This window comes from Silene latifolia, chromosome 6, assembly GCF_048544455.1.
Source record: "Silene latifolia isolate original U9 population chromosome 6, ASM4854445v1, whole genome shotgun sequence".
NCBI classification, from domain to species: Eukaryota; Viridiplantae; Streptophyta; class Magnoliopsida; order Caryophyllales; family Caryophyllaceae; genus Silene; species Silene latifolia.
Window position 1 is genome coordinate 26860701 of NC_133531.1, and position 50671 is coordinate 26911371.

At 41.6% G+C, this 50671-nt stretch overlaps 1 protein-coding gene across 3 annotated transcripts; it reads right to left on the reverse strand.

Moving 5' to 3' along the window:
• Nucleotides 1-29724: 29724 nt before the first annotated feature.
• On the reverse strand, nucleotides 29725-39740 carry LOC141586585 (chaperone protein dnaJ GFA2, mitochondrial). 3 transcript variants are annotated; one of them, XM_074407874.1, is made up of 19 exons: nucleotides 39533-39734; nucleotides 39243-39327; nucleotides 39114-39146; nucleotides 38946-39006; nucleotides 38746-38817; nucleotides 38500-38582; nucleotides 38252-38335; nucleotides 38122-38160; nucleotides 37219-37335; nucleotides 36088-36220; nucleotides 35858-35922; nucleotides 35693-35767; nucleotides 33527-33599; nucleotides 33225-33388; nucleotides 32102-32158; nucleotides 31968-32016; nucleotides 31488-31554; nucleotides 31077-31190; nucleotides 29725-29771 (listed from the first exon to the last, which is right to left on the reverse strand). In XM_074407874.1, the coding sequence occupies exons 2-18, from the start codon at nucleotides 39306-39308 to the stop codon at nucleotides 31094-31096; spliced, it is 1335 nt and encodes a 444-aa protein (XP_074263975.1). In that variant the 5' UTR covers nucleotides 39309-39327; nucleotides 39533-39734; the 3' UTR covers nucleotides 29725-29771; nucleotides 31077-31093. The 3 variants fall into 3 exon arrangements, with proteins under 3 accessions (XP_074263975.1, XP_074263976.1, XP_074263974.1); XM_074407875.1 differs by lacking the exon at nucleotides 29725-29771 and having other exon boundaries at nucleotides 30785-31190; nucleotides 39243-39320; nucleotides 39533-39740; XM_074407873.1 differs by lacking the exon at nucleotides 29725-29771 and having other exon boundaries at nucleotides 30785-31190; nucleotides 39533-39738.
• Between the last annotated feature and the right edge of the window lie 10931 nt (nucleotides 39741-50671).

Sequence of the window (50671 nt, forward strand, 5' to 3'; positions counted from 1 at the left end):
ATCGATTTATTGATACAACGGGTCAACCCGTTCGGTCTACTCTCGGTTATAAATTAACGGTTATTTCGGTTTCGATCAAGTGCGTCGCAATCGAGATTTTTTGGTCTTGACCTCATAGCCCCGTTTTTGTCCACGCCTATTGGCAACAGGGGCATAAGTTAATATCCCGAAGCGAGGATAGTAAGAAGACTTTATTTCCGCGGGCTCTATATTGCGTTATAACGCCTTTTATTACAATTATCATTGCACCAGCAGCCATATCGCACTCATAAGACTTGTAAAGGACTTACCAACAGAGTCTCCCTCTCACTAACGTTAGAGCTCCTCGATAGCGCGGGCGAAAAAGAAAATTAAAATACAGGAGCAAGAAGCATTTATGAGAAAGCCCAGAAAAACAAATTGTTAAACATCACCTATATACTAAAAGAATAGGAAAAGCTTCAAGTTTTCCCGCCTAAAGCACATTCCCTATTTTGATAAAATCTCTTATTTACTTTCTTATTTTGTTATAATCCCTTATTTAAAATTTGTCTCTAAGATTTTTGTGATAAAAAATTCGTTCTTTGTATGCTAAATCGTAGCTAAAAGATATGCTAATACAAAATTTATAAACTATTACATTAATTTTGTTTAAAAATATATACATTTCATGACATTACTCAATTTTTTTTGATTAGTTTTATAGTTCAATTTTTATTTTATTTTCTAAAAATAAAAACTCTATAAATACCGCGCATTTATTGCGCGGGATCTAAACTAGTGAGATATAGAAAGATAATTGTGAATTGTATTGCTTGTCTGATTACAACCTATTGTTAGTCTATATATACAATAGAAAGAATAACTTGTTTAGGAAACAAATAAAACAAATTAGCTAAATACACTTGATGGGGCATATTCTGCACCCGCTGACCAAGTCAACATATTGAGCAAGGTCAAAGATATCCACAAGCAAGTCAACGACTTAGACAGTCTAACCGACGCACCCTGTCGGCCTGCATCTTGGGTCCCGGCCGGGGCAACTAGCCAGCCGGGGCACACATCCGCGGACTCATATCCAAGACCCCTCGGCGGCGAGTCAACAGGGCCCGCCGGCCTGCCATGGGTCCCTCGGCCGAGGGTAGATCAGTCTTTCCACCTGCTAGCCACTTGGCCACTTGGCCACTACGTGACAAAAGGTGAAAGTCTATAAATACTCCTCAACTCTCATTGAGGAAAGGATCCACAATTTAACCTAAGAATCGCTATTCATCTGGTAATATCTTCCTTATCTCTCTAGTCTCTACAATATATATTTCGCCAAGTAACAACAACTTATCCCTTTAAGTTTACTGACTTGAGCGTCGGAGTGAGTTCGCTCGGTCCAAAGCCGAGCCCTCAGTTTGTTCATCGTTTCAGGAGACCGCAAGGAGGATTCAACCAAAGACGTCATTCTACAAGCACGGGTGGTAACAAATAACTGCTCTGGAATTACACCCGGAACAATTTGTTGCTGCTTGTCTTCTTCTCTGATGATCACGGCACTGACCGTGGCCGAGGTAACTGCTATGTATAGATATAGCGTCTCCCCCAGCATCGGCCTGGACAGTGTTGGGAGAGTTTGAAGATGAGCTTTCAGTTGCTTGAAAGCTGTGCTCTGTTCCTCCCCCCAGCTGAAGTTCTTATTTCCCTTCAACACCTTGAAGAACGGGGTGCTCTTGTCGGCTGACCGAGAGATGAAACGGGCGAGAGCCGCCATCCTCCCGGTCAGCGTCATGACCTCTTTTAGATTCCTCGGCTCCGGCAGGTCCAGTATTGCTTGAACTTTTTCTGGGTTGGCATCGATTCCCCTGGCGCTGACAAGTACGCCGAGGAACTTGCCGGCCCGGACGCCGAAGTTGCATTTCTTCGGGTTGAGCTTCATTCTATACTTCCTTAGCGAACAAAATGTCTCGTGTAAATCGGCTAAGTGCTCGCTGTCAGACTTGCTTTTTACAATAGCATCGTCGACGTAAGCCTCGATGTTTCGCCCTTTTTGATTTTGGAACACTTTGTCCACCAGTCTTGTGTAAGTTGCGCCGGCGTTCTTCAAGCCGAATGGCATCATTTTATACATGTATGTGCCGCCACCGGTGATGAATGCGCACTTAGGCCTGTCTTCTTCGGCCATGAATACCTGATGGTACCCTGAGAAGGCGTCCAGCAGACTCAGCATGGTGTAGCCTGCCGTGGCGTCGATTAAGCTATCTATTCGAGGCAAGGGATAGCAATCTTTGGGGCACGCTTTATTAAGGTTGGTAAAATCTACACACATCCTCCACGCCCCCGAGGATTTCTTCACCATTACAACATTAGCTAACCACTCAGGATAGGTACAAGGCATGATAAAGCCCGCCGCTAGTAATTTATCTACCTCGGCTTTGATGGCCTCATCCTTCTCGGCTGAGGTGTTCCTCATCTTCTGCTTGACAGGGCGAGCGGTGGAGAGGACGTTCAGCTTGTGAATAATTACCTCCTGGCTCACGCCCGGCATCTCTATTTCGCCGAGTAAGCGAAGACGTCTTTGTTCTCCTTCAGCAGGTCTAGGAGAGCGGCCCTGAATTTTGGCTCCAGGTTGACACCGACAGTTACGGTGCGCCCTGGGTCAATTTCAACTTTCTCGGCCTCAAACAACGAATCCGAATACGAGGCAGTGATAACTGGAGTCGAGCTAGCTAGAGCTGCCGGGGCGGAACACATCATTTTGAAAACAGATTCACTCTTAGTGGCTAATCAAATCAGAGGAGAGTACGAGACTCGGGACGACGGGATGGTAAGATACCTGGAAAGGGTAAAAGCTGACACTTCAAAATTGAAATCCTTCCAGATACAATGCATTCCCAGGTCTGAGAACAACCGAGCCGACGCTCTCTCAAAACTTGCCAGTTCAACCATCAAGAATATCAGTCGAACCGTGCTGGTGGAAATCAGGAATGCCAAAAGCATTACTGAGACCATCGGCATGGTGGGCGACATAGAGGCCGAGACGACGTGGATGACTCCGATAATGAAGTACAAACTAATGAATGAATTACCGGAGGACCGCAGTCTCTCACAGAAGATAAAGAGGATCGCAGCAAGATACTTGGTGTTTGAAGGAGAACTATACAGGAGGTCCGTGATAAGGCCGCTCTTGAAGTGCGTCGGTCCAGCCGACGCGGAGCTAATACTGACAGAAATTCATGAAGGCATCTGCGGTCATCACATGGGGGCAAGAACACTAGCCCACAAAGCTCTCCGAGCCGGCTACTTCTGGCCAACCATGCTTGAGGATTCCAGAGCCAAAACCAAAAAGTGCAATGGTTTGTCAAATGCATGCTCCGTGATACATGCGCCATCCCAGAGACTGCATGCGTACTTAGTCCCCTTCCTTTTGCACAAAGAGGGGATGGATCTACTAGGACCATTTCCAACGCATCCGGTGGAAGAAAGTTCTTGATTGTCGCCGTTGACTACTTCACCAAATGGGTTGAAGTCCGAGCGAAGACTGCGAAGACGACGGCGGCCGTAAGAAAGGTAATGGGAAAATGTCATAACTCGTTTTGGGTTACCCCAAGTCATGGTATTTGACCACGGCCGAGAGTTTTGGAGTGACACAATAATGAGTGGGCCGGAGGAACTTGGTATCAAATTTGCATACTCCTCCGTCCGCCACCCACAGAGCAACGGACAAAGGAGGCGCCAACAAAACAATCCTCAACGGTTTGAAGAAGACAGGTTGAAGACCTAAAGGGAAGATGGGCCGATGAACTACCCGCGTCCCGTGGTCCCCTGCGAACCACGGAGAAAGAAGCAACGGGTACAGATCCGTTCCACTTAGTCTGGTCCGGCGATCATGCCAATTGAAGCAACGGTGCCGACATTCAGAACGGCCACTTTTAACCCGGTTGAAAATGAGGAAGGTTTAAGAACCTCCCTAGACCTGGTCGAGGAAAGCCGGGATACAGCACGCCTAAACTTGGCGGTATACTAAAATCGAATGAGAAGAGCCTACAACCGGAGGGTCCACAAGAGGGACCTAAAAGTAGGAGATCTAGTCCTAAGAAAGTCAGCCGCCACCAACAAAGGGAACATTCATGGTAAACTGACGGCTAACTGGGAAGGTCCCTACAAAGTCGTTGAAGAAATGAGGCGGCACATACATACCGGCCGACAGACATGGAGGGTGTGCCTTTGATGAGCCATTGGAACACTGACAACCTCAGGAAATACTTTGTATAGCGGCGGAGGTGCCTAAGACAACTGTGGGCACCCCGACGCATGTTTATGTCTAATGGAGAATCGTCCAAGTTTTCCATCAAAGTGTTCATTTTCCCCCCATAGTCACTACCAAGAAGTAGGCGCCACGGCAGTCACTACCAACGCGGTGGCGGATCTGGGGAGACGCTATCGCGCCGTAACCCCTAGTCGCCTCGGCCCACCGAAGGCTTTGGGGGACACAACGGTCGATACGCTAACAGACGCTATCGCGCCGTAACCCCTAGTCGCCTCGGCCAACCGAAGGCCTGGCAGGGGACACAACGGTCGATACGCTACCAGACGCTTATCGCGCCGTAACCCCTAGTCGCCTCGGCCCACCGAAGGCCTGGGAGGGGACACAACGGTCGATACGCTCAGACGCTTATCGCGCCAGTAACCCCTAGTCGCCTCGGCCCACCGAAGGCCTGGGGGGGACACAACGGTCGACACGCTAACATACGTTGTCGCGCGAACCTCTAGTCGCCTCGGCCAACCGAAGGCCTGGCAGAGGACACAACGGTCGATACGCCAACGTGTTCACAACGGCGGTTGGGAAGCGCAATTCCAACGCCTCGGCTAGACCGAGAGTGAAAGAGGAAGCGACCAACATGCTAACATGTTCAAGAAAAAGACGTTAAACGCAGTTGAGATGCGCATTCTAGGTGCCTCGGCCAAGCCGAAGGTAAAAATGAAAAAAGCGCTCAATTAATAACGCAAGAAGACAAGAGAAGACCTCGGCCAAGCCAGAGGCAAAATGAGCAAATTCTTGTTCAAAATGATAACAGGTTACAAATGAGAAGAATACAGACGACGGCCGTCCCCATAGGGATGAGCCAAAACGCAACCTACCAAAGTTTTACAAAAACAAGGAAAAGAAAAGCAAAAGGTTACAGACATGACATTGGAAGCGCCAAAAGATGGCAGGGAGGAAAGGCTCAATAGTTGGCTCCCGAACGCCTAAAGCTATCCGAGATGCCGGTGAGTCCGGTGACGACCGCCCGTCTCCCTATGCTTGTTGCCGCCCTCCTCCATCAGCAGCAGCAGTATCATCTTCGGTGGCCGGCCCGCAGGAAAGCTCGTCATTTTCACGTGCCTTTAGCCTCTCGGCCTCCTCGTTGGCCTCCTTCACCTTTGCATCATAGGCCGCCTTGGCCTCGCCTATCCGAGCCGCCTTCGCCGCCTCCGCCTTCTCCGCAACCGCTTTTTTTCCGCAAAGATCGCCCATCTCATCCGTAAGTGCTCAAATTCTTGCCACGGAAGGAGCCTTCAGAACGAGCTTCTTGATGGCCTCCCGGTCGCTTCCTCGGCCCGATCCGGAATTGGGCGCACATTTTAGGGATGAGCTCAGTTTGAAGCATCTCGATATCTTTCTCCCTTTGGGCAAGGATATCCCTTGTGTCCCTATGTGCCTCCGACTGAGCCAAGTACATTTCCTTCCATTCTTCCCTCTTGGCAACAACGACGTCAGAATCGCCCTTATACCTGTCCCCGCTCCTCCAAAGAACTTGGCGCGGTGGCATCAAGCCTCGACTTTGGCCCTCTCGGCCAATAGCGCTTCTCGCCTTCCTCCACACGCTTTCGTGCAAAGAAGGAGGTCAAGCTTAGCCTTCCCGACTTCCCCTTTGCAGCGGAAAGATCAAGCTTAAGCCGTTCGATCAATGGCCCAGCTTGGGCCATGACCTTTTCTTGCTCCACAATGTGGGAGCCGGCTAGTTGAGTCCACTTCGCCAGCCTCTTGTATATTCTCGTACCCTCTGCCACAAGCTCGGCGGGGGAAACCTTCTGGAGTAAGGAGTCAACGGTGACATTTCTATCACCCGCCTTCTCAGGCTGCTTCTCTAATTGCCGTTCAGTAAGAACGACGGCTGCCGACGGCGGATCTACAAAAAATTCACACAGGGCATCCATATCAACATTCATTGACACATCGAGAGTCGTCATCGGGAATGCATAATGAACCACTAAGTCGAACCACGGAGTTAGGTCCGTACAAGTCCGGACCTTCTTAGATAAAGGACCGGGTGAATCATTCTTTCCCCCGGCAACGGTGGAAGCCGGCAGTGGTTCTTTTCTCTTCTTTGGAGGAGGAGGGCCCTTCGCAACAGTCACCACCTCCGTGGTAATATCGACGACCTCCACATGCTCCTTCTGGACCGTTGGGGTTGAAGAGGGAGTTGGGATTGACGTCGTCGCCGACCGGACGCCGCCTTTGGTTTCTCTTCGGCACACCTCCGAGAACCCGTGCTTGAGCCACCGCCGGATCCGGTGCCTTGTTTGCTTGTCCATGAGTTCGTTGGGAGCCGTCACGATCACGCGTCGGCCGAGGATGCCGCCGAACGACCTCCCCGTCCGTGTCAAGCCCTAACCTCTTCAAGGTCCTCTCATGAGATCCCGGCCAAACCGGTCCGCAAGAAACCAGACAAGGGTTACATGAAAGAAGTAAAACAAAGCTCTAAAAACAGGAGCATAACAGGCAAAGATGGGCCTCACACCGACCCTACTCACCCCTGGTTGAGGGCGGTATGAGGCCGACGCGGCAAAGCAGCTCATCGAAGAATAATCCGAGTCGGGGCACCCATCCCTTCTCAAAGCATCAAAAGTCGCACGCCCGCTTCTTATCTCGCATTAAGATAGACCTTCAAGCGTCCATCTTAAGCTTACTCCGGGTTACCCATTTGTCACACTCTGTCTCGCTCTCGCACCGCAAATTAACTTAGTCTTTGGAAGGACCGGGGCAGCGGATAGTCATCCAAGACTTCGACATACACCCACCGCCCCTTCCGGTCCTTGCGGGAAGAAAGCTTATCAACGGAGATGTAGCCCGGCTCCATCGCACGCCTGTACCACCCCACTTTACCGGAGTCGATGGCCGAAGATGATGAAGCCGGCGGAATAAGTTAACCGTAGGGACCTCCCCCTTAAAGAGGCGAGCCACACAAAGCCAACTATCGTCCTAATGGCCAACGGATGCGGTTGAGCCACAAGCGCGTTCATAGCTTTGATGATGGCCGTGGCGTATTCATTCAAAGGAAACCGGAGCCCATACTCCAGGTGCCTGATATATATGTAACACCCCCATACTCCAAGTGCCTTACCAGGACCACTTAGGTATGAAGACATTACCATCTCGGTTACCCGAGGCAATGATAATCAAACAACAATAAAGAAACAACGTTTATTATAAATAATTTAGCGAATAGGTACAATCCTCAAAACCAAACCAAAAGTACGATACATTATTTCAAAGTGACTGCTCTAATCGAAATGTAAATAAACTAAAGGCTACAAGCGGAAGACTCCTATCATCATGTCGTGGCATCCCAAACTATCCCAAGACTCATCTCAATACCGCTCAATATCGCTCACCATCCCCGAATGGATCACCGCAGTTTAAAAAACAACACCGGGTCGATACTAATCACACAATCAATATGTATAACAACAATAAGATACACAGACGACTTTAATCGTCACACACACACACACACACACACAACCAACCAATTCCCATCATCTCAATACTCGATCGTCCACCTGGACCAGCCACGCGATGGGGGACCGCAGCCGTACCCACCAAATCCCCGCTCCACATAGTGAGCGATAACCCTGTCCATTAATGTGCACATCCCCTTTCGTGGCGGGTTCCACGAAGGGCGAAACTAGGGCGTGAAGTCACTCCCGCAAGTGACCCCACTCAGCCGAGGCCACGCCTCGCGAACCATCAACAACGATCAAAACCACAATCACAATACAATTATTATATCAAACAACCAAATACAACACATCAACCAATATCCCATTATGGGATTAATCGAGTAGGAAATCGTACTGGTATGCACACAAACAGACGGTCTCTCTTCACTGAGTCAAAAAGCCTCTTCTATGAACCCTCCTCCTATCATATAACACATAGAGGCTACACATCACATACTACACATAAAAACCCCAATCTCTAAATTAGGGTTTAACCAAATCAAAGGAAATACAATAAAAAAGGGTACGTAGATCTTACCCTCGACGCAAGGAACCCAACGATATAAACAACGACAAGAACTGACCGTCTGAACTCCGGGAATTGTTAAGAATGCGATTAGGAAGATGAACTTGTTGCTTTCTCTCTTAAACAGGAAATTAGGTTTTGTAAAAGTGATTTAAAACAATGACGACGAAACTTAAATACCTTAATCGCATAATTAACAAAACCCGAGAAAACTCCCCGTAAAATCGGACACTCGATCGAGTACCCAAGGTACTCGATCGAGTACCCCCTTACTCGATCGAGTGCCGCGGCTACTCGATCGAGTACCCAACAGGTCAGAAACTATTTTATTTCGCAACTTACCCTTACTCGACAGAGTAAGGGCTACTCGATAGAGTACCCCAAGACTTATAAATACGGAGTATTACAGTCTTCCCTCCTTAAAAGGAACTTCGTCCCCGAAGTTCAAACCACTACTAAACAAAGGTACTCCCATAACCTTCCCGACTCAGCAACCAAAACAAAATTCCACATAAAACATGATACTAACCCAACTCATCCCGACAAACATCCCGACACAGCATATAAAAGGGGTATAAAACTCTTAAAAGTTGTTCGCGATCATCTCCTACCCCCCTAAAAGAAACAAGGTTACGTCCCCGTAACCATACATACCTGATAAAAAAGGAAAGGGTAACGCTCTTTCATAGCTTCCTCTGGCTCCCATGTAGCTTCCTCGGTCTCGTGGTTAGACCACAGGATCTTAAGCAAAACTGTCTCACCACTCCTAGTCTTTCTAACCTTCGGTCTAGAATCGCTTAGGCACCTCAAGATATGATAAGGACTCATCTAGCTCTAGGCTCTCGCTCCAACACATGTGACGGGTCACTCACATACTTCCGCACCTGCGATACATGAAACACATTATGCACTCTCTCTAACGTTTTGGTAAAGCCGGACGATAAGCAACTTCCCCAACTCGCTCTAAGATCTCATAAGGCCCTATAAACTTCTGACTTAACTTGCCTTTCTTCCCAAATCTCATAACCCCGCGCATAGGAGACACTTTCAAAAGAACCTTGTCCCCAACTTGAAACTCTATGTCCCGACAATGTAGATCTGCATAACTCTTTTGTCGATCCTGGGCTGCTCTCATCCGTTCCCTGATCATCTTAATTTGTTCCACCATCTCATGCACCATCTCTGGTCCTAAAACCACCGCCTCAAAGACTATCGTCCCAACAGATTGGACTCCTACATCTCCTCCCATACAAAGCCTCAAACGGTGCCATACCTATATGGTGTGATAGTTGTTATTGTAAGAGAATTCTATCAAGTCCAACCTCCGCTCCCGCCTACCACCAAAATCCATCACACAAGCTCGCAACATATCCTCAAGTGTCTTGATTGTTCTCTCGATCCGCCGTCATCTGCAGGATGAAATGTCGTACTCATCTTCAAAGTTGTTCCCAACGATTCTGCAATTCCTTCCAAAACCTCGATATAAACCTCGCATCTCTGTCGGACACTATGTCCTTAGGGACTCCATGTAACTTAAGCACGTTCTTTCGATAGGCCATAGCCAATTGTGCCTTAGTCCATGTATCTTTCATTGGAACAAGGTGAGCCGACTTGGTCGACGATCCACTATCACCCAAATCATGTTGTTACCTTGTTGACTCTTTGGCAAACCCACAATGAAATCCATGGAAATGGATTCCCACTTCCACTCAGGCACCTCTAAAGACCGAATCTTACCTTGTGGTCGTCGCTGTTCCCCTTTAACTCTCTGGCATGTCAAACAACGGACACAAACTGTTTGTCTCTTTCTTCATCCAGGCCACCAAAACGTTTTCTTCAAATCCCTGTATAGCTTGTCTCCACCTGGATGAACTGAATATGGTGTGCAATGTGCCTCGGTCATGATAGTCTTTTTCAACTCCTCATCATTAGAAACACACCACCTACCATCAAACCTCAAACTACCGTCAGATGGAAAGCAAATCGGGACACTGTCCCTTTTCTACTCCAGACTCTCCACTCCACTATCTTAGGATCCAAAGCCCGTTTATCCCGAATATTATCATAAAACTCAAGTCCGTATCTTTGTCATATCACCCATGGCATCTCCTTTCGCATCATATGTATCCCAAAACTCGCTACCTCATCTCTCGGCCTCATCAAAGATAGAAAGTGCATACGTGGAATGTACGCTCTTCCTACTCAAAGCATCGCCTACAACATTGGCTTTCCCTTCATGGTAGATGATTTCCATGTCATAATCGCCAATCAGCTCCATCCACCTCCTCTCTCTCATGTTCAACTCCTTCTGCGTGAAAATGTACTTCGAGGCTCTTGTGATCGTAAAATACCTTAAAGATTGCTCCATAAAGGTAATGTCTCCAAATCTTGAGAGCAAACACCACCGCACCCAACTCCGGATCATGAGTAGGGTAGTTCTCCTCATAAGGCTTCAATTGTCTAGAAGCATAGGCAATCACTTTGCCATTCTGCATCAACACACATCCCAACCCATTCTTCGAGGCATCTGTATAAACCTCAAAGTTCTCGCTCCCTTCAGTAATGCTAAGACAGAGCTGTGGTCAAACGCTCCTTTAATGTTTGGAACGCCGTCTCACAACTCTCATCCCAACGAAACATGTTCTCTTTCCTCATCAACGCCGTCATCGGTCTAGCTATCTTGGAGAAATCTTTCACGAACCGTCTGTAGTATCCGGCTAAACCCAAGAAACTCCTAACCTCAAGAACATTCTTCTGCTTCCCACTTTGTCACCGCCTCAATCTTCGCGGATCCACAGCCTACCCCATCTTTAGAGATTGCATGCCCTTAAAAGCAACTTTCTAACCGTAACTCACACTTGGACAGTTTAGCATACAACTCATGATCCCTCAAGGTCTGCAACACGATCCTCAGATGCTTCTCATGCTCCTCCTTAGTCTTAGAGTAGACTAAGATATCATCGATAAACACCACTACAAACGGTCCAAGAACGTCTCAAGATTCTATTCATCAAATCCATAAACACCGGCGCATTAGACAACCCAAACGGCATCACCACATACTCATAATGGCCATACCTCGACGTGAAAGTTGTCTTTGGTATGTCCACCTCTCTAATCTTCACCGGATGGTACCCCGACCTCAAATCAATCTTAGAAAAGACTGCTGCACCACTCAACCGATCAAACAAGTCATCTATCCTTGGCAAAGGATACTTGTTCTTTATCGTTACACGGTTCAGCTCCCTGTAATCTATGCATAACCTCAAACTCCCATCTTTCTTCTTCACGAAAAGAACTGGTGCTCCCCACGGCGATACACTTGGTCTAATGTATCCCTTCTCTATCGATCCTCCAACCGCTTCCTAAGCTCCTCCATATCCTTAGGACCCATACGGTACGGTGCCTTAGAGATTGGCCCCGTCCCCGGTTTCAACTCAACGGTGAAATCTATCTCCTTCTTCGGTGGCAACCGGAATCTCCTCGGAAAAACATCTCGCAAACTCCCCACCACCGGTATCTCATCAATCGTCGGACTCTCTATCCGATCATCTCTCACATGGCACAGGATCAGAGGACATCCCTTCCTCAGATAAGACTTCAAGGTAACAGCTGCAATCAACTTAACTTTGGGTTTGACTAGAAACCCACGATAAGACACACTAACACCCTTAGGACCTCTTAAAGACACTTTCTTTTGATGACAGTCTATCTTAGCTTTATACTTTCCTAACCAATCCATCCCAACTATCATCTCAAAACCGCTAAAAGGAAACTCTAGCAAGTCTACAGTGAAATCAACTTGCCCAACTATCAAAGATACATCTCTAAACAATCTCCCACACGATACGGACTCACCCGAAGGTATGCAAACTTGCTCACTAATGGACTCATATACTCTCAAACCCAAATCGTTTTTACATGACTCGAAGACACAAACGACTGAGAAGCCCCCGAATCAAACAAAACAAAGGTAGGAATACCATTAACAAGGAATGTACCGGTGATAACGTGCGCATCTTCCTCAGCTGCTTTCTTCTCCATCATGAATAACTTGCCACTGGTCTTCTGCCCACCTCCCTGGACAGTACTAGCTGATGTGGTCGGCTTAGCACCCGACCCTTGATTGTTGTTGTTGTTCGCAGGTGGTTTCTGATAAGAATTACCGCCGTTGCGGTTGCCTCCACTCTGGTAACTCGACTTCCCGGTTTGGCCATGATCAGCCGGTGCCTGTTGCTCGCGAAGCTCGCGCGGAGTCTCTAGAAAGATCCGGTGCACTTGTGCACTCATGTCTCTTGTGGCCTACACCACCACGGATATAGCAGTCACTCCCCAACTATTACTCACACTTCCACGGCCACGCCCAAAGGAAGCCCCAAAGATCGAACCGGACCAGGAAGAAAATCCCTTAGATCGATTGTGGTTGCCTTTCTTGTGATTAGATTGGCCACCACCCTCGCTCTCGGACTTCCTCTTCTCACCACCTAACCTCTCCTGAGCCATCTCCACCAACCTCTCCGCTCTCCCGGCTCTCTCTCATAAGCTTCCTTAACATCAGTAAGGATTCCCACGGGTAACTTATCCATAATCTTAGGGGTCAACCCCCTCTCAAACCTCAATGCCAGATTCTCCTCACTCAAACCCATATCCTCAGCATACCTAGACTTCTCATTGAACAAACTGTAGTACTCACCCACGGACATCTCAAGAAATCATCTTAAAACCATCAAACTCTTCTCTCATCTTACTCCTCACATGTTCCGGTACGAACTCCTTCCTCACAGCCCTACGAAACTCCTCCCAAGGTATAGCAGGTAAGCCTTGGTTTGCATATATCTTCTTAGCACTCACTTTCACTGAATCCCACCACTTGCCCGCCGCCTCCCTCGGATAGAACGCGCACTGTTCCACCTCATCTCATCAGATGTGAACCAAATCTAATATGTTCTCCATCTCTCTCACCAACTATCAAGAAGGTTAGGTTCCCCAACTCCTTGTATTCTTTCGGGTTAAACCTCGCAATGTAAAGGCTGATTTTTGAATGATCAACCTCCTTCTCCTTATCCTTATTCTTGTCCTCATTCACTTTCTTTAGGGTCTCAGTAAGAGCATCCTGGTGCTCTAACATCTTAACGATGTCATCCACGGTCATAAGCTCAGCTCTCGCATACAAAGCAGTTCTCTTGGGCGGCATCTTGAAACTATACATATATAAGAAAGGGTAGATATGAACATACGTACTAAACTTCAAAACACGAAAACACGCCACCTAGAACCCACTCGATCGAGTTCCCAAACACACTCGATCGAGTAACGGGCTACTCGATCGAGTGCCCCACGTACTCGATCGAGTACTCAAACAGACCTTCTGATCTCTTACCTACTCGATCGAGTATCTAGGCTACTCGATCGAGTGACCCCCTACTCGATCGAAAGTACCCTAGTTACTCGATCGAGTGCCCCAAAACTCGATTCTGGACTCAAAATCGCAAAAAACCCACCCGATCGAGTCAGCCCCACTCGATCGAGTAACACTAATTCATAAAAGCTACCCGCATGTTACGTCATATGCTAACATGCTAAACTTTATAAACCACATTATATCATAATAAACATGCTACGCATCTTTTCTACTATCTACGAGATCATTTCATCATGTTATTAAATGCCACATTGTAAATCATCCAACATGTTATCATCTCATCAACAAGTTCCCCCCATATCACCATTTTCTTTCACATGCTCAACTTTCTACTTCAACACCCAACAATTAACACATTCCATCACATCCGTACACAAGTTAACCAAACACACATACGACTCGACAAACACTTCCCCCATGTGACCGGTTCAAAGTTGTAGGGCGACCCCTGCGACTTTAGGACGTCTCCCAAGCCTTTGCACTAGCTCCTACAACTTTTACCCCGGGTTCATTTTAATTGACTTCCTATGTTTATTAGGTTCATTGGTTACAGGTTTCAGGATCGTCGCTCTGATACCATTTGTAACACCCCCATACTCCAAGTGCCTTACCAGGACCACTTAGGTATGAAGACATTACCATCTCGGTTACCCGAGGCAATGATAATCAAACAACAATAAAGAAACAACGTTTATTATAAATAATTTAGCGAATAGGTACAATCCTCAAAACCAAACCAAAAGTACGATACATTATTTCAAAGTGACTGTTCTAACTGAAATGTAAATAAACTAAAGGCTACAACGGAAGACTCCTATCATCATGTCGTGGCATCCCAGCCTATCCCAAGACTCATCTCAATACCTCGCTCAATATCCGCTCACCATCCCCGAATGGATCACCGCAGTTTACAAAACAACACCGGGGTCAGTACTAATCACACAATCAATATAGATAACAACAATAAGATACATGCATGCCTTTAAATCACACACACACACACACACACAACCAACCAATTCCCATCATCTCAATACGACGTCCCTGGACCGACCACGCGATGGGGGACCGCAGCCGTACCCACCAAATCCCCGCTCCACATAGTGAGCGATAACCCCGTCCATTAATGTGCACATCCCCTTTCGTGGCGGGTTCCACGAAGGGCGAAACTAGGGCGTGAAGTCACTCCCGCAAGTGACCCCACTCGCCGAGGCCACGCTCGCGAACCATCAACAACGATCAAAACCACAATCACAATACAATTATTATATCAAACAACCAAATACAACACATCAACCAATATCCCATTATGGGATTAATACGAGTAGAAATCCTACCTGGTATGCACACAATCGACGGTCTCTCTCTCCGAGTCAAAAAGCCTCTTCTATGAACCCTCCTCCTATCATATAACACATAGAGGCTACACATCACATACTACACATAAAAACCCCCAATCTCTAAATTAGGGTTTAACCAAATCAAAGGAAATACAATAAAAAGGGTACGTAGATCTTACCCTCGACGCAAGGAACCCAACGATATAAACAACGACAAGAACCGACCGTCTCGAACTCCGGAATTGTTAAGAATGCGATTAGGAAGATGAACTTGTTGCTTTCTCTCTTAAACAGGAAATTAGGTTTTGTAAAAGTGATTTAAAACAATGACGACGAAACTTAAATACCTTAATCGCATAATTAACAAAACCCGAGAAAACTCCCCGTAAAACCGGACACTCGATCGAGTACCCAAGGTACTCGATCGAGTACCCCTTACTCGATCGAGTGCCCCCTGACTACTCGATCGAGTACCCAACAGTCGAAACTATTTTATTTCGCAACTTACCCTTACTCGACAGAGTAAGGGCTACTCGATAGAGTACCCCAAGACTTATAAATACGGAGTATTACAGTCTTCCCTCCTTAAAAGGAATTTCGTCCCCGAAGTTCAAACCACTACTAAACAAAGGTACTCCCATAACCTTCCCGACTCAGCAACCAAAACAAAATTCCACATAAAACATGATACTAACCCAACTCATCCCGACAAACATCCCGACACAGCATATAAAAGGGGTATAAAACTCTTAAAAGCTGTTCGCGATCATCTCCTACCCCCCTAAAAGAAACAAGGTTACAAGGCGCCCCACGAGGCGACGATACGGTTGTGGATCGGACATTAATTCGGCCTGAGAGACTGTCAGACGATGATTTGGCTCAATGGGTATAGGAGTGGGCTTTGTCCAAGGAGACCTGTTTCTGTTAAAATGTCAAGAGCATATTTTCGTTGGGAGATGAAGATGCCAGAGTTATTACGGGCAATTTCAAGACCGAGAAAGTACTTAAGTGTCCCGAGGTCCTTCATATAGAAACATGTGCTTAAGTATTCTTTAAATTTTGTGATAAAAGAGGAGTTGTTACCACATGTTACCAAGTCATCGACATATACCAAGACATGGACTTCGATATCAGAGCGGGATAAGGAGAACAAAGAGTGGTCATAGGGGCATTGACGGAAACCATATTGAACAAGAGCGGAGGCTAGTTTAGCATACCAACAGCGAGGTGCTTGACGAAGACCGTATAGGGATTTCCTTAGGCGACAAACCTCACCATCCGTGGATGGATAAAAACCGGGTGGAGGCTTCATGTAGACTTCTTCATGAAGATCTCCATGTAAGAACGCATTATGAACATCCATTTGGTGAAGAATCCATTGTTTGGCAGCGGCTATGGCTAGTAAAGTACGAACTGTGACCATTTTTATTGTAGGAGCAAAGGTTTTATTATAGTCGACGCCTTCAATTTGCCGATTTCCCATAACAACGAGGCGAGCTTTGTATCGTTCTATGGTTCCATCAGCATTATATTTAATTTTGTAGACCAATTTAGTGGCGATGGCTTTCTTGTTCGGACGTAGGTGTTCAAGAATCCAAGTGTTGTTCTTTTCAAGAGCCTCGAGTTCAAGTTTCATTGCTTCACGCCATTCGGGAACCTGCACGGCGTCTTTAAAGAAACTAGGCTCGTGATGTTTAGTCACGACCGACAAAAACACTTTATGTTTAGGAGAAAACTTTTCATAGCTAAGATAGTGAGAAAGTGGAAAAGCAGTACCTGAGGACGATGAGGTGGTGGTAAGTGAGTGCAACGAGGGACGAGGTTTATCAAGAATAAAGCCTTGTAAATTAGAATTAGGAGTCTTAGTGCGATGTCCCCGTCCCATGTTGTCCGAGAGAACCGGGTCTGATGTGGGCTCGGGTACCGTTGGTTGAGGCGAAGCGGAAGTAGACGTGTTGGACGTGAGAGATGAGTGCACGTCCGGTGTAGAGTTAGAGGTGGATGAGAGAGTGGAAGTGGGAACAAGTATAAGGTCGTTGACAAGAGCCAAAGGGTCGATAGAGGAAGAATTAGTTTCGTTATCAAAAGCACTTATTTGGAGATGTTTGTAAGGAAATTCGGTTTCTACAAAAATAACATCTCGTGACTCAAAATAGGTTCCTGTATCTATATCAAAAAGACGCCACCCTTTATTACCAAATGGGTAGCCAATGAAAATACATTTACAGCTCCTAGAAGCAAATTTATCATGGGAACGATTTAAGTTCCGTGCATTTGCAAGACAACCGAAGGTTCGGATAGTTTCAAATGACGGTGATTTATTAAAAAGCAATTCAAAAGGAGTTTTTCCATTTAGAAGGGAGGTCGGGGTGCGATTTATTAAGTAAACGGCACTTAAGATACATTCACCCCAAAAATATAAAGGAAGACCAGCTTAAAAACGAAGAGCTCGTGCGACATTTAAGATGTGACGATGTTTGCGTTCCACCCGCCCGTTTTGTTGAGGGGTGTCAACATTAGAGGTTTGAAAAAGGATTCCGTTTTCTTTAAAGAAGGATATTAGAGGTCGAAATTCGGTACCGTTTTCGGTCCGTAAAATTTTAATATTCTTGTCAAATTGACGTACTATCATGGCAAAAAAAATTTAGTAAAGTTTATTTTGTATCACTTTTCCGTCGTAAAAGGTAGACCCATGTAGAACGAGAAAAATCGTCAACAATTGTTAAAAAATGAGTAGAACCACAAGAGGCATTTTCGGAGTAAGGTTCCCATAAATCACAATGTATAGGATCAAAAATAGAATTAGCGCGATTATTGCTTAAATTAAAATGTTCGCGAGTCTGTTTCGCGCGTAAACAAATTTCCCAACTTTTGCTACTAAAATTATCAAGAGTTCGAGAGGTTTTATTAAGAAAAGGTAAATAACGAGAAATGTGCGATGAAGGGTGCTCCAACCTTCGGTGCCAGAGTTCAACAGAATCCGGAGAACCGGCCATACATGTTGTGGCTTTATCTTGTCTAACACCTGTGAGGTAGTAGAGCCCCTCGTGTTGCTCACCCGCACCAATCACCGTCTTCGAGATACGGTCCTGAAAAAGACATAAATTGTGAGAAAATTGAATGGTGAGAGTACTATCCATAAGAAGATTTGAAACTGAAATTAAATGACAATTTAAATTAGCAACATATAAAACATTTCGTAAAGTAAGACGGGATGATATTTTGATATCACCACTTTTAGTGGCTATAGTAAGGTCTCCATTTGGGAGACCGACAGAGAGGGGAGTAATATTTTTAAGATGTGAGAAATGGGAAAGATATCCCGACATATGTTGAGACGCTCCCGTATCAATAATCCAAGTAAGGAGAGAATTATTACCATTGAGACGTTCATTTGCTTGGTCAGATTTGTGAGCCTGCCAGAGGGTACCCAGCTCTTACAATTCACGTGGAGTCAGAGAGTTGAGATCAAGCTTGTCAAATTGAGCAAGAGGGGGACGGGAGGAGGATGTACCAGGGGGCATGTAAGCAGCAGATGTAGAAGTTATATGTGCCTTTGGTGACGGCCCAGAAACGGACTATTTCGTCTGATCCGTGGAGTTCTTTTGGCGCGGGTCGGGGACTAAAATAGCATTACTCAAGTCTGTCGCATTAGGGTCTATATAGATACGATCCCGCGGACGGTCTTCCCATGACTCGGGAAACTTTCCCGTAACAAGATAGTAAAATTTCAAACTATGGCCAGGTCTCTGACAAGCTATGCAAAAATACTTAGAGGGTTCGTTTGGGTTACGACGTTGGGTACGGGATCCCCCCCGATTGACGAGAACCTTGAGAATAGCGAGTAACAAATGCCATAGCATCAGGTGTAGAGTCAGACATAAGAGAGGATGCCCTCGTCTTGCAAAAGACGATTATATATCAAATCTAAAGAAGGCAGGGGAGAGATTCCTAGAATCTGGGAACGAATGCTAGCAAACCTATTGTAACACCCGCGAATTTCCCACTTTTAGCATTTATGATTTAATTAACCGTTCTCTTATTTTATTTATATTTTAAATTATTTAACTTAATTAATTTTATTTTAAACAAGATTTTTATAAGAACTATATTTTTATAAGCCTGTTTATATAAAAATATATTTTGTTAGTCGAGCAGGATAGTAATGATAATAGTAATAATAGAAAAGTTTCGTCTTAAATTGTAATAGGTTTGAGAAGTATTCCCGTCTAGTATAAGACCGTCACATTTTCATTTGAAGCTAATTTATTCGAACTAATCCAATTCCTACTACACACACTCACACTCACCTTATCTCTAACTTAAAATATAATTATTATTATTATTATTATTATTATTATTATTATTATTATTATTATTATTGTTGTTGTTGTTGTTGTTGTACCCCCGACCCTACCCCGCTTCTTTTCCCCTTCCTTTTCGTGATTCACCAGCGACAACCAAAACAATAGCAACAACAATCTGCATCAACCAAAACGACATCAACACCTCCATTAAACCCGACATTCAAACTCAGATCCCGACTTCATTTCTCAACCATTTTCACTAATTTTTACACCAATAGCTTCCTCTCCTCGTCCTCCTTCTTTATATGTAAGAAAGAGCCAAGCTTTCGTCCTATTTCAATTCGGCTGTCTTACAAAGGATTCGGATTTTGGGTTAATTTCTTCTGTTTTGGGTTTAAGATCTTCCTTGGGCGATTCCTTGGACTTTCAGAGATCAAAAACAGGTAACGGTGATAGGTTACTCGACAAAAACGTCGAAATTCCGTCTTATGTGTCGTTTTATATGATCTTGTTTGATAAAGTTTGGTTCTTTACATTTTTCTCATTTGTATGGTAATTTCCGTCTCAAATTGATGTTTGAAATGGGCTGTTTTTATGTGCTATTAATTTAGACTGTTTTGGATACTTTGTATGAAAAGCTTGGATCAGTGTCGGCTTTTTCCATGGGTCAAACCAACTGGTGTTATAGTCATTTGCGGTATAATGGAACCGTTTTGGTGTAGCAGCTATCTCATTTGTCACGTCTCCTCTTTGTTCTTGGGTGTGCCAGCTATAATTGATGAGTTGTTTTGATTAATTCATTTATTAATTTACAAAGAACTTAGATTTGAAGGGGCAAAATTACTACTTTATATGCAGATATATTATAATAAAGCTATTGCCTGGTGCGTTTTTATTATACTCCTATGTTTTAATAAGGAAGTTATTTGATTTTAGCAATATATTACGTACTCCTCTGCAATCGGTATCATATTTATCCATTTGTCTGGCAATTGAAGTAAAACCAACGTGTTAAACAATTCAAGTGGATGGTGCCTTCTTTGGACTGATTTTATGCGTTAAAGGGGAATAATATGGGAGGTTTCATACTCTGTTTTGGGCCGTGAATGTGGTTTTGGTGGTGCGGTTTTTGAGACGGTTTTATACAAGTTTTATTTATCCATTTTGAGAAAAGTTGGTACCTTTGGATTCATGGTGATGTGGGTGACTATGTTGGGTAATTTAATTGGATGAATACTATCATTTTAATGCTTAAAATTTCATCTTAAGACGGTCACAAATGAGCTTCTTTAACAGTGAAAATGGGTTTTGTCGGGCAGTTTTCGCGGGCTGTTTTGACGGGTTTCTTTATGCTAAATTGAACCAAATTTCTTGCTTATGTCTCAAGTATATTTACATGTTTGGATTGGGTCTTTCGTACGGGTGAAATCAGTCTTTGTTTGACCTAGAAAATCGTCTTAAGGCGGCTGGACAGAGGGGGGAATTGCTGGGTTTGTTCTGCTGTGTGTATCGTATTGCTTACATTTGGCCAAGCACTTTTCTTTGCCGTAATCCTTTAGTCTGTACAGGGGCCAGGCCTTGCTGGTCGTAGCTGAGCCATGTCGGGTGTGCGGCCAGGCCGTGGCCGGGTTGGGCTGGTCATGGCTAGGCCGTAGCCTAGGTTGATTTAATTTTTATCCGTGAAATATTTATGTTCGGGTTTAATTGATTTGAATTCCGTCACATGTTTTATGTATCTTAAATTCTTTATTTGCCATTTATTTATATAATTCTCACAAGAATCATAAATGTGAAACTTATTATTTACTCATGTCATAATTACATGAAATGTCTCACTCGGATTATCATCGGCTCATTTCATTAGTAGTCCCTTTCCAAGTTGATTCGTATCGCTTGGTTGGGTCGTGTAGTAGTCTCTTTCCAAGTTGATTCGTATCGCTTGGTTGAGTCGTATTCGTTTGATAATGCCTTTATGCTATACCGTATTGCTTGACTTATCTTTACGCCTCTTTCGGATATCCGCCGATTGTGGGTTTAGCTCATATCTTCCGCCTCTTTGGACGTCCCGCCGATTGTGGGTTCTCGATTTCCGATCTGTCTTCGAGTCTTGGATGCGGACCGTTCTGCCGCATGTCGAATCGGGAACGTCTTTGTCCCGAGAGTCGGCGCGATTTAGACTAGGACTGAGTCTTGGGAGTACCATTGTCGTCCTACCAGGGGAATTATATATTGATATATGAGTAGTAAAGGTCTTGCTTGGTTATAGATATTGGTATATGCCCTTCAAGGCAAGAGTTATGCCTTGTGTTGGTTGTCTTGGTCCTATCGGATACTAGGGGTGAGCTATAAGCCCTCTAGTTGCGATATGATCGTCGGGATTGATGTTCCCATCCGTTCTTATGGTGAGATGCAAGCCATAAGTATGAATGTGACATTAGTAGCCACGTCCCGTGCAATGTTTGCTAAGTGGTTTTCCAAATAATGGCTACGGTTTCTAATCTCATATCTATGTTGTAATTCCTTGAAATGCGTACTTTTGCATAAATGACCGTATTCCTGTCTTTCATATTATTTAATTGTCTCACATGATTAGTTGAATCTCCATTATGCTAATATTGATCTATCATATTCCATCTCATTTATTTGCCATGCTTAAATATAAATTTGATATTCATATCTTTTGTAAGTATCTTACATGACTTACCTGTTTTAGTTCTTTGTTATGTTCGTTTCGACATTTTTGGGCCGGGAGAACTTGAGTTACTCCCACCGATTGTGGCGTTCATGTTTACATGAATGACAGGTATTAGTTGGTGCATTCATGGGGTGAAGACATGTGTGAGCTAGCGAGCACTTTGGCCTTGTAGTCGATTCATTAGGATTGCTTAGACTCACCTTTTATTGTATTGTCATTCGAGGGATATATTTTCCCTCACCTTGACTATCACGTTTGTATAATTTAAACTTTATCTCCGCATTCTTTATTTATGTTTTGGATTTTAATGAACCCGCGCTTTAAATTTTTAAAAGTTTCAAAAACTTCCAAATTTCCGCTTGAATTTTATAAGTTATATTTTCTGCTTTATCGCGGGGTGTCACACCTATCATCAATTCCCATAAAAAAGATACGTACCTTTTCTTTTTCTCTTCTAGCAGTGATAACAAGTTTCCAATCACAAGGACAGGAAGAACAAGAACATGGCGGAAGTGCATCGTGTTCCAAAAGAGCATTCCAGATAGTAATCATCCGACCATAATATGCAACCAAGGATTCAGTCGGTCCCTGGCGACATGTTAAAAGATCGGACTGCAATTGATAAATTCTGGCCTCGTTAATTTGACAGAAACGAGTCTTGATGTCTGTCCAAAGTTGTTTCGCTTCAGGACGAACTGTGATCTGATTGCGCAAGGTAGGTTCGATGGTATTAAAAATCCACATAGAGACTAAGGCATTCGTTGACTGCCATGTTTCGAAATCATCAGTATTTGGTGAAGGTTTGGGGACGGAGCCATCGAGATAGGCGAGTTTACCCTTAGCCATGAGGGCAAGTTGAAAAGAACGGGACCATTCATCGTAGTTATTCCCATTGAACACGACGGGAGTGATGCTATGACCCGTATGTTCAACGTGAATAATCGAGAGTGAAGAAGTTTTTGTGGGTTCGCCACTTTGTGTGGCTGGGTTTGTCATGATGAGAATGAAGAGAAGAAGAAGAATAAGACGGCAGAGATTAGCAAGAGAAAAAAATATGCCCTAGCTCTAATACCATGTTAAACATGAGATATAGAAAGATAATTGTGAATTGTATTGCTTGTCTGATTACAATCTATTGTTAGTCTATATATACAATAGAAAGAATAACTTATTTAGGAAACAAATAAAACAAATTAGCTAAATACACTAATTACAATATTATGTTGCTTGATTTGTGGAGGAGGCAACGTTCAAGAGCAACGACTCTTTTGCTGGAGCTAATACAAATAAAAGGGTCGCATCAGATTTTGACAGGTCTAATCATGCAGGTTGTCATTCGATAGGTCATTTTGGTGCGTCTGATTTCTTTATGGCTTAAGTAGTCACATATACTTTAGTTTGTTTAGACTTTCCTTTTAGCGAGCGAGTTCGGTTATATAGATAATTTTAAGTCACTAATATCGAGTTTGGATATTTGTTACATTGGGTTGAATTAATCAGGTATCGATTAAAAATGATCAATTAATTAAAAAAACTGATAAAAAAAGTGTTTGTAATTGCTATCAACTTTTTTAATCCTTATTAAGTTGTCTGGAGCTAAACAAACGACTATTGAGGATTTGAATGTAAGTGAAGTAGACAAAGTACGAGGAGAAGCAAAAGCAATAGGTATAAGTTATGAAAAAAGTTTGATTTTGTGTATTGATTGCATGTAATGCATAATACGTGATGATGATTACTTCCTTCTTGTGTCAAGCTTTGCAAAGAAAGGACGTTGACATATTGAATACTAAATTTTCTCTCAGTTATGAAATTTGAGAAAATGGTTGAAATGATTTAATGATGAGAGTTGGAGTAAGTCCAATGTTGAAGCTTAGGGACTTGCTTGTAATTTCTTAAAATTGCAGGATAGTTGCTAGACCATTGGAGAAGGCCATGAAGATTGGCTTGACTTAAGCTTGTTGTTTTATTAAACTACTTGCTCATATGACCCACAACTATCAATCAACCAATAAAAAATTTATTCCAATAATTTTTTCTATGTTTATGGAAAAATAATTTTACATGTGGGTCACATAATCAACCATTGAAATTGTTTATTAGCTTAAAATGGTTGTAGCTTATGGATTTGTCAAGCTATTTGATTGTTGCTTACCATTGTATTTGCTCTGAGCCTTTTGTTATAAGCACGATATTTCTATGTCGGGTAGATCTAATCCTTACAGGGCATGCATTTGTAAGAAGAATGTCACAAAAGAGCATTACTATCGAGTTTATATACTTTACATGGTAACAGACTTCCATTTGAAGAAAACTTATTAGGATATTAGGTCCATTAGGGCTAGGGTTTGGTAGTGACGGCTACGTCTTAGGGTTTAGTAATGCTTAGGGTTTCTTGTAAGGTATTATAAATACCGATCAGTCTACTGATATCAATAACACAATTGAATACAATTATCTTTTATGAATTCTCCCCTCTATAATCTTAACAAAACTTGGTACTAGATTTACAGAAAGTTTACTGAGATTCTTCTAATAAATGCTTCATTTAATCCACGTAAAAGTCTTTGCGCATTTAAAGGCAAAGATGTTTGCAAACCTGCTTTGAATTATTATCCATCGAACTTTTCATCACATGTTACACTTGCTCTGGAGTTAGAGAATGCGTTCATTGTACAAGATGTCCAAAAAGATTAAAGATTTGCAAATACACCCTTGATGTCAGATTTGCGTAACAGATGGTTGACTTTGGTAAGGCACTTAATACGTTATCCTATGATTTATCGGTTGAACATAACTCCTCCAATTTCCACCGTAGTAACAACGAAAAGACCGTTTTCATATGAAGATCACAAAAAACAATCTTAGACATAAGATGAGCAAAGAATTTTTAGATGATTGATGGTGCTTTATATTTCTACAACTCTTATAAATGTGAAAAGTTTGGAAAACTTTATCTTATGAACAATAGCGCAGTGTTTTGCGTGTCTTGCTCGTGATACACTGTGTTATCTTCTTTCTTCATTCCTTGAGATTATATTGCGAACGCTGACGTTATTGTTGAATTTGGGTTGAGTGGCGATTGTATCACGAGGTTTAATTAACTACGTAGATTCTTAATTTGTATAATTTTTTTTTTTTTTTTCCTTAAGGGACTTTTTATACATTTTTGTTTTAAGCCCACGGTACTTCAAATTCTTGGATCCTCCCCTAAAAAGAGCTCATTTTGAGTCTTTTTGTTTGAGAAAATGTAATTTTAAGAGGAACAATGGTTATATAAATTCTGAAATTAAATGCGAAAATAGATTGTCCCATGTACTCCGCCCTTACCAGTGTTCATGTGTTACGTTATTATTCATTATACCCTATACACCGAGTCTAGCCGTAGTATATTCGGCCTTTAATGGTCTATGACGAACACGAATTACTCGTTCATACCGAGTCTAGTCGTAGTATTTTCGGCCTTTAATGGTCTATGACGAACACAAATTTAAACATTTTGGACGTATATTAAAGTACGTCATTGTTTTTTCATGGACATGAATTACTCGTTCATACCGAGTCTAGTCGTAGTATTTTCGGCCTTTAATGGTCTATGACGAACACAAATTTAAACATTTTGGACGTGTATTAAAGTACGTCATTGCTTTTTCATGGACATGAATTACTCGTTCATACCGAGTCTAGTGGTAGTGTTTTCGGCCTTTACTGGTCTATGACGAACACAAATTTAAACATTTTGCACATGTATTAAAGTACGTTATTACTTTTTCATGGACACGAATTACTCGTTCATGGACTCTCTTTTAATATTTTTCCAGAAAACATACCCTTTTTCTAAAAAAAAGATAAAAAACACTCCCTCTTGTTCTTTTACTCTCCCGCTCAAAAATTAATCAAACATTAGCAAATAATTCGTCAATTATGCATATTAATTGTCAAGTAAACAACAATAATTCTAATTTCACTTAAGAAAATAACTTTTTGTATCAAATCAGCGAGATACAAATTCAATTAGGGCAAATTAGGGAAACCAATGGTTGGGGTAGGGGCGGTTTGTCGCGAAGGGGGGACAAGAGCAGGGTTAGGGACGGAGGCGCTGGTGCCAGTGGTGGCGGTGAGGGGTGGTAAGGTGTGTAGGTGATGGCTGGTCGCAGCACAAGTGCTGGACTGGTGGTGTATATATTGTGCTTGATTGAGTAAATTGAATTGGGTATAATGTTTAAGAGGGTGGGGGGATGAAATGAGAGGGGCAAAATGGTAAATCATGTTTATGATTGAGTAAATTGTGTCCATGAATGAGCATAACCCAAAGTCCCAAAGTAAATTTGTGTGTTTCATATAAATTATATTGTGCTTCAATGTAGCACGATTTTCGAGTCGTTCTACATCATACTTGTATGATTCTATCACACGGTACACAATGAGTCCAAATCTTCCCCAGTTATAACTATAAATTTATAACTGGAGGGTCCTATAGTACCTGTCTAATCTTTGAACACATGCACTTCTCAAGAATTGCCGGCTCAGATGAATTTCCCTTATTCCGGTTATTCTTCTCTCACTCTCTCCTCACATACTTCAAGCAACCCAGCTCCCTTATACAACATGCATCACCATAGCCGAGTTCTTCCCATCATCAATCATCAACATCGAAAGCAACCCAAAAAAGGAACTTTCCCCATATCCACCATTTTTGTCACACCTTCTATTCAGATAAACTCAAAACTACCTTTCCAAACAACCATCAATACCACCGATTATCCCAAAAACAGTTGCCCCATGCAAATGGTTTTCATGGCGAGACGGTCCGATGAGGAATGACTGCCGCTTTTTTTGCCTTGGACCTTAAGGGCTAGGTTATTTGTAATGGTGGTGGCATGGTGTGGGAAAGTAAAATTACTGAATATGCTCAATGGGGGATTTGGATTGAATTGATTTAAGACTCCAAATTTGCATTAGTAATTGTAAAATTGGACGTGGAAAGTAATGAAATTTTAATAGAGGGTGAAAAAAATGGAATTTTAGCGAGGAAGGCAAAAGAAAAATGAGTAGTCTCTTTTTTTCGTAGAATCATAACCATTAATTTGGGCGTTGTCTACATGTCATAATCCTAAGTTGGTACAGTTATTTTTATAACTATAGAGGATCTGGACTCGTACACAATGTACTAGTAAGTTGTCAACAAAGTTCACCCAAAATTCTTGATAGCATTCTTGGTGATCTTTGGGGAATTCCCAGAAAATATGTCAAAGGAAGTTCTTCCTTTATGCCCTTTAGTCAATCAAAGTTTTTCATGTAATATTTAATTTCTTATTTATTGTTTTAATATTGAAAGTTATGTGTAATGGGTGATATAAGAGGAGGAGAAACACTGCCTCTTTGTTGTAGCAAATATAAGAGAAAGATAAAGGAAGAGGATGGAGATAGTGGGAATTGAGGTGGATGAAAAGTAAGTGACGTGTCAAAAGGAAAGAGGAAAAATACGAGGATCAATTGCTCCTCTCTAATGTAGATGCTCTCAATGGTTTTAATGTCTGACCAACTTGCAGAAACACCAACTTCCTTTGATTCTCTTTGGTACATATTTGGCTGTTCAGGATCGTCAGGTATGTCCCGGTATAAGTGTTTAAGCATAAAGAGAGTTGCATCAAGGTCGCGTCAATAGTTTCTGCACAAATGTGAAGAGTACTTATCAAAAGGTATGAAGCCAACAAATGCGAAAAAGAATAAAAGTTGGATTTCATTTTTACAGCAAATAAAAGGGGTCATTTACTATGCAAACTTTAATGTATTTGATTTTAACGTCTAACTAAGGGGGCTCGATCACCACATTTGTGAAACGACAAACACTATTTAGGCCAGGAAGCATAGGAAGCTTGTTATAGATTTATACTAAAATACCCAACGGCATTTTATGTCTTCTAAAATACTAGCCGGAAAACAAGAATGGAGTCATGGACTATGAACTTACGTGTGTGCTCCGATAGCTGATATATACGAATGCTGGAAAGTTTTATCCTACAGTAAGCAAACAGAATTATATTGTAATGAATAATAAGACCAATTGAATCTTTCATAGTACTTCGATATCAAGGACAACTTTTTTACACAAGTTTTAGTAAATTGTTTCGTCAGTGATTTCAAGGAGCTAGAAAGCACCGTGTTCTTTTGAAACAAACAAGCAGTTCATTGCAATTACACAGAAAAGATGAAATTCGGACAAAAGCAAAGATACTGAAAACGGTGTGTGGTGTTGGAGAAAGTTAATTGACCTACTCATACACTACTTCAACGAACAAAATTGTATTTAGCCGGTCTTTGGTCCTTACCGGGTTTTACCAGATCACCGGTATGCAACATAGAATCCAAAACCAAAGACATGCTGGGTAAGCTACAAGTCTGGATCAGTCTGGACCGAACTTCACAGATCGATCCGGCTAGCCAGACAGTGCCTAGTGTTAAACAGTTCTAAGATCCAGAGATACTGAAATCCAGAAGGTGCACTCTTCAGGTCTGAATATATGCAGTGCCTAGATAAACATGTAAAGTGTAGTGTTGGTTTATTGTTTCAGTAGATTTTCGCCCCAATTTGATTTCCAAGATTAATATTATTCAATGCATTATAATATCTTCAAGTACAACAGTTCCTATGATAATGACTGCTCGTTTCAAGGAATCTCATATTACATCTTTCAACCTTTATTTTCCTCAGGCAACAAAAATAGCATTTCAAGCTAGCAAGTGAAGCTCAAGTTACATTAGAATTAATTGTCGTAGAACTTAAAATATCATGTATGCAATGTGCAACAGAAGCTGATTCGAGAGGTTAAACAGATTTACCATGCCAACATAAAATGATAAAAGTGAAGCCCACTAGAATATTACATATAACAGATGGGTAGAAAAAACTCCGTAAATACCTGAAGAACATGATCAATACGCTCTTCTTCACTTCCAGTAGTCCTTCTATCATGGAAAGAAAGGATGTTAAAGTGCCGGCTGTGTTTGTCAAGAGGAGGTTAATTGGGGGAGCTAATGAGGTAATCAAGTTGGATGAGGAGGGGAGATTGGAAGGGCTTTTAGCAGGGATATCGAAGGGCGTGTTGGGGTGTCAAGGATATGGAGGGTTTGTTATGTGTATGGATTGCAATGGAAGTTGTAAAGTGTGTGATGAAAGGCACAGGTGCATGGTTAATAATTCCTCCCTCACCACCTTTTTCCACCCTTCACAACCACCACAAACCACCAATCTCCTTCAATTTCTTCTTATTTTAGCCTCTATTACTCCCTTAATAATTACTCTCATTCCAAGCGAGTCCGTAAAGTAAGTGTAGTGTTGGTTTATTGTTTCAGTAGATTTTCGCCCCAATTTGATTTCCAAGATTAATATTATTCAATGCATTATAATATCTTCAAGTACAACAGTTCCTATGATAATGACTGCTCGTTTCAAGGAATCTCATATTACATCTTTCAACCTTTATTTTCCTCGGGCAACAAAAATAGCATTTCAAGCTAGCAAGTGAAGCTCAAGTTACATTAGAATTAATTGTCGTAGAACTTAAAATATCATGTATGCAATGTGCAACAGAAGCTGATTCGAGAGGTTAAACAGATTTACCATGCCAACATAAAATGATAAAAGTGAAGCCCACTAGAATACTACATATAACAGATGGGTAGAAAAAGCTCCGTAAATACCTGAAGAACATGATCAATACGCTCTTCTTCACTTCCAGTAGTCCTTCTACCATGGAAAGAAAGGATGTTAAAGTGCCGGCTGTGTTTGTCAAGGGGAGGTTAATTGGGGGAGCTAATGAGGTAATCAAGTTGGATGAGGAGGGGAGATTGGAAGGGCTTTTAGCAGGGATATCGAAGGGCGTGTTGGAGTGTCAAGGATGCGGAGGGTTTGTGATGTGTATGGATTGCAATGGAAGTTGTAAAGTGTGTGATGAAAGGCACAAGTGCATGGTTAAGATACTTAGATGCAATGAGAATGGAGTAGTTCACTGCCCTCTTTGCTCTTCTATTACTTGATCACTTCTACTGAATGTTTTTATACTGTACTGTACTATTGACTCGAAAGGAATTGTTTATTTGTATGTTTTATATATCATCATCCTGTTTTTCTTGTCTCCTCTTATCAATGTAATATTCACACTAAATTATCAGTGAAAATTAAAATTCTACAAAAAGTAGTAAATAAAAATTTTTACATCAGTACAAAGTATTTTATTGTTGACAGTCCCCAGGAATTTCCTAGTTTTTTTTAATATTTTATATATTATTCCGTCCCAATCAGTATTTGTTTTCCTTTGATTAAGATACCCTAACAAAGAATTAAAATTAGACAAATAACTGATAGAAGGGAGTAAATCATCTAAGATTGACCCTTCCCTATACTGAGGGAAATATTCTCACATTCTATTTTTAGGGTCGATTTATAAAAGAATTACAGTTAAATAATAGTCACTTCACGACACGACCTCATCGTGAACTTTAAAGGTCCCGTCTGAAGCCCTGCTAGGTTGTAATCTCACGTTCTTCTATCAGGATCATCATAGCCAGCCTTATTTTTAAACCCACAAATAATTATCAAAAAACTTACAAATGCTGTTTTTAGTAAAAATCATAAATAATTTCATCAAATCATTATTTAAAACCCCAAATCCCATACATCAATGAGCCTCCTCAACAAATAAACGATTGATAATACTTTTTGTCATCGTACCGGATGAAGGGAAATTTTGGTGTTCCAAATAAGATAAATAAAGTGTATATAAATTAAAACAGGGCAATTAATAAAACAGCCAGTCATACTATGTACACTGTTTATTTGATCGGAACCTTACTTCCCTAGTCCTAAGTAACTCCCATCCAGAGTAAACACTAGTAATATCCGATTCCACGAAATTTAACATTTGTTCACAAAAATTTCTCCCTCCCCTAGTAACGAAAGGAAAACAAGAACCTGTTTTTCGCGATAAGCGGTCCTCGTGAATTTTGAAGTTCAGCTGTCTGTAGACATATTGATGTGAATAGAAATTGCTACCTCTCAACTTGGATGATTTATCGAGATGCACCGGCTGCAGCACGCTTATCATAGTCTCCTTGCTCTTCTTTAGCAAATTCTTCTATGAGTTCCCGTTGTCGCGGGGTTAAAGTCCTGCCAAATATTAATCAGGAATCAGGAGAGTAGGAGACAGAGTATCAACCCAAACACGAGACCCTAGAACGCTTGCAATCAGATTCTGTAAATGGGTCCATTATGATCAGATTGGGTCATTATGGTCATATTGGGTCATTATCAGTATACAACACACTCCAAGTCTCGTTCCTGTTTATTATGTTGAATCCAAGTTGAGACTGAATCAACAGATTACTTGCAATCCCCCACAGTAGTTCATTTGGAAAGTGTAAAACATAATAGAGGTTCGATTCACTAATAAAAGGGAAAACTTACGCTGGAATGGTGACATTAAAGTGCACAAACTGATCACCAAATGAAGAAGAGCCCCTTGCTTTAATTCCTGGATAAAAATAAAGAAACGAATTAGAAAAAGAACTGATCACCAGAATCGAAGAAGGAAAAGGAACCACCTTGGTTTAAAGAAAATCACGACTTAGAAAGATCAAGATTGAACTTTTGGGGGACTAAAGCGAAGGAAAATAGAAGAAATTATGATGTTGAAAGGACAGAGTATACGAATAGCTCAACACTGGCTGATAAAAAGTAACAATGTAACACTAAGAGAGGCAGCCCTTCAAAATTGCTGTAAAGTTATTGCCGAGGCTAGTTTGGAATGCATTTCATGCTCCTAGGCAATCATACTTGGCATACTAAAAAGGGTAGACAAAAAAGTGATCCCATCCACCAAATCCAACTCTCTAATAGGGAAAAAAATCTGCGGACTAATGTTGCACCACAGTGCCTTCAGCTCACCTTTTTTCTTCAGCACGACTTTTTGACCAGGCTGGGTCCCAGGGCGAACCTTCAAGGAAAAGAGTAATGAAACATGAATCTCTGCAATCACGAAATCAGAGAGAACAAAAACATGAACGGAAATCTAAACAAACCTTAAGCACAACATCCCCAGTGAGAGTTGGGACCTGGACGGTACCGCCCAAAATTGCCTGCAATATAGCATCATGTAATTAGATATCACAAGATGATACATACCAATCAACAATGAAATTCAATAAAAAGTCCCTGGTACGCCGCAGTGGCAATCAAGGGCCAATTTATCTCTTGTTTTAGAAAGCTCCACTAAATAAATTAATTAATGGAAGAAAAAAAGAGGTAATCATTCTGTTAAGTTTTAATACTTGTTAAATCGGATACAAAATTAAAACAAACGGAATTAAATCTCTTATAAACTGCAGAACTAAATGCAAATCAGCCAAGGAACTACAAAGACGTGGCAATGGACATTTGACCCCACAGATAAACATCACAGATCTGAAGTTTTCAAGCACCAAAGATTTCATTTGAGTTTGCATTTTGATCATGTTCCTCATACTAAAGAATAAATACCTAGAGTTAAGAGACATTGGATCCTGAACAACTTCCCACATCTTTTATGGTCTAGTAAGGCTTGATAAATTCTTTTTAGTACAGACCTCAATCAAGATCTTCGTAACTATGGTTTGCACCATCCAATTTAGTATATATTTAAAGCCGGAAAGACCACGGAGTTATAACACTCTCCTATATGGAGTTAAAACTCTAGGCCTTTACATTATACCCACCAGGCCTTTACATTATACATTATGCTAATAGAACACAAAGCCCAAAACACCTGTACAGCAACATTATCCCAGGGCCTCAAAAGGCTCCCGCACAAGTAATTCTGACAGGTTCTAAGGTCCAAAAACCCTTCATTAGTGTAACATAACCCTGATGCCTGAAAGGCCTCCATAGAATGAGGCCTATATTGGCCATGTGTTAATACAGCACTGAAATATCAACACAGAGAGTCAGAGACTATTCAGCAGATCACATAATTGAACTATCAGGAAATTTAGTGAGCTAGTTTGCTTTCTGCTATCAGATACCCTGGCCAAAAATAGTGAGTTTTGATGGAATATTGAAACTCCTCGAATATGTAAGAAATATTTCGCTGAAGCACAACACGGCAAGAGAAAAGAAATGCTGAAGGGGGTGTCCATAAAGGACAGATAGAAAGAGAAGAAGTCGCACCTGGGTAATACTCAAAACTGCATCAACATGAATGTCGGAGCCTTCCCTTCTGAAAACTGGGTCTTCCCTAACCCTTATGATGACATACAGATCTCCTGGTCCGTATCCATCAGGATCAGCTCCGCCGCTTCTGGATACCTTGATGGTTTCCTCATTAGCAACACCTACAGATATTATGGACGCAACAGTTACCTCAAGGAAAATAAGCAAAAAGACCCACAAGAGATAAAACAATTTCAAAATGAGTGGAAAAAAGTCTCGAATATCTAAAGAAAAAACTGCTAAGCAGAGAAAGCTTTTACCAGGAATAATATCCAGCCTAACGGACTTGGACCCCTGCACCACTCGATTACCATTACATGATTTGCAGTGTACCTGTACGCCACAGATTAGAAAAGGCGAAATCAGGTTCATTCTGTACAATGTCGGCTCATATACACAACGAAAAAGTACACAGATTATTATTTGCCAGCCAATGTACAAGTACAAGTAGGTAAATGGCAGCTAAGCTAGCTGGTAACGTCATTGAGATTCAGGATCAAAACCATCAGCATCAAGTTTTCCTTGCATCTCCTTAAACAAATGAAAAACTGAGAATTGATAGTTGTACTAAGCAAGGAAACTGGAACTAGTCAAATTACTACAATATTTATCGTGAGGGAAAATGGGAACAGACTGCCTCCAAATGTTACTTGCACAAATTGAACACCATTGGTTAAAGCTCAATAAGATCTCCCACACGAAAGAACTACGTATAGTGCTTCAAAAGAAAAATGTCAATTAAATTCTTATGGTTTCTTCTTTTGGAATGTTCCAATTTGACAAATCTACAGGGACATGCAGTCTTTACTAGACCCGAGCTGAAATGCCTTCCTTAACCAATTTGCCATAAGGGAAGTTTTGGTGGTAGTGCAGGAAAAATGTGTATGTGAAGAACTAATATCCAAGCTACAAAATCATACATAATGGCCAACTTTATACATCAGCTACTGGTACATGCAGATGATAGTCCCGAGATATTTCTTTCACTGGGAATAAACACCATCACTATTAGAAGCCTTCGCCCAATGAAAGACTATGCTCATACACCATTTTACATTGAAAAATTAGGCGGAAATAACTCTATACAAAAATAAAAATACAAATAAAGTGTAAAAAATTCAGATTAAATTTCAAGATAAGAACTAACATTTGTGATCAGAGAAATTTTCGACAGCAAAGGCACTTCAGGAATATATATATATATATATATATATATATATATATATATATATATATAATATACCAGAAACAAAGTGACACCGCACAACTAGGAAGAAAGTCTCTTAGCGTAATTCAGACACAAGTTAACAAATAAACAAGTTTCTGACCAATCTATACTAAATGACTATGTATTAAGATTAAGTTAAACATTCCTAACAACATAGATGCAGAAAAATATTGGCACTAGTCGTGAAATTACAAGAAAACAAAATAACTAAAGAAAAATACTAAAAGCTTCAAAAATTCTTAATGAAGCAAAAACGATTCCGCATTTTTATGTCTCAGTTTATTGGCACTTCTCAGTTTAATCCCAATTAACGCTCCTTCGAAAGGTTTTCTGTGTTTTACGTCTTTATCTTCTCATTCTTTCTTATCGCTTTTTCCCTCTTAATTCATGGTTTAAAATCTCGGCTGAGACGTATCAAATCGCCTGAGGTATCAGAGGCAGCCGATACGAGATATCCCATTGGCCGAAACTGTCGAGACGACCGACTTAAAACGTGTATCGGCCCGATACGGCCCGCGATGAACCAGATATGAACTGGTTATTTTTTCTACTGAGAAGCTCTTACAAATGGTGTAGCATTGGTCAAATTAATTATCCTAAATAGAATTAATCTTAACTTTATAATGAAGTAGTCAATAGATGATAAAATATCAACAAAAAGCTTGTATAATAAATATCACCGCGATAACCGCGACGGCTGAGTCGGGGACGATTCAGTGACTCTGTCACCGCTAACCGTGGTTTAAAACCATACCTTTTATTGATGATTCAAATGAATGATTAATGTTAACCGGCAACAAATCATATTGGAACCCTTGTTTAATACTTTAATCAATAGTCTCAAGACATCCATCATTTCAAGTAACAAGGATGGAACTTGTAGAGAATTTTCATAAAAATAAACCTAAAATGCTTGTAATGGAATGTTAAACTAGTGCATAGAAATGGTTAGGGAAAGGTTTTGCAACCAGGAACAATATGCAAATACCAATTACCGAATGGCCTAAACAAAAAAGCAGTCACGAAAATCAATAGTACAATGAATTCAGTAGTTTAGACCTAAAAACTTGTGTAAGAGCACGAGACCTACAACTATGAAGATCCACTGCTGAGCCCGCCCACTCAATTACAGATATAACACCAAAGAAATATTCAGGTACCTCTTCACTACGGAAGGAAAAGAGAAATGGGGCCATACCATATAAATTTTCCCAGTTCCACTACAGCTCATACAAGTGGTCTGCATGGTAATTGGGCCTTTTTGCATAAACGTCTGAAAATTCAGGAATAAAAATCAGAACAGGACCCACACTTCCAGGATATTGAACACCAGGGAAATTAAAATAAGGTAGTGTTCACAGACCATGCCCTTCCCTTTACACCGTCTACACGTCTCTGGTTTGGTCCCAGGAGGAACCCCTGTTCCACCTGCATTATTCACACAAAACCAACATGTCAGTATGTACGGGAGTACAAGCAAGAGGCAGCTCAAAAAAACAACACTAACAGAACTGAAACTGCAAGTCAACAAGAAATAGCCAAGTAACTCGGAAGAAAATAGATACATTTAGCATCTAGCAACAGACAACATACCACAAGTTTCACAAGGCAAAGACGTCTTGAATGAAACTGTTTTAGTGCATCCCTGAACAGCTTCCATGAATGATAATTCTAGTGCCAACTTGACATCTTCGCCCTTTCTCTGTGAGAACATATTTCCAAATATCTGCACTCCACAACAATGTCAACCATCCATAGTAAAGAAATAAAAAGAGGCAATTATCTTAAGATGCCATCAAAAGAAAACGCTACACATCCTCATAAAGTCTTCTTGCATAATATATTAATTGCAGTATATAAAAGTGAAGCCATGGATTCATCTATAGCTGCCTAAGACCTGTAAGGGTACTGCATGCACTGGTTTCACACTGAAGACCAAGGCGCTACAAAAAATGCCCAAACCCTGATAATTTAAAACATTACCACGGGAACCAAAAACATGGCAGCCAACTATATTGAAAACAAAACAAAAAAAAAAAAAAAAAAAAAAAAAAAAAAAACTAGCAACCAAACACAGCTACTTCTGATATTTTGATCAAAACCTTTTCACCAAAAAGGTTAGAAGATCACAAATTCACAATCATACAAGAGAGCTAGCATTAGTATATTCCACAAACAATAACCAAATGCAACTTCAGGTGAACAGTTCAGATGTGAAAGCACTCAGTTTAATCTTGTGTGTGAGTAACTCTAATAGTGCTGTTTAGGCTAATAAGGCCAAGATGCTCCTACAAAGATTTGACAGATTGACTTCCCAAGACTACAACATAAATCACCAAATTCCAGACAAAAAATATACTACCTCCATTCAACTCCACTCTACCTATTTCATTTTTGAACACTATTCACGAGTGAGTATTCAGTTTCAATTTTCTCTCGATACGTAAGTGAAAATATATTCATGTGGGATCCTGTTTGATTCGTCTTTACGAGTACATTAAAAATATCTAACTTTTATATTTTTTGCAAATACGTAGCTAACGATATTTAGCGCGTAAAACACGCGTTGGCAAACGTGAAAAAGGAAAGTGGTAGAGTGGAGTTGAATGGAGGAAGTAAAAGACAAGTGAAAATATTAATATCTGAAATTTGAATACATTAGTACAACATACACTGATACACGATATGCAAAACAATTCAATCCGAGCAGAAAGGGCTTCTTACATCGAAAGGGTCTTTTGCTCCTTGAAACCCTCCAAAAATATCTTCCCAACTACTAAAACCATTCTGAAATCCACCACCACCAGATTCTTTTCCAAGCACATATTGATCGTGACCGAGCTATTGAACACAATAAGAAAAAACAAAAATCAGTAATACTCTGCATGCATTAGATAAACATAAGCGACTTGCTTTCAACTAACAGCAACATTAACATTACACCAATGCCTTGAGAGCTCCTAAGCAAAAAAAATTATTTCAAAAGAGATGACATTGAGAAGAGCCTATCTGACTATAATTTCAAGGCATATTAGAGGGGCGATAAATTAGGCACACTTGGATGAGAACAGCAATAGAAGAAAATAAGTGTAACAATTTGTTCCACATAGTTTTGGTCATGAGGCTGTATTCAAATAGGAAGGTACAGCCAAAGCCATAGGGATCAGAGCCTGGAAAGGATAGCTACCCAAATGTCCCAAGGACTGTGCAATAAGACATGTCTCAAGCACAGAAGATAACTCGAGCTTCTATGCTCTTCATGGGAAAGCTTTGCATACAAAATTAACATCATCGTACAGTAACTGAGGTACAGCCGCAAAAGCCCTTCATACCCAAGCATATTGAACTTGTGACAAAAAGTTGTACATTTGCTATTTCTTATATATATATTAAGATGCCAACAAGAGTAATCGAGAAAACGCCAGCACTGTATTAGCCAAAAATTAGATTTCTTTCTTATGCTATTGGTTGCCACTTCGCGTTGTGTAATCGCACTGTATATGTACATCAAATATAAAACTCACTGGCTCGAAATGATTAAACCCTGTTGGCCTAATCCATTCAAAATCACTGAACCACTATTGCATTCAGTCAATTTGTAATGAACCATAATTAAGCACTACTAACCTGATCATATGCTGCACGCTCTTGATCATCTTTCAAAACCTACCAAATTATAGAACAAATTATACCTCTGAATAAAAGCTATTCATTGGAGAAATTGGTCCGACTGGAGAGTTGGAGACTAGTTAAATACCTCATATGCCTTATTTATTTCCTGGAATTTCTTCTCGGCATCAGGATCATCTTTATTCATATCCGGATGATGTTTTTTTGCTAGCTGTAGCCCATATTCATACACAAGATCGATAAATTGAAAAATAAAATGTAGCATTTCGCAAAGCAAACCAATTTTTTATTTGATTTGTATGGTCAGGGAGTGACCCAGAGAAATGACATAACATCTGATTATAGCACAAAAAAATCTGTTTACTGAAACCATACCCCATAAAAAGCCTTCTTGAGCTCAGGTTGAGTTGCATTTTTGTTCACACCAAGTATCTCGTAAAAATCTTTTGACAGAGCAGCTAACAACAAAAGAACGGTAATCAGTACACATTCGAAAGTGTGATCTTTTTACTAAAAAACAAAACTGAATCATCCTATTAATTTGGGTAAATAATAGGAGACACATCCCCTCTATAAAAACAGAGCTAAAATAATTGAAGCAAATAGAGCGCAGTCCCATACATGTGCCATGAAATTGCCTCAAAGCTCCCAACTTTCCATGTAGAGCTCCAAGCCACAACCGACTGTCAGAAACTGCAATCAAAGAGAATAATAAAGGTATTAAAATTAGCCAAGCTGGTAACTTTTAATCTTTATGCCACAAGATGATAACTTTTATTCTCCACGCCGAGTTAATAATCTTACAAGAATAGGGAAGGTACCTTTTTGGCCTAGAATCCCTGGACAGCCACTCCTCACAGGAACCCTCTGATTATTTGATATCTATCCTCGTATTTCACAATGAACGAATCAATTACACATGAAAAAATCAAAAGGCAAGACAAATGCAGCTCTCGTGCTGTCGAAAAATGAGCGAATTAGAAACTTACATAGTTTAAAACAGTACAGAACGATCGAGAAGCCTGACAACAACAATCAACCAATAAAAATTTAATTTTTTTCAAATTATAATATTTCAATGCAATTACTACAAATCAAAGAAATAAGACAAGTTTTACCTGAGGCGATTGACGGATAACATGACGGAACTGCAATAATCGTTGCGCGGCCCGCCTTGAGTACATCTTCTCGAGCTTCTAGAAACTAAAATTAAATCAAAACAAATGCAAATGCCGATAAATCAAATACTTTATTCACTACCGCAAACAAAATTCATGATTTCAGCAAATTCAAATCAAAATCCCAATTTATTACAAATCGTAATTATATTGAAAAAGAACTAAGACAGGATTAGCGAGCATGAGAGCAATCGAGGAAAGAGAGTGAGGGAGTAAATTGAGGAACTAACCAGGAGAAAGAGGAGATTTGGGAGATGCGCAAAACGCTTAAACCCTAAATCAAATCAAATCAAATCAAAACCCCTAAAATTGGATTTATTTTTGGTGACTGAAAGTGTGTGTATATTGGAGAAGAAGAAACCGAAGGTTCTAGGTTTTTAGTTTAAGTGGCGTAGACACTTTCACTTGGAACACAAAGTGCAAAGAACCTCCGCCCATAAAATTGGATGTCCCCTAAAGAGTGCGGTGAACATAACGCTCCGCCTATCAAACGGGTCGGATCACGTCAGGTCATACCGATTACGGTTGAAAAATAGTTTTTAAAAGTCCTTTTACCTAATTTATTTTTACGTTTTTTACTTTTAATTAATGTCCATTATAATACTTTTTTTACTCATTATAATACTTTTTTTACTCATTATAATACTTTTTGTAACACTAACGATATAATATTAAGGGGGTGTTTGGTTGGAAGGTTTGGAATGGAATGGATTCTAGTCATTCTAGTGTTTGGTTGGGCTATTTTGGAATGCAGTTAGAATCCTGATAGATTCTCATTCCACCACAAACCCTTGGAATCCCCATACCCACCTCCTCCCTATGAATTCAAACTTCAGGTATGGAATTGAAACCCCGTATTCCTATGGTTTCTCATACCAATCTATTCCATTACTAAGTAGTGAACCAAACGACCCCTAAAAGTCCTTTGTTTTTTTAGGGGTAAATAATATTTTTCGGTGTTGCTCTTTCACATACGCATTTTACTCTTTCACATACTTTTTTTCATACTTTTTTACTCATTATAATATCCTCAAATCTAACTTCAAACCTAATTCTCTCTAACTTTCTCTATTATTAAATCCTACTCTCTCAAAAATATACAAAGTTCTTCAATTGTGATTGATTATTCGAGTACAACACACAACTTAATTCATTACTCCATTATCGCTAATTAAAATTCTTCATTACTCCATTGTTGCTAATCCATTACTCCGTTCATCGCCATATGCTGATGAATAGTACATATTACATAAGTCAATTTTTTGATGCATAATTAAAGCTTGTGTGTTTGCTTTGTGTTTATCTGGGTAACAATTATGCCACCGTCTTTAGATTTGCCATCAGTTTTAATAAATTCAATTATCTATTGATTTTAAGATATTGCTATAATGTTATTGGAGATGCAGTAGCTCCTTCATCTAGTTGGACACATTTTATGAATATTAGTATTTTGATAAAACTATTGATTTATCTTTCACTCAACGGGTCTACCTTTTAGTCGGGTCTCAAACTTAAATTAACAAGCGGTTTGGTCGAACGGATCATGGGTCGAGAATTTTGGATCTTGATCCTTAGAAAAACGGGCCTGATCAGTCGAGTAAAAATTTGATAAGTCTAATCATGCATGTTAGTCACTCGGTAAGACCGGTAATTTGATGCATCTAATTTCTTTAGGGTTATTTCATAGGAATAATCCAACCTAACCTCCCTCTTCTCATATTAATCTCGGCTAATGTTTAACTGAGAATAATCCTAACTATTGCATCATTTAACTCGCACTGAACTCATCCCGTAATTGACCTGTTACAACCGGTTTCTCAACAGGTGACAATGTGGGTCCACCTCTGTAACACCCCCATACTCCAAGTGCCTTACCAGGACCACTCAGGTATAAGAACGTTACCATCTCGGTTACCCGAGGCAATGATAATCAAATAAACAATAACGAAACGATATTTAAATAGTAATACTTTAGCGAAAGGTTACAATCCAAAAACCAAACCAAATACTAATACATGTTCTCAAAACGGTTGTCTACTGAACTAACTGAAATGTCTATAAAACTCATAGGCTACAAATGGAAGACTTCTATCATCCGATCGTGGCAATCCCGCCTATCCCAAGCACTCATGTCATACCGCTCAATATCGCTCACCATCCCCGAATGGATCACCGCAGTTTTCAAAACATTCACCTAGGGTCGATACTATTTACACAAGAGGTATAATCAATAATACAAGAACCAATACAACTCAAACAATCATATATAATCAAGCACTCCACTCCATCTCCGTCTCCGATCGTCCTTTGGACCGGGACCACCGCCGCCGATGGGGGACCGCAGCCGTTCCCACCTAAGCCCCGCTCATCATACCGAGCGATAACCCTGTCTCATTAATGTGCACATCCCCTTACGTGGCGGGTTCCACGAAGGGCGAAACTAGGGCGTGAAGCCACTCCCGCAAGTGACTCCACTCACCCGAGAACGCATCTCGAGAACCACGGACAAACAATCACAATACAATCACTACATCGTCCGAATCAACCAATTATACTAATTAAGACAACACCACACCACATGTAAGTAACCGAGTAGGGAAAACCCTACCGGAAAGCACAATTGTCGACGATCTCACGGTTTGAAGTCAAAAAGCTTCCTCTACGAATCCTCCTCCTAATTATACAAGCACATAATTACTACTATGCCCATAACACAACAAAACCCCCAATTCCCAAAATTAGGGTTTAACTAACTTTGACGAAATACAATAAAAACGGTATAAAGGTCTTACCCTCGACGCAAGGATTACAACGGTGTAAAGACAAGTGAAATCCGACCTTCCAAGCTCCGGGATTTGTTAAGAATGCGATTAAGGTGATGAACGTAGTTTGTTTCTCTTCTCACAGTGATTTAGGTTTTAGAAAAGTAATTAGAATGAATGACGAAAAGATTATATACTTAATCGCATAATTAACAAAACCCGAGAAAACAACCCCTCAGTAAACCGGCTTACTCGATCGAGTAGCCAGTGTACTCGATCGAGTACCCCCCTACTCGATCGAGTATCGCAGATACTCGATCGAGTACCCAACAGTCGAAACTATTTCATTTCGCAAAACTCCCTTACTCGACGAGTAAGGCCTACTCGATAGAGTACCCCAAGACTCATAAATACGGAGTATTACAGTCTTCCCTCCTTAAAAAGAACTTCGTCCCCGAAGTTCAAACCAACACCAAACAAAGACTCACACTACCACACTCCCGACTCAACAGCCGAAGCAAACTCAATATAAAAACTTGTTACTAACTCAAACTCAACCCGACTCAACGACAACAACTATACCGACACAACGTAAAAAGGGCATAAAACTCTTAAAAACTCTTTGCGATCATCTCCTACCCCCCTAAAAGAAACAAGGTTACGTCCTCGTAACCAAACATACCTGATCAAAAAGGAAAGGGTAGCGTTCTCTCATGACCTCCTATGCTTCCCATGTAGCTTCCTCTGTCTCGTGGTTAGACCAAAGGATCTTAAGCAACACTGTCTCACCACTCCTAGTCTTCCTAACCTTCCGGTCAAGGATCTGCTTAGGTACCTCAAGATATGATAAAGACTCATCTAGTTCTATGCTCTCTGCCTCTAACACATGTGACGGGTCACTCACATACTTCCAGCCTGCGATACATGAAACACATTATGCACTCTCTCTAAAGCGGCAGTAAAGCCGGACGGTAAGCAACCTCCCCAACTCGCTCTAAGATCTCATAAGGACCGATGAACTTCTGACTCAGCTTGCCTTTCTTCCCAAATCTCATAACACCACGCATAGGAGACACCTTCAGAAGAACCTTATCCCCAACCTGAAACTCTATATCCCGGCGGTGTAGATCTGCATAACTCTTTTGTCGATCCTGAGCTACTCTCATGCGTTCCCGATCATCTTAACTGTTCAACCATCTCATGTACCATCTCTGGTCCTAGAACCACCGCCTCAAAGATTGTCATCCCAACAAATCGGACTCCGCATCTCCTCCCATATAACGCCTCAAACGGTGCCATGCCTATACTAGTGTGGTAGCTGTTGTTGTAAGAAAACTCTATCAAATCCAACCTCTGTTCCCAGCTACCACCAAAGTCCATCACACAAGCTCGCAACATATCCTCAAGAGTTTTGATTGTTCTCTCGATCGACTGTCTGTCGCAGGATGAAAAGTCGTGCTCATCTTCAAAGTTGTACCCAAAGATTCCCGCAACTCTTTCCAAAACCGTGATATAAACCTCGCATCTCGTCGGACACTATGTCCTTAGGGACTCCATGTAACTTAAGCACGTTCTTTCGATAAGCCATAGCCAATTGTGCTTTAGTCCATGTATCTTTCATTGGAACAAAGTGAGCTGACTTGGTCAGTCGATCCACTATCACCCATATCATGTTATTACCTTGTTGACTCTTCGGTAAACCCACGATAAAATCCATAGAAATGGATTCCCACTTCCACTCGGGTACCTCCAAAGACTGAATCTTACCTTGTGGTCGTCATTGTTCCCCTTTAACTCTCTGGCATGTCAAACAACGGGCCACAAACTCATTGTTTCCTTCTTCATCCCAGGCCACCAAAACGTGTTCTTCAAATCCTTGTATAGCTTGTCTCCGCCTTTGGATGTCTTGAATATGGTGTACAATGTGCCTCTGTCATGATTGTCTTTTTCAGCTCCTCATCATTAGGGACACACCACCTACCATCAAACCTCAAACTACCATCGTGTGAATAGAAAATCGGGACACCTTTGTCCCTTTCTCTACTCCAGCTCTCCACTCAACCATCTTAGGATCTAAAGCTTGCTTACCTCGAATATCATCATAAAGATCGCATGCCTTGTCAAATCTCCCACAAGACATCTCCTCTCTGAATCATATGTATCCCAAACTTCCCCACCTCATCTCTCAACCTCATCAAAGATAGAGAGCGTACACGGGGAGTGTACACTCTTCCTACTCAAAGCATCCGCAACGACATTGGCTTTCCCTTCATGGTAGATAATATCCATGTCATAATCGCCAATCAGCTCCATCCACCTCCTCTGTCTCATGTTCAACTCCTTTTGAGTGAAGATGTACTTGAGACTCTTGTGATCAGAAAATACCTTAAAGGTCGCCCCATAAAGGTAATGTCTCCAAATCTTGAGAGCAAACACCACCGCACCCAACTCCAGATCATGTGTAGGGTAGTTCTCCTCATACGGCTTCAATTGCCTAGAAGCATAGGCAATCACCTTACCGTTCTGCATCAACACACATCCCAACCCATTCTTTGAGGCATCTGTATAAACCTCAAAGTTCTCGATCCCTTCAGGCAATGCTAAGATAGGAGCTGTGGTCAAACGCTCCTTTATTGTCTGGAACGCTTTCTCACAACTCTCATCCCAACGGAACCTGTTCTCTTTCCTCATCAAAGTTGTCATAGGTCTAGCTATCTTGGAGAAATCTTTCACGAACCGTCTATAATATCCAGCTAAACCCAAGAAACTCCTAATCTCAGCGACATTCTTTGGTGCTTCCCACTTTGTCACTGCCTCAATCTTTGCCGGATCCTGACTACTCCTCCTTAGAGATCACATGCCCCAAAAAAGCAACTTTCTCCAACCAGAACTCACACTTGGACAGTTTAGCATACAACTCATGGTCCCTCAACGTCTGCAACACGATCCTCAGATGCTCCTCATGCTCTTCCTTAGTTTTAGAGTAGACTAAGATGTCGTCGATGAATACCACCACGAACTTGTCTAAAAAGCTCAAGATTCTGTTCATCAAATCCATAAACACGGCGGTGCATTAGATAATCCAAACGGCATCACCACATACTCATAGTGACCATACCTCGACGTGAAAGCCGTCTTTGGTATGTCCACCTCTCTAATCTTCACTTGATGGTACCCCGACCTCAAATCAATCTTGGAAAAGACTGATGCACCACTCAACTGATCAAACAGGTCATCTATCCTTGGCAAAGGATACTTGTTCTTCACCGTCACTCGGTTCAGCTCTCTGTAATCTATGCATAACCTCAAACTCCCATCCTTCTTCTTCACGACAGTAACGGGTGCTCCCCACGGCGATACACTAGGTCTAATGTATCCCTTTTCTATCGGATCATCTAATGTTTCCCGAGCTCCTCCATCTCTTTAGGACCCATCCGTGACGGTGCCTTAGAGATTGGCCTCGTCCCGGTTTCAACTCAGCCGTGAAATCTATCTCCCTCTTCGGTGGCAACCAGGAATCTCGTCGGGAAAAACATCGGCAAACTCTCCCACCACTGGTATCTCGTCAACTGTCGGACTCTCTATCCGGTCATCTCTCACATGGCACAAAATCAAAGGACATCCCTTCCTCATATAGGACTTCAACGTGATAGCTGCAATCAACTTAACTTTGGGTTTGACTAAAAACCCACGATAAGACACACTAACACCCTTAGGCCCTCTTAAAGACACTTTCTTTTGATGACAGTCTATCTTAGCTTTATACTTTCCCAGCCAATCCATCCCAACTATCATCTCAAAACCGTTAAAAGGAAACTCTAGCAAGTCTACAGGTAGGTCGACTTGCCCAACTATCATAGACACATCCCTAAACAACCTTCCACAAGATACAGACCCTCCCGAAGGTATAAAAACTCTCTCACTTACAGACTCGTAAACTCTCAAACCCAACTTTTTAACATGACTCGACGATACAAACGACTGGGAAGCCCCTGAATCAAACAAAACAAAGGTATGAATACCGTTAACAAGAAAGGTACCAGTGATAACATGTGCATCCTCCTCATTTGCTTTCTTGTCCATCATGAACTGACTTTCCATCGGTCTTGTCCACCTCCCCGACAAGATCTTGGCCGATGTGGCCGCTTAGCACCCGACCCCGATTGTTGTTGTTGTTCGTAGTGGTTTTCGATAAGAATTACCGTCGTTGCGGTTACCTCCACTACGATAGCTCGGCTCCCCCGGTTAGACCATGACCCACTTGGTCCTGTTGCTCGCATAAGTGCGTGCCGGTCCCCGAGAATAACTTCCCGACCCGTCCCCGAAAAGCTCCGGGTACACTCGTGCACTCATGTCTCTTGTGGCCGACACCGCCACGCCCAAAGCAAGTCATACCCCAATCGTTATTCTTTGCTACCCCCACGGCCACGCCCGAAGGAAGCCCCAAAGACTAAACTAAACCCCGACCCAAAGAGAAAACCCCTTAGCTTGATTGTGGTTGCCTTTCTTATGACTAGATTGGCCACCACCCTCACTCTCAACCTTTCTTTTCTCAACACCGGACCTCTCCCGAGCCATTTCCACTAACCTCTCGGCCCTCCCGGCTCTCTCATAAGCGTCCTTAACATCGTAAGGACTCCTACAGTAGCTTATCCATGATCCTAGGGTCAACCCCTCTCAAACCTCGGCGCGATTCTCATCACTCAATCCCATGTCCTCAAAGATACCTAGACTTCTCATTAAACGCTTATAGTACTCAGCCACGGACATGTCGGATGTCATCTTGAACCCGTCGAACTCCTCCCTCGCTTGCTTCTCACATGCTCGGCACAAACTCTTTTCTCATAGCCCTACGGAACTCATCCCAAGGTATAGCAGGTAAGCCTTGGTTAGCATACATCTCTCTGGCACTCACTTTCACCTTATCCCACCATTCACCAGCTGCCTCTCTCAGGTAGAACGCAGCTTGCTCTACCCTCATCTCATCAGGACAATGAACCAGGTCTAGTGTATTCTCCATCTCACGATGCCAGTTGTCAAGAAGGTTTGGTTCCCGGTCCCCTTGTACTCTTTTGGGTTGAACCTAGCTATGTAAAGGCTGATCTTAGAGTGATCAACCTCCTTATCCTTATTCACTTTCTTTAAGGCCTCCGTAAGAGCATCCTGGTGCTCCAACATCTTAACAATATCATCCGTATTCATGGACTCAGCTCTCGCATAGTAAGCGTTTCTTTTAGGCGGCATCTTGAAGCTATATATAAGAAAGGGTAGACATAAACACATGTACTAAACCTCAAAACACGAAAAACAGGCTACCGGGTGCTACTCGATCAAGTGTCCCAACCTACTCGATCGAGTAAGAGGCTACTCGATCGAGTGCCTCCCATACTCGATCGAGTACCTCGACTCCAGAACACAAACAGACCTTCTGACCTCTAACATACTCGACCGAGTAGCCAGGCTACTCGATCGAGTGACCCCCTACTCGATCGAGTACCCCTAGTTACTTGATCGAGTACCCTAAAACTCGATTCTGGTCGTAAAAACGTCAAAAACCCACCCGATCAAGTCAGTCCCACTCGATCGAGTCATGCTAACTCGAATATGCTACCCGCATGTTATAACATATTCTATCATGTAATACAACTTATCAACACGATATCATTTCTTAATTATGCATACTATGCTACTCAACTGCTCATGCGATTAACAAACAATTATAACATGTTATTAATGCCACATAGTAATCACTCAACATGCTCCTCATTCCAACACAGTTCTATATATATATATCTCTTCAATTTCATTCATATTCTCAACTTCTACTTCAAACATCCCACATTTACAACACACCTCATCACATCCACACACCAGCGAACAAACAACACATATGACGCAACAGATATTCCCCCCCATGTGACCGGTTCAAAATTGTAGGGCGAGGTCGCGACTTTAGGACGTCTCCCAAGCCTTTGCATTAGCTTCTACAACCTTTACCCCGGGTTCATTTTAATTGACTCCCTATATTCATTGGGTTCATTGGTTACAGGTTTCAGGATCGTCGCTCTGATACCATTTTGTAACACCCCCATACTCCAAGTGCCTTACCAGGACCACTCAGGTATAAGAACGTTACCATCTCGGTTACCCGAGGCAATGATAATCAAATAAACAATAACGAAACGATATTTAAATAGTAATACTTTAGCGAAAGGTTACAATCCAAAAACCAAACCAAATACTAATACATGTTCTCAAAACGGTTGTCTACTGAACTAACTGAAATGTCTATAAAACTCATAGGCTACAGCGGAAGACTTCTATCATCTGATCGTGGCAATCCCAGCTATCCCAGTACTCATGTCATACCCGCTCAATATCTCGCTCACCATCCCCGAATGGATCACCGCAGTTTTCAAAACATTCACCGGGTCGACTATTTACACAAGAGGTATAATCAATAATACGAAGAACCAATACAACTCAAACAATCATATATAATCAAGCACTCCACTCCATCTCCGTCTCCGATCGTCCTTTGGACCGGACCACGCCGGTGGGGGACCGCAGCCGTTCCCACCTAAGCCCCGCTCATCATACCGAGCGATAACCTGTCCCATTAATGTGCACATCCCCTTCCGTGGCGGGATCCACGAAGGGCGAAACTAGGGCGTGAAGCCACTCCCGCAAGTGACTCCACTCAGCCGAGAACGCATCTCGAGAACCACAGACAAACAATCACAATACAATCACTACATCGTCTGAATCAACCAATTATACTAATTACAAAGACAACACCACACCACATGTAAGTAATACCGAGTAGGGAAAACCCTACTGGAAAGCACAATTGTCGACGATCTCACACCTGAAGTCAAAAAGCTTCCTCTACGAATCCTCCTCCTAATTATACAAGCACATAATTACTACTATGCCCATAACACAACAAAACCCCCAATTCCCAAAATTAGGGTTTAACTAACTTTGACGAAATACAATAAAAACGGTATAAAGGTCTTACCCTCGACGCAAGGATTACAACGGTGTAAACACAAGTGAAATCCGACCTTCCAAGCTCCGGGATTTGTTAAGAATGCGATTAAGGTGATGAACGTAGTTTGTTTCTCTTCTCACAGTGATTTAGGTTTTAGAAAAGTAATTAGAATGAATGACGAAAAGATTATATACTTAATCGCATAATTAACAAAACCCGAGAAAACAACCCTCAGAAACCGGCTACTCGATCGAGTAGCCCGGTACTCGATCGAGTACCCCCCCTACTCGATCGAGTATCGCAGTTACTCGATCGAGTACCCAACAGGTCAGAAACTATTTCATTTCGCAAAACTCCCTTACTCGACAGAGTAAGGCCTACTCGATAGAGTACCCCAAGACTCATAAATACGGAGTATTACAACCTCTTTTCTATTTTTTTTTTTTTTTTTTTTTTTTCATTTTTCATTTTTCTTATTCTTCTCCTTCCTTCTTCATTTCTCCAATCTGTCCCTCCAATTTCTTCTTTCATTTTCTATATTTTCACCTTTTATTTCCTTAATTCATTACCCACATTAAATCTAACAAAAAATTAGATTGACATGACGACATCCAAAATTCAAATAACCATTTAAATCTAATGTAAAATATCCCAAAATACTCAGATCAGTGAGACACCTTAACAACTCAACTAAGCCAATTTGGATTCTTTTTAAACCATAGACCCCCTTTTTTTTTTTTCAGAAAAACAAAGTTGTACAAGAATGAACATAATTTTATATAGATCTGCGAAACCCATTGTTGGAAATAGGGGCTTTTTTTAGCAAAGTCATTTTTCCATATTGTCCCACATTGGTGAGGAAAAGAAAGATGTATGTGTTTATATATCTCATCTTGCCTTACACTATCACTAGTGGGTCAAGGGAGGCTTTTGTGGAAGCCTTGCGAGGTGCTTAATTCAGCTCGCACACGCGCGCGCGCCGTGCCCGTGCCCGAGCCCGGATTCGGATTCGGGATTCGGGATTTGGCAATCGCCTGCGGCGGGCTATGCCTATCTTTTTGGGCCAGTCCAAAGTGTGTGTTTTTGCTGCTTCTGTTTTGGTGTCAAAACAGAATAAGAAACTTGATCATCATCCGATGTTAGTGGGTGAGCAAAAGGCTCCTGTTCTTGAGGCTTTGAGCTGCTGCGAGTTTAGGGGCACGTTTTTAGCTTCTGAACTGCTCCAGTTCTCCTATTAATAAGACCCTGTACTCAGCTTCAAAAACACATTCCTTCACACTCTTCTTCCTCTCTTCTCTTCTGTTCTCTAAATTATTTCTAGGTATTGCTTAATTTCGTTCCAAGTCTCTCTGTCACGAGTGGGCGTGACAGTGAGGAGGCTGTAGTGTGATCCTTGGGGAACTATCGGCACTAGCTGATCGCCACCACGGTCGTACCGGGCAAATAGTTTTCAAGGCAGTGGCATCCTACCACGGCACTACTTTTACGGTTCTATCTTTCTGCTCTCTTTCGCTTATTTTCGATTCTGGTTCTTATTTGTTACCGCAATTAAACCAACAATTTGAAAACTATTTTAGTTGTTGTAACCATGTCTGTGATTTCGAAAATTGCTC

Coding starts and splice junctions, on each gene's coding strand:
- LOC141586585 (XM_074407874.1), bottom strand. CDS start 39,308: ATGTACTCAAGGCGGGCCGCGCAACGATTATTGCAGTTCCGTCATGTT. Junction 33,389..33,526: donor TAGGCTGGATATTATTCCTG/GTAAAAGCTTTC, acceptor TAATATCTGTAG/GTGTTGCTAATGAGGAAACC. Junction 32,159..33,224: donor CAGTTTTGAGTATTACCCAG/GTGCGACTTCTT, acceptor GCTATATTGCAG/GCAATTTTGGGCGGTACCGT.